The sequence below is a fragment of the Chanodichthys erythropterus genome, chromosome 22 (assembly GCF_024489055.1).
Source record: "Chanodichthys erythropterus isolate Z2021 chromosome 22, ASM2448905v1, whole genome shotgun sequence".
Lineage (NCBI taxonomy): Eukaryota > Metazoa > Chordata > Actinopteri > Cypriniformes > Xenocyprididae > Chanodichthys > Chanodichthys erythropterus.
The window spans coordinates 34,784,593-34,847,652 of NC_090242.1; the positions used below are offsets into that span (position 1 = coordinate 34,784,593).

At 37.6% G+C, this 63,060-nt stretch overlaps 4 protein-coding genes and 2 long non-coding RNA genes across 8 annotated transcripts in view; 4 read left to right on the forward strand and 2 right to left on the reverse strand.

Moving 5' to 3' along the window:
• Window positions 1-1,846, forward strand: part of LOC137013087 (vitelline membrane outer layer protein 1-like) — a 2,737-nt gene extending 891 nt beyond the window's left edge. The window contains exons 2-6 of the mRNA XM_067376697.1: window positions 81-275; window positions 706-818; window positions 940-1,053; window positions 1,255-1,436; window positions 1,508-1,846. Of these exons, the coding sequence (XP_067232798.1) occupies window positions 96-275; window positions 706-818; window positions 940-1,053; window positions 1,255-1,435 (588 nt within the window). The 5' untranslated portion in view covers window positions 81-95 and the 3' untranslated portion in view covers window position 1,436; window positions 1,508-1,846. The remainder of the gene's footprint in view (window positions 1-80; window positions 276-705; window positions 819-939; window positions 1,054-1,254; window positions 1,437-1,507) is intronic.
• A 13,722-nt stretch (window positions 1,847-15,568) lies between these two features.
• On the forward strand, window positions 15,569-17,291 carry LOC137012325 (vitelline membrane outer layer protein 1-like; the record flags this gene model as incomplete). The annotated part of the gene is made up of 5 exons (XM_067375446.1): window positions 15,569-15,700; window positions 16,131-16,243; window positions 16,365-16,478; window positions 16,680-16,861; window positions 16,933-17,291. Coding segments are annotated over 4 exons (540 nt in total), but the record flags the coding sequence as incomplete, so codon positions are not given.
• A 1,497-nt stretch (window positions 17,292-18,788) lies between these two features.
• On the reverse strand, window positions 18,789-25,933 carry LOC137013236 (uncharacterized). The gene is made up of 4 exons (XR_010893683.1): window positions 25,805-25,933; window positions 25,461-25,495; window positions 21,892-22,013; window positions 18,789-19,364 (listed from the first exon to the last, which is right to left on the reverse strand). It is a non-coding gene; the product is annotated as an uncharacterized lncRNA (long non-coding RNA).
• Window positions 25,934-37,677: 11,744 nt separating this feature from the next.
• LOC137012952 (vitelline membrane outer layer protein 1-like) lies at window positions 37,678-43,342 on the forward strand. The gene is made up of 5 exons (XM_067376483.1): window positions 37,678-37,967; window positions 38,641-38,762; window positions 38,960-39,073; window positions 39,536-39,732; window positions 39,804-43,342. Exons 1-4 carry the CDS (start codon window positions 37,788-37,790, stop codon window positions 39,729-39,731), a joined length of 612 nt encoding a protein of 203 aa, XP_067232584.1. The 5' UTR covers window positions 37,678-37,787; the 3' UTR covers window position 39,732; window positions 39,804-43,342.
• A 148-nt stretch (window positions 43,343-43,490) lies between these two features.
• LOC137012947 (uncharacterized) lies at window positions 43,491-46,962 on the reverse strand. Of its 2 annotated transcripts, none has more exons than XM_067376478.1 (3): window positions 46,894-46,962; window positions 46,367-46,455; window positions 43,491-46,051 (listed from the first exon to the last, which is right to left on the reverse strand). In XM_067376478.1, exon 3 carries the CDS (start codon window positions 45,946-45,948, stop codon window positions 44,650-44,652), a length of 1,299 nt encoding a protein of 432 aa, XP_067232579.1. In that variant the 5' UTR covers window positions 45,949-46,051; window positions 46,367-46,455; window positions 46,894-46,962; the 3' UTR covers window positions 43,491-44,649. The 2 variants fall into 2 exon arrangements, with proteins under 2 accessions (XP_067232579.1, XP_067232578.1); XM_067376477.1 differs by lacking the exon at window positions 46,894-46,962 and adding an exon at window positions 46,729-46,787.
• Window positions 46,963-49,200: 2,238 nt separating this feature from the next.
• Window positions 49,201-58,282, forward strand: LOC137012955 (uncharacterized). Of its 2 annotated transcripts, none has more exons than XR_010893636.1 (4): window positions 49,201-54,494; window positions 57,247-57,388; window positions 57,492-57,613; window positions 57,696-58,282. It is a non-coding gene; the product is annotated as an uncharacterized lncRNA (long non-coding RNA). The 2 variants fall into 2 exon arrangements; XR_010893637.1 differs by having other exon boundaries at window positions 57,247-57,359.
• The last annotated feature ends 4,778 nt before the right edge of the window (window positions 58,283-63,060 follow it).

The window sequence follows — 63,060 nt, forward strand, 5'->3', positions numbered from 1 at the left end:
CTGCTTGATCAGCTGATGATTGATATCTTTGAGGCTGCAGAATATTAATCTAACAATCAGTATTTTTTTTTATCGATCAGGTCAGTGCTGTAGCAATGCATCACCTCCTTTCCATGTTTTTACTGCTAGCCATTATTGGGCAGCATGTGAGCGTTCAGTTCCCAGGAAGACATTACAAATCAGTGTTGACCGTGCCTAACGGAATGTCCTGGGGGTCGTGGGGTCATCAGGACATGTGTCCAGCTGGAATGTATGCGGCAGGATTCAGTCTGAGGGTAAGTTGGGCATTGACTATTTTGCTAATACACTGGTGGCTATAAGTGCTTCAGAGGTTGAAAACTGTGGAGTTGCAGTTAGTCATTTAATCTCCAGGGGCCAATTGTTCAAAAGGTTTCATCAAAATGATCTGGATTTGAAAATCCCATATTTTGCTGTCCAGGATCAGGTAATCCATCTTACTTTTGTGCTGGTATTTCAAAGCATAATTGGACTTTTCTCCTTTTGAACAACCCATTTTTAAGTTTTGATCTAATCTGATTACTTTTGAACAACTGGCTCCTGCTGCAACTGCTTAAGATTTTTTAAGGGTCTGTACTAAAGACCATAAAGATAAATGTTACTATGAGAATTTAAATGTTACAATGGTTGGGCTAGTTTCAGCTCTTTCAATTGTCTCAATGTTGTTGTTGTTGTTGTCGTTTTAAGGTGGAAGGTCATGTCTCTGGTGATTTTGATGATACAGCGCTCAATGGGATTCGTCTTCACTGTGTATATTGGTCCAGAGTAACAGAAGCATATGCTGTGTCCAACGCAGGACAGTAAGGGAGTCTGATTATTATCAATTCTTACATTCAAGTGTTTAAGCTAGATAAGTGAATTGAGGATTTTCATGACAATAATAATCAATTTGATTAAGAAACCTCTTTGTCTTTTCTTCAGCTGGGGTGAGTGGACAAATATCAAGTGGTGTCCTTCTGGATTCTTAAAGGCTTTCCAGCTGAGAGTCGAACCTTCCCAAGGAAGGGGTGATGATACGGCCGCAAACAACATCATGTGAGAATGTCTGGATTTATTTAGCTATTTAAGGACTCTGTTTTCCTTCATCAAGCAGTTCAATTAATATCACACTCAGTCGTGCTGCTGATCGTGGTTGTGATTAGGCCATAGGCTGCAGGTGATCATGTGACTGACATTCAATCCAGCAGCACAATTACATATTTTATCATAATATTGTCACATCTGAATGTTCTCCAGGTTCAGCTGCAGTGACGGTGTTGTGCTGACGGGTGACGGCACAGGCTGGGGTGATTGGGGCATCTGGAGCCCAGTGTGTGATGGAAAAGGAATCTGCGGCATCAAGACGCGGGTAGAAGGTCCACAGGGAAAAGGAGATGACACCGCTCTCAATGACGTGCAAATGTACTGCTGTGATTAAGGTGAAGTGATCGCAATCTAAACCTCAGACTGACACATACTGCAGATCAACTAAATCTGTTTGTTCTTTCAGGTGTAGGAGGATGACAACAAGAACAGCAAGAAGACCTAATGGATTGTCATAACTGATCATCATACTGTGATAATCTAACATGAACCATGTCATAAAACAGTTTTGTAAGGAATAATTCACATTTGCACAAAACAAAGAATCTGCCAAGATGTCATCGGACCACCCCATTGGATGTACGCAAAGACACGATTGCACATTTCTCAGTAAAGACGAAGAGAGGACACTGCAGATGCTGCAATAATGGATACACAAATACACTGTAGCAAGTGTAGCGATGTTTGTCTGTGCTTCTCAGATAAAAACAACTTAGGCACTATCACTGCAAAACACAAACTTCATTCAAACCACATTGAAAGTGATAGAAGAAAAAGTTTTATGAATACATTTTTTTTCAATATTTTTATTAATAAATGCTTATTCATAAACAATATGATTGTTGTGTGATTATTACTCATGATATATACTGTTAAGGGGCTATGTAAGCAATCAGCCCTGCAAATTAATGCTTAAATGCTCTGTATATCTGTTCAGACAAAGAGAGTACAAATACAGAAATTCTGCTCCTACCTAGACCCAATGTTGCAATATTACAACATTTCCCTAAAAACTTAAAAAGTAAAAAAAGTCTGCATCAGAGGCCTCCTAAAACAATATCTGAGAGGTCAAAAAATGTTTGCTCTTTTTTTTCTATATTTGGGTTTTACAGGGTTAATATTATGAACAGCAGCTATGCTAATTATTCTCCATTTCTCCACACCTGATGGATTCTGTTTTGTGGGCATTATGAAATGGACTGATGTGAATGTAACAATTGTGTTGTGACATTGATGCATTTACATTATAAACCCTGCATTACTTCAGCATGAGCTCTTTTAAATTAAAAAGTCCCGTAAAAAAACTGTAATTTTCTGGCAGCAGGGCACCAGAAAAATAACGGAAAATAAATGTCTTATTAAATGTATTTTTTACGGGATTTTTTTTACAGTTTATCTATGTTTTTTTCTAATAGTATTTTTCTGTTTTTAAACGGACATTTGTTGGCGCCCCTGTTGCCAGAAAATTACCGTCTTTTTTACGGGATTTTTTTTTTTTTTTTTTACAGTTTATGTTTTCGGGATTTTTTTTACAGTGTAGAGTGGTCAAAATAGCCTGTGCTGCTACACATCACATAAGGACACTGCAGTTCTCACGTGGTCACAAATTGAAATTTAAACTGTTAGATTCATTGTAACTAAGTTCTAAATGTGCTTTTCTGTTAAATTTGTACTTAGTTTAGACCATAATTAAACACAGGAATAAACTTTATGTGGGATTTGAAACTCCATCATCCAGAGCAGTGAAGCTCTCTGTATCTTTGTAGTTTATCTGTTTTTTAACTTCTGTTGGGGATAAACAGTTTAGGACCCTTGAGACAAGATATTTTGAATTAAAACCTGGAGTCAAAGTTTAAAAAAAATAATTAATAAATTGAAGAAAAATTTAATGAAGAATAATTTGCAGTTTCATCAGCAGAAGCCAGCTTCAGGTCTCACAAGGAGTTCGTAGGCTGCTCTGCGTACAATCACATTTTTAGATCAACTCTAACAGAGTCTAACTACGTCATTACTTCAGGTTGGATGATTCGGATTGGCTAAGAAAAATAGACAAGATTAGACATTTTCCACATGTGGACAAATAGTAAGAGGCATATCTCCCTTCGTCACGGTGATGACGAGGGGGACCCTGGATTTAGGTACCGGATGTCCCAGCAGGAAACTTTTCCCAAAACATAACATGCTCTTTTCTTATAGTGAGAGAGGAAAATAGATGCTTTAACACATATTGAAGAAGTCATTCAAATAATTGAACATAAATATAAAAGTTGATTAATAACTTAAAAGAAGCGGCAGAATCCACCCCTTCACTTCTAAATGATCTTCTTTGAGATTTTCTTTGAGTGTTGCCCAAGTAGCAGTTTACAGCATTATAGGAGCTCTGAATGTTTTTGGGGGGACGCCTGTTGCATTGTTCAGGGACAGGTGTGAATGGTCTTGAATATGAACCTGTAAGTGCTCTGGGGGGATGTATGTGTTCCTTTAGTATGATAAGTAAAGAGCATAATAGGCCAGCCAGACAGAATTGTTTGAATGTAGTAGTGGAATTTTGATTAGCATTTGCATTGAAATTATAATACTTTGATGGATAATACTTAGATCTCTACCCTCGACACATGATCTACCACCCTGTCTATTCTTTCAGTTTATCTAAGACCCATTCGTATTATTCACTTATTAATTTTTTTACTTTTTCCATTTCAGAATGCCAAGATGTCATCGGATCACCCCACTGGATGTACGCAAAGACACGATTGCACATTTCTCAGTAAAGACGAAGAGAGGACACTGCAGATGCTGCAATAATGGATACACAAATACACTGTAGCAAGTGTAGCGATGTTTGTCTGTGCTTCTCAGATAAAAACAACTTAGGCACTATCACTGCAAAACACAGACTTCATTCAAACCACATAGAAAGTGATAGAAGAAAAAGTTTTATGAATACATTTTTTTTTCAATATTTTTATTAATAAATGCTTATTCATAAACAATATGATTGTTGTGTGATTATTACTCATGATATATACTGTTAAGGGGCTATGTAAGCAATCAGCCCTGCAAATTAATGCTTAAATGCTCTGTATATCTGTTCAGACAAAGAGAGTACAAATACAGAAATTCTGCTCCTACCTAGACCCAATGTTGCAATATTACAACATTTCCCTAAAAACTTAAAAAGTAAAAAAAGTCTGCATCAGAGGCCTCCTAAAACAATATCTGAGAGGTCAAAAAATGTTTGCTCTTTTTTTTCTATATTTGGGTTTTACAGGGTTAATATTATGAACAGCAGCTATGCTAATTATTCTCCATTTCTCCACACCTGATGGATTCTGTTGATTGTTTTGTGGGCATTATGAAATGGACTGATGTGAATGTAACAATTGTGTTGTGACATTGATGCATTTACATTATAAACCCTGCATTACTTCAGTATGAGCTCTTTTAAATTAAAAAGTCCCGTAAAAAAACTGAAATTTTCTGGCAGCAGGGCACCAGAAAAATAACGGAAAATAAATGTCTTATTAAATGTATTTTTTACGGGATTTTTTTACAGTTTATCTATGTTTTTTTCTAATAGTATTTTTCTGTTTTTAAACGGACATTTGTTGGCGCCCCTGTTGCCAGAAAATTACCGTCTTTTTTACGGGATTTTTTTTTTTTTTTTACAGTTTATGTTTTCGGGATTTTTTTTACAGTGTAGAGTGGTCAAAATAGCCTGTGCTGCTACACATCACATAAGGACACTGCAGTTCTCACGTGGTCACAAATTGAAATTTAAACTGTTAGATTCATTGTAACTAAGTTCTAAATGTGCTTTTCTGTTAATTTTGTACTTAGTTTAGACCATAATTAAACACAGGAATAAACTTTATGTGGGATTTGAAACTCCATCATCCAGAGCAGTGAAGCTCTCTGTATCTTTGTAGTTTATCTGTTTTTTAACTTCTGTTGGGGATAAACAGTTTAGGACCCTTGAGACAAGATATTTTGAATTAAAACCTGGAGTCAAAGTTTAAAAAAAATAATTAATAAATTGAAGAAAAATTTAATGAAGAATAATTTGCAGTTTCATCAGCAGAAGCCAGCTTCAGGTCTCACAAGGAGTTCGTAGGCTGCTCTGCGTACAATCGCATTTTTAGATCAACTCTAACAGAGTCTAACTACGTCATTACTTCAGGTTGGATGATTCGGATTGGCTAAGAAAAATAGACAAGATTAGACATTTTCCATATGTGGACAAATAGTAAGAGGCATATCTCCCTTCGTCACGGTGATGACGAGGGGGACCCTGGATTTAGGTACCGGATGTCCCAGCAGGAAACTTTTCCCAAAACATAACATGTTCTTTTCTTATAGTGAGAGAGGAAAATAGATGCTTTAACACATATTGAAGAAGTCATTCAAATAATTGAACATAAATATAAATGTTGATTAATAACTTAAAAGAAGCGGCAGAATCCACCCCTTCACTTCTAAATGATCTTCTTTGAGATTTTCTTTGAGTGTTGCCCAAGTAGCAGTTTACAGCATTATAGGAGCTCTGAATGTTTTTGGGGGGACGCCTGTTGCATTGTTCAGGGACAGGTGTGAATGGTCTTGAATATGAACCTGTAAGTGCTCTGGGGGGATGTATGTGTTCCTTTAGTATGATAAGTAAAGAGCATAATAGGCCAGCCAGACAGAATTGTTTGAATGTAGTAGTGGAATTTTGATTAGCATTTGCATTGAAATTATAATACTTTGATGGATAATACTTAGATCTCTACCCTCGACACATGATCTACCACCCTGTCTATTCTTTCAGTTTATCTAAGACCCATTCGTATTATTCACTTATTAATTTTTTTACTTTTTCCATTTCAGAATGCCAAGATGTCATCGGATCACCCCACTGGATGTACGCAAAGACACGATTGCACATTTCTCAGTAAAGACGAAGAGAGTGTCACGGTAGGAAATCCATTGTTTCCTCCGTGTCATGTTTTGTGTTGTTGTTGTACTCACGTAGTCTCCATGTGCTCGTTTGGTTGATTGTTGTCACCTGTGTGTTGATTGTCTCGCTCCAGCTGATCCTCATCTCCACTCAGCTACATATACTCACTCATCTCTCTGTCTGTTGTCAGATCCTCATTCATGTCTCCACTGCCTAGTTGGTTTACCGTCTTCCGTGTTCGTGTGCTGGATTGTATTCGTGTTGTCGTCTTCGTGTCAGTGTTCCGGTCTGTTCCTGGTTTCATCCATTGACCGTCTTCACCTTCACCTGCGACTTCACCATCCAGCTCTTCTCACGCCACCGTAGACCTTCGTTGCCATTGCCTACATTCTGGACTCTGATTTCAATAAACTTCTTCTGATTGCCTGCAATTGCTTCCTCCTCTTTTACCAGCCGTCACAGTAGGATCTGACCATCATGGAAGCAGCAGGCGATCGCTCCCCATCTCATCTAGAGGAGTTTTTGCAGAGAGCCGTTGATCGCATGGATCACCAAGACAAGGCGATAGATGAGATGGGTCGAGCTTTCCAAGCAATGGTGACGAAGGTGTCCGAGCTCGCTCTCCAGGCTCAGCGACAACAACAACCGCCACCCGCTGCGCCTCCCACGCCACCCACACCGCCGATCGTCTCCGGAGGGATTTCCCAGTCCGAACCACGCCTCCCCATCCCTGAGAAATATGCGGGTGAGCCAAAGTTTTGTCGATCATTTCTGTCTCATTGTTCTCTGCACTTCGCCCTGCAGCCCCGCACGTTTCACACCGAGGAAATGAAGGTGGCATTCGTCTTGTCACTACTGACGGGGAGGGCTGCCCTCTGGGGGACGGCGGTGTGGGAGAACCAAGACAGCTGCTGTGCCTCGTTCCACGCCCTTTCGGAGGAGATGAGACGGGTCTTCGACCGCTCCGTCGCCGGGAGGGAGGCGGCTAGACTTCTCACGGACCTACGTCAGGAAGACAGGTCCGTAGCCGACTATTCTATTGAGTTCCGCACCCTGGCGGCGGAGTGTAAGTGGAACGAAGAGGCGCAGTGGGATCACTTCCTGCATGGGTTGGCTGACCGCATCCGACAGGAGATCCGCGCCGTCGAGCTCCCCACTTCTCTCAATGGCCTGATCGACCTCACCATCAGAGTAGACAACCGACTCGACCAAGCCGCCAGACGGAGGGGGAGAGCAGTTCTCGCGACCAGACCGGAGGCTCAGCGTCAGCGCTCAGAGGTTGCGGTCAGCCCACCGGGAGATCTTGAACCCATGCAGGTGGGGCGAGCTCGGCTCTCCCGGGAGGAGAGGATCAGGCGGAGATCCCTGGGACTATGTTTATACTGCGGCAGCCAAGAACATCACATCCAGCGCTGTCCGGTAAAAGACCAAGCCCGATAGTAAAACGGAGGCTACTATCGGGTGGGATCTCTGCCAGGAAGACCTCATCTACATCGACACTCCTTCCGGTGAGTCTACGGTGGTCCACCCACGCACTTGATCATCACGCTTTGTTGGATTCTGGGGCAGAGGGTAGTTTTATGGACTGTAAGTTGGCTACTAAACTCAACATTCCCCTCACCTCCCTCAAACACCCCATTGCACCTTTTGCACTCAACGGACACAGACTGCCAGTCATCACACAGACCACTGTACCGGTTTCTCTCATCACATCTGGCAACCATACGGAGGAGATTTCATTTTACATCACGGACTCACCTCAATCCCCCATTGTTCTAGGTCACACCTGGCTCCAGAAACACAACCCCAGGATCGATTGGCGCCTCGGATCGGTGGTTAGCTGGAGCGAGGAGTGTCATTTGTCTTGTCTTTTGTCTGCTGGTGTTAATGTTTCTGAGTCTGTGTTTCAGGGGGAAGCAGTGGATTTGGCTAACGTGCCCGCGGAGTACCACGACCTGAAGGAGGTGTTCAGTAAGTCTCGGGCTGATTCTCTTCCTCCTCATCGTCCCTATGACTGTGCGATAGAGTTATTGCCAGGAACTTCTCCGCCTAAGGGCAAGTTATATTCTTTGTCTATTCCAGAGACGGCGGCCATGGAGAAATATATATCTAGTTCTCTAGCAACGGGGTTCATCCGCCCTTCTTCTTCTCCAGCGGGGGCGGGGTTCTTTTTTGTGGGAAAGAAGGACGGATCCTTGCGACCTTGCATTGACTACCGAGGGCTGAACAACATAACGGTAAGGAATACCTATCCTTTGCCGCTTATGTCTTCAGCTTTTGAGAGGTTGCAGGGAGCGTCCGTTTTCACTAAATTGGACTTACGTAATGCTTATCATTTGGTCCGTATCAGGGAGGGGGATGAGTGGAAGACTGCCTTTAACACCCCTAGAGGCCATTTTGAGTACTGCGTGATGCCTTTCGGGCTAACGAACTCGCCGGCAGTCTTCCAAGCACTCGTCAATGACGTGTTGCGAGACATGGTCGATCTGTTCATATATGTTTACCTGGATGACATATTGATTTTTTCTTCGTCTCTCCAGGAACACGTGCAACACGTACGACGAGTGCTTCTGCGGTTGCTAGAGAATGGATTGTTTGTCAAGGCGGAGAAATGCGTTTTTCATGCACAGTCTGTTTCCTTTCTAGGACACATCATTTCGACTGAGGGTGTTCGCATGGATCCTGAGAAGGTTAAGGCTGTGGTAGATTGGCCATCCCCAGAGTCTCGCAAGGCCCTGCAGAGATTTCTGGGGTTCGCCAATTTTTACCGGCGTTTCATTCGCAATTTCAGCCAACTAGCCGCTCCTCTGACCGCCTTGACCTCCCCTAGTTTGACGTTCAGGTGGTCAAGCGCAGCCGAGGCTGCGTTTGCCAAACTGAAAAGCTGCTTTGTTTCAGCTCCCATTCTCGTCACCCCTGATCGCTCACGTCAATTCATAGTGGAGGTCGACGCATCAGAGGTGGGGGTAGGAGCAGTGTTGTCCCAACGCGCATCCTCAGACGGAAAGGTGCATCCTTGCGCGTATTATTCTCACCGTTTATCTCCTGCAGAGGTTAATTATGACATTGGCAATCGAGAGTTGTTGGCAGTCAAACTTGCTCTGGAAGAATGGCGTCACTGGCTTGAAGGGTCGGGTGTACCTTTCATTGTATGGACGGACCATAAGAATCTCGAATACATTAGAACCGCCAAAAGACTTAACTCCAGGCAGGCTCGGTGGGCATTGTTTTTCGGTCGTTTCGATTTTACACTTTCTTACCGGCCGGGTTCCAAAAACATCAAACCCGATGCTTTATCCCGTCTTTTTGAGCGTTCCGATCGTACTGCTACTCCCGAGCCCATTTTACCGGGGACCATCATTATCTCCGCGCTCAGATGGGAGGTCGAATCGAAGGTGTTGACTGCCTTAGAAGGGGTAACGCCCCCGACTCGTTGCCCACCGAACCGATTGTTTGTGCCGGAGGGGTTACGGTCAGACGTTCTCCAGTGGGGTCATTGTTCCAGTGTTGCTTGTCACCCAGGGGTTAGTAGAACTAGGTTTCTAGTCAAGCAACGATTTTGGTGGCCTGGTATGGCTCGTGACGTCCACGACTTCGTCTTGGCTTGTTCAGTTTGCGCTATTGGTAAGACTTCCAATCGACCTCCAGATGGGTTACTCTTACCGCTGTCTGTCCCTTCGAGACCCTGGTCCCACATTTCGCTAGATTTCATTACCGCCCTCCCGCCCTCTAAGGGCAATACGGTGATTTTAACCGTAGTGGACCGGTTCTCGAAGGCGACTCATTTTATTCCCTTGCCCAAATTACCATCAGCCAAGGAAACAGCGGTAGCTGTCATTGACCACGTCTTCCGTATACATGGCCTTCCGACAGACGTGGTTTCTGACAGGGGTCCCCAATTTGTGTCCAAATTTTGGCGAGAATTTTGTAAATTGTTAGGAGCGACTGTTAGTCTTTCTTCCGGGTTCCATCCCCAGAGCAATGGTCAAACCGAGCGAGCCAATCAGGATGTCGAAAGGGTTTTGCGATGTTTGGCTTCCAATAATCCTTCGTCCTGGTGTCAGCAACTCTCAATTGTGGAGTACGCACACAATTCTTTACCAGTGTCATCTACGGGCATGTCTCCATTTAAGTGTAGTTTAGGGTACCAACCACCTAATTTTGTCAGTACGGAATCCGAGGTTTCGGTCCCCTCCGCACACGCACTAGTCCAGAGGTGTCACCGCACCTGGACCAGAGCTCGCAGAGCTCTGCTCCAGGCTAGGTCGCGCACCAAGGCTAAGGCCGATCGCCACCGGTCGAAGCCTCCCCGTTACGTCGTCGGTCAAAGAGTGTGGCTTTCTACCCAGAATATTCAGATGCGTTCCGTTTCGAATAAGCTTGCTCCCAAATTTATTGGCCCGTTTTCTGTTACCAAAATCATTAATCCGGTAACAGTGCGTCTTAGCCTTCCTCCGGCGTACAGGAGGGTTCATCCCGTGTTCCATGTGTCCAAAATTAAACCGGTTATTTTTTCCCGTCTTAACCCGCCTGCCCCGGTTCCCCCCCCGCCTCGTATCGTTAATGGGGAAACCACATATTTGGTTAATCGTATTCTGGACTCTAGACGGAGGGGACGCGGATTTCAGTACTTGGTGGATTGGGAAGGTTACGGTCCGGAGGAGAGAAGGTGGGTTCCTGCTCGGGACATACTGGATCACCGCCTTATTGATGATTACAATCTACAGGTAAAGCAGGCTGGGAACGTCAGGTGACGTCCTAGGGGAGGGGGTACTGTCACGGTAGGAAATCCATTGTTTCCTCCGTGTCATGTTTTGTGTTGTTGTTGTACTCACGTAGTCTCCATGTGCTCGTTTGGTTGATTGTTGTCACCTGTGTGTTGATTGTCTCGCTCCAGCTGATCCTCATCTCCACTCAGCTACATATACTCACTCATCTCTCTGTCTGTTGTCAGATCCTCATTCATGTCTCCACTGCCTAGTTGGTTTACCGTCTTCCGTGTTCGTGTGCTGGATTGTATTCGTGTTGTCGTCTTCGTGTCAGTGTTCCGGTCTGTTCCTGGTTTCATCCATTGACCGTCTTCACCTTCACCTGCGACTTCACCATCCAGCTCTTCTCACGCCACCGTAGACCTTCGTTGCCATTGCCTACATTCTGGACTCTGATTTCAATAAACTTCTTCTGATTGCCTGCAATTGCTTCCTCCTCTTTTACCAGCCGTCACAGAGAGGACACTGCAGATGCTGCAATAATGGATACACAAATACACTGTAGCAAGTGTAGCGATGTTTGTCTGTGCTTCTCAGATAAAAACAACTTAGGCACTATCACTGCAAAACACAGACTTCATTCAAACCACATTGAAAGTGATAGAAGAAAAAGTTTTATGAATACAATTTTTTTTCAATATTTTTATTAATAAATGCTTATTCATAAAAAATATGATTGTTGTGTGATTATTACTCATGATATATACTGTTAAGGGGGTATGTAAGCAATCAGCCCTGCAAATTAATGCTTAAATGCTCTGTATATCTGTTCAGACAAAGAGAGTACAAATACAGAAATTCTGCTCCTACCAAGACCCAATGTTGCAATATTACAACATTTCCCTAAAAACTTACTAAAAAGTAAAAAAAAAAAAAAAAAAAAAGAAAAATCTTTAATTTCTGCATGAGAGGCCTCCTAAAACAATATCTGAGAGGTCAATTTTTTCTATATTTGGGTTTTACAGGGTTAATATTATGAACAGCAGCTACGCTAATTATTCTCTATTTGCTTTTCTGTTTTACCCCAGGACATTATCGGGATCAACATGCACATTCCCAAATTTCTATATCGTAATTATTGTTAACATTTAATCATTAATCTGCTAACAGTGATTGTAAATTAAATTGCCTAAATTATTATATTGTTAGCCAACTGCATGATTATATATGTACATTTCTGAAACCACATACATTGGACAGTCACCTCCGATAACAGAATACTCTAAATTGTAATGTTGACATTCATTCTCTGTAAGAAGAATGCATTGAAACGATATCGATTGTGAAAAGCGTTATACAAATAACTGAACTGAATTGTTTTATTTGTGATTGAGTGTAGAGCAATTGCCATTGCATATGATTGTTATCTTTAGTGGTTACAGTTGTTTGATTTTGCTTGTTTTGTTTCTTTGCCATTTCCGATTACCCGTTGTGCAACTTTTGAATGTTTTCCATTAAACTTTGTTGTAAATTTGCAATAAACACACTGTGGTGGTTTCTCTCTTGAGTTCTCCTCATCTTTTGTGAGATGATGGGGTTACAAAACATTTTTAAGGCATTTTACCAAGAAAAACAAGGACACTGACGGTTAAACGTATATTTTATTGGATCAGTGTTTGTATTTTTGTGTGTTTACATACGGGTCATTGATGTGCGCTCTGTGCTCCTGGCTGCTCATTAGGGGGAACCAGGACATCACAATATTGATAAAGCGTAAATGTAGTCTGAAGATGTTCTGATCGGCTCAAAAAAATTATCCGAAAAAAGAATCCTTAGAGCAGTTTTATTGACCCCGGTGTTGGTTGTAGTTTAGAAACCATACAGAATTAATTTAAAGTGACTTTAATTGTTAATATTTTATATAAACCCCCAAGGTACAAAGTGTAAATCCCCCTCGTTATCAGGAAACTCAGACTTGTGACTCATCTCGAGGTGAAAATCTACCCAATCTGGAATTTCTACCCAGCTTTGCATTTCAAAAGACATTCCAAAGTGTCCTGGCAGACAGTGGCCGTGACCACCCCTTTGGCCACTCCACTCGCAACTGCTGTCTCTGTCTACTTTTTTGTTGACAAGAATTGCGATTATTTAAACGCAGAATCGTCTCTTTAAGACAACAACAACAAAAACAAAAAACGGGAGACTTTTCAGACGTGCACTCCAACTTCGCCTCAGCGAATGATACAGGTGCCAAATGAGCTTCAGCAGAACAACAGTGAGGGGCGAACATTATATATAGCTTACGCAAATGTTTCTCAACTGGTGGGTTGCAAGACCGCGCAGTTTTCAATCACGCGCAAATACGGCGCGCTGTACATTACTCGCTATAAATAAAACACAAAAGAAACTACGTGCATGCAACGTTGTAGTTCTGTCGTCTATTAAGTTATGAAATAACCATATATATGCCTCACATGTCTCTGGACTAAAATATTCTGCTATGTGAGATCACAATATAAGGCACAAGCTGATATGTAATTTTTTTAATGCATAAATAAATGTGAGATCTGTGCATTTGTACTAGAAGATGCTAATGTTGCATTAATTTATAAAGTACAAACTAAAATTCATCACATTTAAATGCATTAAATTTTACATTCTGGCATATATGTGCTGTTGACTTCTGCTTCCACATCAGCAAACGGGAATTCAAAAGAGAACACCTTTTTTTCTCTTTGTACATAATGTTTAATTTAGGTATGGTAGAACTGTTGCAATTATTTATTTTGACAATATAGAAAGTTAAACATTTAATGTTTACTTTTTGGTTAGTTTTTGAAACAGACAAACTCAGAATTGTTGAAGTTCATTGATTATATACATAAAATTCAATGAAGGAATAATCTACAGTGTGTAGTTATCAGCATGTCTCATCCATTGAGATGCAACAATGGAGAACAAGCTATTGGGGGTTTTGAGAACCAGAACTGACTGAACAATTCAGCTATAGGGTGAGCCCCTTTATTAATATGCCTGCAAGTGAGGAATGAAAAAAAAAAGTCAAATTCACTCATCATTCCATGATCTAATTCACTATCTCAGTTAAAATTAAGTAGGCTACAAATGAACTGTATTCAGTTGTGTTGTAGGCACAGTCCAGTACATTATAGTCCAGTACATAAATAATTAAGATTGCTGGCCCCAGGTTGGCCACCCCTATGAAAAAATCCTGGCTCCGCCACTGTGAAGCTACTCTTTGGGTACAAAGACACTTTAGGAAATACTGCCAAAAAGACATGAACTTATCACCAAAAACAGCCTCTAGCATTTCATATGTATAAAGTATGCTTCAATTTTGTTTATGACACCTATGCAATTCTTTCTGTGTGTTGATTACAGGTAAATTGAAAGAAAATCTACCTCATTTACAGAAAGTGTGTACTGTTTGGTACGGTTGTGATGGATGAATGTTTGTCAGTATTTTGGTGAAAAATTTATTTTTGTAAAATGTACAGCTTTTGAACTAGTAAAGTTAAATTATTGGAGTTCTCATTAAAATTCCTATAAACTTGAGAACAAAAGGGCCATATGGACACTATGCTAATTACATGCAAGAACAGGAGCACAGGGCGTAGGACCCGCCCAAAACCATATCGGATTGGCTAAAACATCTGGAAAGGCGGAACCAACAAACTGTTTAAAATACGATGCCGCGCATTGGATTTTTGCTTTCACTTTCAAGTGCGTCTTTTCCTCTTGGTCTTCGTTGTGTCGACGCGGAACGACCATCATCTTGATTGCACGAACAACTTCTTCAAGAATTCACTGAAAGCCAGCAAGAACCTTCGTTGAAATTCACAGACAAAAGTCTTTTGTTCCAGCACCTTCTTGAGGCGGATGTCGTCCTTCAGAAGTCTTGACTGAGCCACGCCGCTTCCTTCAACTCCGTCACGAAGGGAAAACTGCGTTTACAGGAGCAGCCAACACAAGTAAACACAAGTCTCCTAATTTTGCTGAGCTGCATGGTGCAATTATATTAAGCAAATTAAATTATTGTTGAATTGCTAGTGTATTAATTCTCTCAGGTTGCGGTCAAAGAAACTTGTTAAAACTAAATAATTGGGGAATCCATTTACCTTCAAACAATAACCTCGCCATTTTTCTGAAACTGAATGAATGTGTGTTTGTGCGTGTTTTTTTCGTTAGATTAGTTTGTGTGTTAGTAGTTCAATAAATTCTTGTGTTGATTTTTCACGCATACAGTGTCTTGTGCTGTGCTTACCAAATTGCTGCCTTCAACAAAGGTTGTGCTACCTTGCTCATAATCATAATTAATAATCATAACAAAATATTATTATTTCAGTGGCCACGGGATAATACTTTGTCCAGAATTGGTAAAATAATTGTAAACTCAATTTCTCGGTGGACGAATAATTGATAAAGAATTAAAATATTGATTCTGAATCATTTACGGTTAATCCGGTTCTTATTAAATGTAATTTAATTACAATTTTGATAAATTATTTGGGTTGATTCCTACAACATGAATGCATTTGAACATCTGCCCTCTCTTACTAGTTATTAGTAATGCCTGGACAATGTGGATGATTTTGCTCAATCTTGTGTATTATGAGGTTTCTTCCTTAACCTGAGAATGTTATGGTACACCATCTCTGTGTCTGCTTGATCAGCTGATGATTGATATCTTTGAGGCTGCAGAATATTAATCTAACAATCAGTATTTTTTTTTATCGATCAGGTCAGTGCTGTAGCAATGCATCACCTCCTTTCCATGTTTTTACTGCTAGCCATTATTGGGCAGCATGTGAGCGTTCAGTTCCCAGGAAGACATTACAAATCAGTGTTGACCGTGCCTAACGGAATGTCCTGGGGGTCGTGGGGTCATCAGGACATGTGTCCAGCTGGAATGTATGCGGCAGGATTCAGTCTGAGGGTAAGTTGGGCATTGACTATTTTGCTAATACACTGGTGGCTATAAGTGCTTCAGAGGTTGAAAACTGTGGAGTTGCAGTTAGTCATTTAATCTCCAGGGGCCAATTGTTCAAAAGGTTTCATCAAAATGATCTGGATTTGAAAATCCCATATTTTGCTGTCCAGGATCAGGTAATCCATCTTACTTTTGTGCTGGTATTTCAAAGCATAATTGGACTTTTCTCCTTTTGAACAACCCATTTTTAAGTTTTGATCTAATCTGATTACTTTTGAACAACTGGCTCCTGCTGCAACTGCTTAAGATTTTTTAAGGGTCTGTACTAAAGACCATAAAGATAAATGTTACTATGAGAATTTAAATGTTACAATGGTTGGGCTAGTTTCAGCTCTTTCAATTGTCTCAATGTTGTTGTTGTTGTTGTCGTTTTAAGGTGGAAGGTCATGTCTCTGGTGATTTTGATGATACAGCGCTCAATGGGATTCGTCTTCACTGTGTATATTGGTCCAGAGTAACAGAAGCATATGCTGTGTCCAACGCAGGACAGTAAGGGAGTCTGATTATTATCAATTCTTACATTCAAGTGTTTAAGCTAGATAAGTGAATTGAGGATTTTCATGACAATAATAATCAATTTGATTAAGAAACCTCTTTGTCTTTTCTTCAGCTGGGGTGAGTGGACAAATATCAAGTGGTGTCCTTCTGGATTCTTAAAGGCTTTCCAGCTGAGAGTCGAACCTTCCCAAGGAAGGGGTGATGATACGGCCGCAAACAACATCATGTGAGAATGTCTGGATTTATTTAGCTATTTAAGGACTCTGTTTTCCTTCATCAAGCAGTTCAATTAATATCACACTCAGTCGTGCTGCTGATCGTGGTTGTGATTAGGCCATAGGCTGCAGGTGATCATGTGACTGACATTCAATCCAGCAGCACAATTACATATTTTATCATAATATTGTCACATCTGAATGTTCTCCAGGTTCAGCTGCAGTGATGGTGTTGTGCTGACGGGTGACGGCACAGGCTGGGGTGATTGGGGCATCTGGAGCCCAGTGTGTGATGGAAAAGGAATCTGCGGCATCAAGACGCGGGTAGAAGGTCCACAGGGAAAAGGAGATGACACCGCTCTCAATGACGTGCAAATGTACTGCTGTGATTAAGGTGAAGTGATCATAATCTAAACCTCAGACTGACACATACTGCAGATCAACTAAATCTGTTTGTTCTTTCAGGTGTAGGAGGATGACAACAAGAACAGCAAGAAGACCTAATGGATTGTCATAACTGATCATCATACTGTGATAATCTAACATGAACCATGTCATAAAACAGTTTTGTAAGGAATAATTCACATTTGCACAAAACAAAGAATCTGCCAAGATGTCATCGGACCACCCCATTGGATGTACGCAAAGACACGATTGCACATTTCTCAGTAAAGACGAAGAGAGGACACTGCAGATGCTGCAATAATGGATACACAAATACACTGTAGCAAGTGTAGCGATGTTTGTCTGTGCTTCTCAGATAAAAAGAACTTAGGCACTATCACTGCAAAACACAGACTTCATTCAAACCACATTGAAAGTGATAGAAGAAAAAGTTTTATGAATACATTTTTTTTCAATATTTTTATTAATAAATGCTTATTCATAAACAATATGATTGTTGTGTGATTATTACTCATGATATATACTGTTAAGGGGCTATGTAAGCAATCAGCCCTGCAAATTAATGCTTAAATGCTCTGTATATCTGTTCAGACAAAGAGAGTACAAATACAGAAATTCTGCTCCTACCTAGACCCAATGTTGCAATATTACAACATTTCCCTAAAAACTTAAAAAGTAAAAAAAGTCTGCATCAGAGGCCTCCTAAAACAATATCTGAGAGGTCAAAAAATGTTTGCTCTTTTTTTTCTATATTTGGGTTTTACAGGGTTAATATTATGAACAGCAGCTATGCTAATTATTCTCCATTTCTCCACACCTGATGGATTCTGTTGATTGTTTTGTGGGCATTATGAAATGGACTGATGTGAATGTAACAATTGTGTTGTGACATTGATGCAGTTACATTATAAACCCTGCATTACTTCAGCATGAGCTCTTTTAAATTAAAAAGTCCCGTAAAAAAACTGTAATTTTCTGGCAGCAGGGCACCAGAAAAATAACGGAAAATAAATGTCTTATTAAATGTATTTTTTACGGGATTTTTTTTTTTTTTTTTTTTACAGTTTATCTATGTTTTTTTCTAACAGTATTTTTCTGTTTTTAACGGACATTTGTTGGCGCCCCTGTTGCCAGAAAATTACCGTCTTTTTTACGGGATTTTTTTTTTTACAGTTTATGTTTTCGGGATTTTTTTTTACAGTGTAGAGTGGTCAAAATAGCCTGTGCTCCTACACATCACATAAGGACACTGCAGTTCTCACGTGGTCACAAATTGAAATTTAAACTGTTAGATTCATTGTAACTAAGTTCTAAATGTGCTTTTCTGTTAAATTTGTACTTAGTTTAGACCATAATTAAACACAGGAATAAACTTTATGTGGGATTTGAAACTCCATCATCCAGAGCAGTGAAGCTCTCTGTATCTTTGTAGTTTATCTGTTTTTTAACTTCTGTTGGGGATATACAGTTTAGGACCCTTGAGACAAGATATTTTGAATTAAAACCTGGAGTCAAAGTTTAAAAAAAATAATTAATAAATTGAAGAAAAATTTAATGAAGAATAATTTGCAGTTCAGGTCTCACGAGGAGTTCGTAGGCTGCTCTGCGTACAATCACATTTTTAGATCAACTCTAACAGAAGGCTTGTTTGAGATGCGCCTAGCCTCGCCTGAAGTTCAGCCGAGAGTAGGCGGCTGCAGTTAGGGGAGGAGTGAAAAAAGTGCAGGCAAGACGAACAGTTCTCTGTTCTCGCAGTGGATCAGAACCTACGAGATCAAAGGCGGATATCGCGGGATTCACACTCGTGCGCTGTGTTGCTGATAAACTGGATGTAATTTAAGTTCTGTTGCTTTTATACACTGTTAATTATTTGACTGTAAATTTACAATAAATTGCAGGTTAATAATTGCATGACTTTCACAGTAAGTTACTGTAACATTTTTACAGTAAATTATTGTGAAATGACAGCTGTATACTGTGACTTCACAGTAATTATGACATCGCATTACTGTGATTTAGCGGTAAGCTGCTGTAGAATTAATGTATTTAACTGTGAAATTACAGTTGGTGTCTATGTATTACTGTAATTTAACAGTAAGCAGCTGTAGAATTCATGTATTTAACTGTGAAATTAGTCTATCTATTACTGTAATTTAGCAGTAAGCAGCTGTAGAATTATTGTACATAACTGTGAATGTCTATCTATTACTGTGATTTAGCATAAATGAAGGACCAAACAAAACTGATAAAAACAGTGACATAACTTTTATTTTTTAGAAGTAAAATACAATTTAATTACATGAATAAAACACTGGGCAACAGGGATTGACACTGGGTAACAGGAACGTGTGTCAAAAGAGAAAGGAGGAGACAGAGAAGAGAGAGTGAGGGAGAGAGATGTAAGAAAAGACAAAAAGGTGGGAATAGAGAGGGTCGCAGGTGTCTCGCTCCTTCCATCGCAGCTGGCACCTGCATAGTGTGGGTTCTATCCACTATATACAAAAGATAAGAAAGACAAAAAGTTTAAGTTACTCTGTGGTGGACTGACTCCCTGTAAGTATGGTGCTCGCATTGTAACACTAATCCTAAAATGTCTACAATTTAAGTAATTTCAACTATTTAAAAAAAATTATGTGAATAGTACTCTTAATTAATATTAAATCAACAAACCAGGACTCTTATCACTCCTGTTACTTTTACCCAGTCCTATTATTTTTCACGTGAGTAACAGGACTGAAAGTAACATGATTGAGGTTAAAAGGTTAGTTCACCCAAAAATGAAAATTCTGTCAGTAATTACAGAGCACAAATTAAGATATTTTTGATGAAATCTGAGAGCTGGATCACTCCTCCATCGGCTTCTAAGGGTTTGAAACTTGCTGGCCCAGAAAAATGTATTAAAGATATCTTTAATATAGTCCAAGTGACTCCAGTAGCTCAATCTTAAGTTTATAAAGCGACGAGAATACTTTGTGCGTAAAAAAAAAAAAAAAAAAAAAAAAAACTTTATTCCACAATTCATTTCCTTCTCTGTGGGCCTTGAGTTTTTTCTTGTAGTATAACAGCGTAGCGCTTCTGTGTTATACGTCACACGTATGCTCACTATTGGCCAACGCTGGTCATGTGTGTGATGCATGTGACATATTACACAGAAGCGCTACGCTGTTATACTACATGAATTCACCCGAGGCCCAGAGAGAAGGAAAAAAAATAGTGGAATAAAGTCATTATTTTTGGGGGGGTTTTGCGCACAAAAAGTATTCTCGTTGCTTGGTAAACGTAAGATTGAGCCACTGTAGTCACTTGGACTATATTAATGATGTCTTTAATACATTTTCTGGGCCAGCAAGTTTCAATCCCTTAGAAGCCTATGGAGGAGTGAGACAGCTCTCAGATTTAATCAAAAATATCTTAATTTGTGTTCCGAAGATGAACGAAGGTCTTACGGGGTTGGAACAACATGAGGGTGAGTAATTACTGACATAATTTTCATTTTTGGGTGAACTAACCCTTTAAGTAAAAATTGCATGCTAAATTGCATAGTAATTCAACACAGTAGCAAGTAATGTAAATTTACACTTAAAAATATTGTAAAGTACTGTAAATTTGACGTTTTTTAGACGTCAAGGCATGTTAAATTCAAATAAACGTAAAAACAATTAATTTTACACATTTATTTTGCAGTCTATCTAAACTCTACATTGAATCAGGAGACACTATAGAACACATTAAAGGGATAGTTCACCCCAAAAATCTTTGGAACACAAATTAAGATATTTTAAGAAATCCGAGAGCTTTCTGTATCCTCCATGGACAGCAATTATTTTACTTTCAAGGCCAGGAAAGATTGTTAAAATAGTCCATATGTATACAGTGGTTAAACCTTAATGTTATGAAGTGACGAGAATACTTTTACTGCGCAGAAACAAAACAACACAAAATAGAATACCGACTTGATTCAACAATTTTTTTCCTTTCTGTGCCAGTATCCGATGCGTTTCACGTGATGTGTTCTCGATCATGCATGTGATTGCATTGCGCACAAAAAGTATTCTCGTCGCATCATAACATTGAGGTTGAACCACTGTAGTCATTATTATTTTAACGATGGTTTTACTACCTTTCTCGGACTTGAAAATGGTTATAACATAGTAGTCTATAGGTGGGATCAGAAAGCTCTCAGATTGCTTAAAATTTTCTTAATTTGTGTAGAACAAAATTCTTGTGTTTGGAACATCATGAGGGGATGTAATTAATGACAGATTTTTCAATTTTGGGTGAACTAACCCTTTAATAGCTTCAGTAAACTTCTTACTGCATAACTACATCTAGCTTAAAGGAACACGCCGACTTTTTGGGACTTTAGCTTATTCACCGTATCCCCCAGAGTTAGATAAGTCCATACATACCCTTCTCATCTCCTTGAGTGCCTCTGTTTGACGCACCCACCGCTAGCCTAGCTTAGCACAAAGACTGGAGGTAAACAGCTCCAGCTAGCATACTGCTCTCAATAAGTGACAAAATAACGCCAACATTTTCCTATTTACATGTTGTGATTTGTATAGTCACAGTGTGTACAAATAACAAGGTCATATGAGACAACCATCTTCTAACTGTATACATACTGGGAACTATATTCTCAGAAGGCGAAGCACTGCTACTTCCCCAAGTATATTCTGAGAATATAGTTCCCAGTATGTATACGGTTAGAAGATGGTTAGAGTCACTGTAACTATACAAATCACAACATGTAAATAGGAAAATGTTGGCGTTATTTTGTCACTTATTGGGAGCAGTATGCTAGCTGGAGCCGTTTACCTCCAGTCTTTGTGCTAAGCTAGGCTAGCGGTGGGTGCCTCAGACAGATTTACGGCAAGCACGGAGATGAGAAGGGTATGTATAGACTTATCGAACTCTGGGGGATACGGGGAATAAGATAAAGTCACAAAAAGTCAGCGTGTTCCTTTAACACAGATACTGTGTTTCATTAGTCCGTTCTTAAATTGGAACACAGCTTACATTAGATTGACATCCATTCGAAGTCAATGAGCTTCCTGATAAGAGTGCAGACTTGCTGGTTCATGTGACCTCTCTGCCTCTTAGATTTTGTGCCTGTCTCTGGGTTGATGCCCAAGAAGCACCTACAAACAAAAAGACAGAAGAAACCTGTTAGTTTAATTCAAGTGTGATGAAAAAGGTGTCAGTTCCCAGTCATCACCTTCAGTGGGTCACTGCTTTTGCAGTACAGAGTCAAACTAAAGTTAGCTCAGTTTAAACAAAGGTGTAATTCAGGTGTAAGTACTGTAATTCAGAAAAAAAAATGCATGGAACTGAACTGAAAAACATTTCCATCACAAACACAGTCAAGAATAGACCTTCACCAAAGTAGAGGTGTGTGATTTACCTAGGCAAAGCATTCGCACACAACAATTTACATAATTTACATGTTCCGTTTGCAGAGGATGGAGTAAGAGCCTGTTGCCTCTCCATCTCCCTATGGCTGTTTCTACTTGTACTCTTCCTCCTAGAATTATTACCCGTTCACAGATGATATGATAAACATTTCATTTCTTATATCTTTTTCACAATAAAGCACCCAGTTTTCTAGTTGTTTCTGACTTTTTTTAAGCTTTGTCTCTGGTCTAATCTGGTCTGGTCTCCAGCACAGAAACACAAATTAAGGCCCCGTCCACACTACTGCATTTTCGTTTAGAAACGGAGAATTAAAACGAATACGATCTCCGTCCACACCAGCGTTTTAGCTGCGTATTAGAATTGATCTCCGTCAACATTAAAACGACTGAAAACGCGGATCACGTGACCATTCACCAACACTGGGCATACGCGTGCCGTTGTAAACACAACTTCATTGATAAAATTAGGGCTGGGCGATATGACGAAATATATCGTCTGGACGATATAAAATGTCTATCGTTTTATATAAGGCTCTATCGTTTAAGCCACGATAAGGCGTTTTACGGCAGAATTTTACGTCAAGATGCACCTCACGGCATGCCCATGCACACAGCAATACATAAACAAACATGGAGGAAGACAGTAGTAGACGCGGTTCAGACCAGGGTAATTCACCCTTCGCAGGGAGCTTGATTGACAGGCGATCTAACCAATCATAATCAGCCATCCGCCATTTTGTCCGACAAAGCAGTGAGGAGAGATCATAGACAGTATATAAACGGAGAGATAGCAGATTAACATGGGAGGATTTGAAATTGAAAAACGGAATGTACTGACGCCTTTACGTGGTTTAAAACAACATTCCTTCTTATTCCATGTTATGTTCATTCATGTTTATTTGATGCTATAAATGAACAAGAAGGAAGAGATGATCAGTTCACGAGCAGCTTTAACTGATGCTGTACAGTGATCTGTCAGACACATTTAAGAGCCACAAAACGGTATGTATCGTTTAAATTTATAAAAAAAATACCAAATTCGAAAGGTGAGACTTTGTTTAATATGTTTAATATCAAAAGTAACTGAAAAGTAACCTGCTCTGTCCTGTCTGTCAGCGTGTTGTCAGTCTCCTCTCTGCTCCGCGATGTATTTTTCACTGCGTGAGAACATGGTGTGTGCGTGAGAGCAGCGTAGCTTGTCGGACATAGCGACAGTAACTAAGGGGGGCGGGTCTTCGCGAAGGGCAACCAACCCAAACCGAGGAGCTTGTACTTAAAAGAGGGGCGACTTCTGTCGCATCTCGCATGCATGGATGTGGTTTGGATATAAGAAGACCGACGTGGACCAGACAACAGTTGTTTGTAAAGTTTGCCGGCTCCCAGTGCCAACAACGGACTCCAACAATACTAATTTATTTTATCACCTGCGCAAGAACCACGAAAAATAATACAGAGAAAGTCAACGAGCAAAAGCAGCGTTGAGTGGTGACGTAAGCGCTCGAAACAAACTCCAGACACAGACGCTGCAATAAATAAACAAATAAATAAAATAAATATTTAGTCCCTACTACCTTTTATTTGTTTTGTATATCATTTCAAACTGCATTTCCAGATTACAATTTTATATTGACTATTCATGAACTGAATTAACACAAAAATTGTTATATCGTCATGTATATCGTTTTCGGGATATCAAATGAGCTATATCGGGATATGAAATTTTGGCCATATTGCCCAGCAGATAAAATAAAATTAGATAAAATTATCCCACCATGCGCTGGTTCTTCCCGGGTTAACCCAAAACCGACGCTCCATGTACGGTCGATACCGCCGCTGCACACGGGAATTGTCACAGATCGCTCGAATAATAGCTTGCCTCCGGCGCATGTAGGCAGTTATAGCATTGTAAAATGCAGAATTTACTTGCACAACAGCTGCTAGCAAAGATATACGCCATGACTGATGACACCCAATCATAGAGCCGAGCGTGAGCCTCTACTACGTCATCGTTTCTAAAGTCCTCCGTTTTGACCCGTCCACACTAAAACGCCCTCCGGAGATTCAAAACGAAAAACGGGTCGGCAGCGTTTCTAAACTTCTCCGTTTTGGGTCTCCGTTTTTGCCGTTTTAGTGTGGACGGGAGGTGCAAACGTAGCAAAAGGTCTCCGTTTTTAAACGAAAACGCAGTAGTGTGGACGGGGCCTTAGTCTGCAACACACCACTTGTTTGAGGGGGAGAAAGGGGGGTCATCACCGTTTGGCTGCTGTGGTCCTGAGCGGATTGCAAAACACAATACATCCAAACATTCCTTGTTTAACCCAACAAATAAAAAGCAAGCCCTCAAGTACAATATTACTGTAGATAATACCTTTGGATAAATTCCAGAGTACAAGCAGCATCTTCAGCATACTTCAAGTTAAAATTGTAGTAGCTGGAAAAAATAGCAGCCAGACCAGTTGTAAAGTCAAGGTGAGGTCCCATGACCACTTGACCCTCCAACGACAGCATCCATGCCCTTGGTTTCATTATGTCACCTGAAACAAAACCAGATACACTCATCATGGACAACTGTTCAGTAAAGGAATACATTTTTTTTATTTATTTTTAATTAAGAGTAAAAATAGTTGTGGCATATTCTAACTACTGTGTGTTACATTTCTTTAAAAGAAAATGTCAATACATTCCATATGTTGAACACCCTGTAGGCTACTGGAAACTAAACTATACGGTTTGTATTTAAGTTGAATATACAAACACCATTACCAGATGACGATTAAAAGACAATAATTACAAACGTATATCCTACAGATACAAATCACTGCAATTACTTTGGACTGTCTAGTTATAACCAACATTAATGTACTGGCAAAACACAGATAAGTGCACATTGGTCTAACAGCGGGAAAACTGGCGCGCAAAACATTTATTTTGGCAGTGGAAAATTCCAGAGACAAGATAAAAAAAAAAAAAAAAAAATACATGGACATGCGCACTTCATTTTTCTGTTGACCAGAAAGACAACGGTTGCTCCGTTTCACACACACAGCAGGGAAGAAAATTATAAAGTTACTAATTTTAGATGAATTTAATCCACCTTTGCCCAAATCCACAAACACCATAATTTATCTAGTTGATAATAACTGTCATAATACCCACATTAAGGCCACATCTTACCTTATAACTTTATGTATCGTCGGTCAATGTAGAAGCTGTGGTAAAAGAGAGAACGCTGTTAGAGTAACTAATATAAGCTTTAAGTAAAGCTAAAGTTAAATGTTCGACGGTGTATCTAATCAGACATCTCACAGTTAACTTAATACGGTATAATTAACACTACAACCAACGTCTTTTCATTCAAATTTGCGCGCTTAAACGTCGACGCGAGTCTGCTCCAGCTAAGTTACAAAAACATGACAACAGAACCTACAACTAACGCTAATTTGGTTCATACTTTTAAATTACATGCACTATCATATAAAAAACATCAAATTGATAAAGTTTGACATTTAAACACTTACCGCTGTCTGAATCCACCGAATGGGACCACGTAGATCAGAGAGCTCTGATGACGCTCTGATGACGCTGCCGCAGTTGCCACTCAAAAAAGTCAAAAAAGACGACATTCACAGTAGTTTCTTGTAAAAGCCCCGCGCCTGCATTATTTTCACAGTAAAAGTCTAAATACGGTATTATATTGTGAATTATCACAGTTAAAGCCTGTGAAGTGGTAATAATGTAATTAACTGTGAAATATTACAGTTATATCTTGTGAAATCCTGGAAAAATTTTACAGTGTATGAAAATAAACATAATGAATACACCCAAAGTACTTGTCATTTATTTCCATTCGAAAGATGTGTGTATCAATCATTTTTAATTTAATTATAGACATGTTTTTATATATTTTTTTTATAAATGACGTTCGCATAACCCATAGAGAGATCACTGTGTCAGAGAGTTTGGGAATATTCACACATTATTTTTACACATAAAAACATGATATTAGAGTTTGAAAATCAAACATTTTAAATCAGATCAATACATCACGGTTGTTTAAACCAATAAGCTTTAAGCTGTGTCGTCAGCAAGTCGTTTCCCATCGTGCTTTTGGTCAGCGCAGTCGGTGGAGAGCAACTGCGCTCGACTGCAGAATCCGACACGTCCGCCTCGCACTCGCGAGAGGTTTTTGACACACGTCGGCATGACATCAGAGCAAGGCGGCCCACCCTCGGACACATTTCTAACCGGCATGCATCTCGCGGTGATCACCGGTGATCGGTTCTGCGCAGAATTTGCTCATCTCAAACAAGCCGAGTCTACTAACTACGTCATTACTTCAGGTTGGATGATTCTGATTGGCTAAGAAAAATAGACAAGATTAGACATTTTCCACATGTGGACAAATAGTAAGAGGCATATCTCCCTTCGTCACGCTGATGACGAGGGGGACCCTGGATTTAGGTACCGGATGTCCCAGCAGGAAACTTTTCCCAAAACATAACATGTTCTTTTCTTATAGTGAGAGGTACAGAGGAAAATAGATGCTTAAACATATATTGAAGAAGTCATTCAAATAATTGAACACAAATATAAATGTTGATTAATAACTTAAAAGAAGCGGCAGAATCCACCCCTTCACTTCTAAATGATCTTCTTTGAGATTTTCTTTGCCCAAGAAGCAGTTTACAGCATTAGGAGCTCTGAATGTTTTTGGGGGGACGCCTGTTGCATTGTTCGAGGACAGGTGTGAATGGTCTTGAATATGAACCTGTAAGTGCTCTGGGGGGATGTATGTGTTCCTTTAGTATGATAAGTAAAGAGCATAATAGGCAAGCCAGACAGAATTATTTGAATGTAGTAGTGGGATTTTGATTAACACGCATCTTTCAATCGCATGGAATCATCCATTAATGGCACAATAAACAAGTTTAACACAATATTCAATATCAATATATTAAAAAAGGTCCGTGTACGTTTTGATAGTTTGTTTTCCAATTTGAAATGAAATACGCAGAAACGAGAAAACGGTCGTTTCCCGTTTTTTCGTTTGTTAAAAAAAACGGAAAAACGAGATTTTGACTGGATTTTCGTTTTTTTCGGGTCACGGATAGAAAACGGAAACACGACGTCAAAACTCGTTTTCCACATGTGGGCGGTCATTACACGCCCCTTTCAGCCGATTGGTCAATCAAATCTGAGCCAGTGACGTCATCTTCAGTTCGTTCAACAAAATAATAGTCCTCTGCCGCTATATCAGTATGTCATAAATCGGCTTTCTTCTGTGCAACCTAACGCGTATTTCACAGAAATATGTTTGCACAGATAAAAAAAAGTTTTAAAAAACCTACAGTAAATTTAATTAAGTCTGTTTTTAAGCTGTTTTTAAAATGTAAATGCCTCTACATCTGTTACTAAGCGCATGACATCCTTTGGGCTACTACCACCGATCAATAGGCTATACATAATGACAGACTATTATCTATTATAGATCAGTGGCTACTGCACTCATTTTTTTTTCTTATTTTAATGTTTTGTTTACATTTTATACATTTAAATTCAATAATTTAGCAGACGCATTCCTTGCAGTAGACTATACAGTCATATTAGAAAATAGGCTATCCACTAGGTGGCAACACCTAATAACGGTATCACCATCGGGGGGCTTTTTAGTTTTCCTTAGCTTATAAATGGCCATACAGATTTTATCTCTTAAATTAAACACTTTTATGAACACAGTGAACATTACTATTATATGTCACAGTTTACTTGCTATCCTCACTTTTTCTGTCTTTCCTTCGCTTTTGAATGAATTAGCTATAAATGGCCCTGAACATTTTACTTTCAATTTCGATTTAACGGCTATTGGCGATTCTGCGTCAATTGCTTCAGTGGACAACAGCAAAACAAAAACTCTCGTATATTAAACATAGAAGTTTTATTATCTTTGTAATTATTTTATTTTGTAAATATTCGTGGCTTAAACAGCGGGAAAATTTACTGTATGCAGTTCTGTGGATGTTTTGAAAAGTTTAAACTAAACGAAAATTATTGTTGCCTTGTCAATATAATTTCTGTTTTTTCCCCCTGACTTTCAACTGATGCGATCATCGTTTCATTAACCGATAAAATTATATTAAATTAGAATTAAACGAAATTTGATAAATGTCTGTGAATCATTAAAAAATTCCAGGGGTTTAGTTTTAGCCTACATAAACAAATAGCAGAATAAACAACAGAACATGAGGATTCATTATCATCACGCACCTGCAGCGCTTCTGTGAACGGAGAACAAAGGATTCAAAAAGGAATAGGCTAAATAGCCTATGTCTATGCGCGAAATTTATTTCACTTAAGTAATTAATATTACCAAAATGAAAGGGGAAAAAATGCGACAATATGAGTGTCGGTTTATTTTTGAGAAGTTCACAGAAAGGAAACCAATACGGCAGAAAATTTCTTTGTTTATTTTACGAGCAATGTTTTGTTTGTGAGTGTACAAAAATAATAGGCCTATTTAACCTTTCACAGATTCGAATGGTGTTACATATATTTGACCATAAATGTCTAAGTATTAAGTTGTTTCCGCTTTTATAAGAAAATTCAAGTGAACGCGTCGGCGCCTCACGCACACACAACATCAGTTTTAGGAACTTGACGCCACAGCCTGTTAACTGTCAAAATATGTACATTCAACCAAATATATAAAACGTTATAGGCCTACTGCTCATTTTAAGTAGTCTGTGTAGGCTACAATAAAAGCGTTTAAATAATAAATATAGTTTAGCCTCCAAATCGTGAATATTGAAACATTTGGATTTGTGTCAAATTAGAGAGGTAGTTATAACGCCGGTTTCTGTTTCAGTTCAGCTTTAAATTAATTCGTTTTGGCTTAACATTTATATATTATTTTTGTCATAACTAAAAAGGCTATGTAGCTGTAATTTTGATCTTTAATGTTTGATCTTTACATATTCCCTAAATCTTTTAACCAAAGGGTTATTAACATTTCAGCAGGCAATTAGGCTATATAAAATAAATAAATAGAGATGAGCGATTGTTCGTTTTTCAAAATTGCTATTTATTTATTGTGATTTATTCTATTTATTCAAAATAGAATAAAATAAAACCTGTAGGTTTTTTTTTTTTTTTTTTTTTAATCTCTGCTTTTCATCCTCTCCTCTGTGTGGGTAGTTTCACTATTAAACTACAAACAGCATTACAACAGTCTGTGTGCTGATTAACATTTCTGAAATAAATATTTCTGTGAAATACGCGTTAGGTTGCACAGAAGAAAGCCGATTTATACTGATATAGCGGCAGAGGACTGTTATTTTGTTGAACGAACTGAAGATGACGTCACTGGCTCAGATTTGATTGACCAATCGGCTGAAAGGGGCGTGTAATGACCGCCCACATGTGGAAAACGAGTTTTGAAGTCGTGTTTCCATTTTCTATCCGTGACCCGAAAAAACGAAAATCGAGTCAAAATCTCGTTTTTCCGTTTTTTTTAACAAACGAAAAAACGGGAAACGACCATTTTCTCGTTTCTGCGTATTTCATTTCAAATTGGAAAACAAACTATCAAAACGTCCGTGTACGTTTTGATAGTTTGTTTTCCAATTTGAAATGAAACGCACAGAAACGAGAAAACGGTCGTTTCCCGTTTTTTCAATTGTTAAAAAAAACGGAAAAACGAGATTTTGACTCGATTTTCGTTTTTTTGGGTCACGGATAGAAGGAGGAAACATGACTTCAAAACTCGTTTTCCACATGTGGGCGGTCATTACACGCCCCTTTCAGCCGATTGGTCTATCAAATCTGAGCCAGTGACGTCATCTTCAGTTCCTTCAACAAAATAACAGTCCTCTGCCTCTATATCAGTAAATGTAATAAATCGGCTTTCTTCTGTGCAACCTAACGCGTATTTCACAGAAATATTTTTGCATAGATAAAAAAAAGTTTAAAAAACCTACAATAAATTTAATTAAGTCTGTTTTTAAGCTGTCATTGTGTTTTTAAAATGTAAATGCCTCTACATCTGTTACCAAGCGCATGACATCCTTTGGGCTACTACCACCGATCAATAGGCTATACATAATGATAGGCTATTCTCTGTTATAGATCAGTGGCTACTGCACTCATTTTTTTTCTTATTTTAATGTTTTGTTTACATTTTATACATTTAAATTCAATCATTTAGCAGACGCATTCCTTGCAGTAGACTATGCAGTCATATTAGAAAATAGGCTATCCACTAGGTGGCAACACCTAATAACGGTATCACCATCGGGGGGCTTTTTAGTTTTTCTTAGCTTATAAATGGCCATGCTGACTTTATCTCTTAAATTAAACACTTTTATGAACAGTGAACATTATTATATGTCACAGTTTACTTGCTATCCTCACTTTTTCAGTCTTTCCTTCGCTTTTGAATGAATTAGCTATAAATGGCCCTGAACATTTTACTTTCAATTTCGATTTAACGGCTATTGGCGATTCTGCGTCAATTGCTTTAGTGGACAACAGCATAACAAAAACTCTCGTATATTAAACATAGAACTTTTATTATCTTTGTAATTATTTTATTTTGCAAATATTCGTGGCTTAAACAGCGGGAAAATTTACTGTATGCAGCAGCAGTTCTGTGGATGTTTTGAAAAAATTAAACTAAACGAAAATTATTGTTGCTTTGCAATATAATTTCTGTTTTTTCCCCCTGACTTTTTGACTGATGCGATCATCGTTTCATTAACCGACAAAGATTATATTAAATTAGAATTAAACGAAATTTGATAAATGTCTGTGAATCATTAAAAAAATCCCAGGGGTTTAGTTTTAGCCTACATGAACAAATAGCAGAATAAACAACAGAAAATGAGGGTTCATCATCATCATGCACCTGCAGCGCTTCTGTGAACGGAGAAAAAAGGATTCAATTATATAAAGGGAATAAATAGCCTATGCGCGAAATGTATTTCACTTAAGTAATTAACATATTACCAAAATGAAAGGGGAAAATTGCGACAATATGAGCGTCGGTTCATTTTTGAGAAGTTCACAGAAAGGAAACCGAGACGGCAGAAAATTTCTTTGTTTATTTTACGAGCAATGTTTTGTTTTTATTGTGAGTGTACAAAAATAATAGGCCTATTTAACCCTTCACAGATTCGAATGGTGTTACATATATTTGACCATAAATGTCTGAGTATTTTAAGTTGTTTCCGCTTTTAGGATAAGAAAATTCAAGTGAACTCGTCGGCGCATCACGCGCAACATCAGTTTTAGTAACTTGACATCGCAGCCTGTTAACTGTCAAAATAACATACATTCAACCAAATATACAAAAAGTTATACTGCTCATTTTAAGTAGTCTGTGTAGGCTACAATAAAAGCGTTTAAATAATAAATATAGTTTAGCCTCCAAATCGTGAATATTGAAACATTTGGATTTGTGTCAAACTAGAGAGGTAGTTATAACGCCGGTTTCTGTTTCAGTTCAAATTAATTCGTTTTGGCTTAACATTTATATATTATTTTTGTCATAACTAAAATAGCTATGTAGCTGTAATTTTGATCTTTAATGTTTGATCTTTACATATTCCCTCAATCTTTTAACCAAAGGGTTATTAACATTAGCCATTCAGTAGGCAATGTTAGGCTATATAAAATAAATAAATAAAGAGAGATGAGCTATTGTTCGTTTTTCAAAATTGCTTACACTATTTATTTATTGTGATTTATTCTATTTATTCAAAATAGAATAAAATAAAAACTGTAGTTTTTTTGTTAAAAAAATAAATAAAAAATCTGTGCTTTTCATCCGCTCCTCTGTGTGGGTAGTGCAGTTTCACTATGCATATTAAACTACAAACAGCATTACAACAGTCTGTGTGCTGATTAACATTTCTGAAATAAATATTTCTGTGAAATACGCGTTAGGTTGCACAGAAGAAAGACGATTTATGTCATCTACTGATATAGCCATATAGCGGCAGAGGACTGTTATTTTGTTGAACGAACTGAAGATGACGTCACTGGCTCAGATTTGATTGACCAATCGGCTGAAAGGGGCGTGTAATGACGGCCCACATGTGGAAACGAGTTTTGAAGTCGTGTTTCCGTTTTCTATCTGTGACCCGAAAAAACGAAAATCGAGTCAAAATCTCATTTTTCCGTTTTTTTTAACAAACGAAAAAACGGGAAACGACCGTTTTCTCGTTTCTGCGTATTTCATTTCAAATTGGAAAACAAACTATCAAAACGTACACGGACCGACGCCATTCACCTCGCGCAGTCTTCATCAAATACGTTAGAAGTCGTCACATCCGGTTTTTTGAATCGCGAACTTAAACACTTTACATTAGTTTAACGACTGATAATTAAGTATAGTGGAAATTGGCACAGTTTCAGTTAATGAAACGCAATACAATAGTGTTTTGGTGGGAAAAGAAATGTATGTGTGTTATTTTAACAAAACAGATTAGGGTAAAACCAACAGTGCTGCAAAACCATTTTTTTGAGTGTAGGCATGAGAACAGTTTCTTCCTCGTATGTTTGTAGTGGTTTGATTTGGTGATTACTTTTGCTTTGGAGTTTGGAGTGAAATTCTGTTTGTCTTTAAATCTAGATTAAAGACGCATCTCTTTAGCCAAGCGTTCACGGTCCGTGTACCTTCGTATAATTTGTTTTTTCGTTTTTGTCTTCTAAACGGAAAAAGGAAGAAAGCATTCATTTATCACATATTCACCCTCCTCATGAGCATAAATAAACAAATCTCGAGTCGTTTTTTTCATATTTTTATTTTCGTTTTAATCACACTTTGTTCTAATCCACCAAAAGGAAAAACAAATCAAAATGGATAAACGCCTTGAATATTCGATTTCTACATGGGCGGGAATAAAACGCCCCTTTCCGCTGATTGGTCAACCAAAGATAAAGCCGCGCTATCAGTTCTCAGCTCCAGAATCCGCTCCGCGCAACAGTAGACTATATATCCGATACATACGGATAATTACAGAGTTTATTGCAACTACATTTAATCTAGTTCTCATCAAACAGCCAGACTAATAAATAGCTCGACACAACCCGTGCCGGGGTAGAGCCTAGACAGAGCTTTCTTCTGTATTCATTCGCGTGCCGTGAAATACTAATTTATCGTAATAAATATTAATTTACGTGGCATCACAACTTTGGCACACTTATTAGCCTCAATCTGTGTGCCGGACTGTGTGCCGCACTGGACAGCGCTGAGATTGGTCAGTCTACTGAAGCGCAGAGCAGAATCGATTCAAGGGTCAAGTCATCTTCATTTATATAGCGCTTCTTACAATACAGATTGTTTCAAAGCAGCTTCAGGAAAATTAATAGACAGCGTTTGTTTTGGCTTTGCAGCAGCTAAAGTCTATCGAGCTAAAGGTTTTGATTGAATCACTTTCGTTGTAAAAATCAATAATTATTAACTTAAATGACACTTAAATGACACATTTTTTAACTGAAAACAGAACAGAAACAGAAACTTTCAATGCGTCTTGCCGTTCATTACGTGTTTAAGGGTTATTTCCATCTATTACCGTTAAAAAATTAATTAGTAAAATAAGCTATTGCAACCCGATCTCACGGCAATTCGTACGTATTTTACGAGGTGGCTAAATCGTATGAATTCATACGACCTCACTCGTACTAATTCATACGTTTTTTGCTAAATCGTATGTATTTTACGAGTTGACAAATTCGTATGAATTCATACGAATGACCTACCCCAAACCCCGCCCCTAAACCTAACCGTCACAGGGGTTTAGATAAATCGTACGAATTCGCACGAGTGAGGTCGTATGAATTTATACGAAATAGCCAACTCGTAGAATAAGTACGAATTGGTCGTGAGATAGCGTTGGCTATATTTAAAATAGCAATATCATATTAAAGGCATGCCATTTTTAATTTAAAATCTTACATTTAGTCGATACAATTATATTTTTTACATTATTTTGTTTCAAAGGCATCTTGCACTGCAGAGGTGGCAATGTAGCATCTGAAGTTGCTTTTAGATGTATTTACACAATTAATGCTGCTTAGAGAGGTCCGTTTATACATTCACACAGCAGAGCAAATACATAATGCAATTACATTGATTTTATGTTTTATACAAAATGATTTGAATACAGAAATATGAAATAAATTACAAGATGAAACGAATATAAAATATCGCCAGTAGGTGGCAGCAAGTCACTCTGTTAATGAACGAGTGATTTTATTCAATCGATTCGCTCGAAACGCTGATTCATTCAGTAATAAAAGGCTGTATGGCTGGTGAATCACTCAAAGACTCGGATTCATTCACGAATTTACTACTATAGGCTACTCTGTGCGCCTTATGTCAGGAGTCGCACAATGATCTGTGACTGATTTAGAAATTTAGCTGGCAGAAAAAAAATAAAACATTGTTTTGTACCGTTTATTTCATTAACACTGTAGTGAAGTGCAGATCAGCAGTCCTGACATTGTTTTGAGGGACATACTCAATGTAACACTCTGCGCTGTTCGTCGTGCATTTTTGGTGCACAGATTTCAAGAGATGATCAGCTAAATAAAACAGGCGGTGTGCCAATTAGGGGTAGTTGTGACAGCAGATGCAATATAAATAAATTAATATTTAATATGATAAACTAATTCCACCGCATGTAAATGTATGCGCAGGCAGAAGAAAGCTATGGTCTGCAGGGTTTGTGTCGAGCCATTCATTAATCTGGTTGTTTGATGAGATATAGACCCAGATGAAATGTCTGATACATTCTCTCCGCGCTGTCCAGCGCGTCGCGTTGCTCCAGCAGAGATTTTTAGAATTGGTCAGCTAAATAAAACAGCGGTGTGCCAAGTAAATACATAGGCTAGGAGTAGGTGAGAGCAGATGCCACGTAAATTAATATTTAATACGATATAAATCCGCCAAATATTAATATTTAAACTTACGCGAATGAATACAGAAGAAAGCTCTGTCTAGGCTCTACCCCAGCACGGGTTGTGTCGAGCTATTTATTAGTCTGGCTGTTTGATGAGAACTAGATTAAATGTAGTTGCAATAAACTCTGTAATAATCCGTACAAATGTATCGGATATATAGTCTACTGTTGAGCGGAGCGGATTCTGGAGCTGAGAACTGATGGCGCGGCTTTATCTTTGGTTGACCAATCAGCGGAAAGGGGCGTTTTATTCCCGCCCATGTAGAAATCAAATATTCAAGCCGTTTATCCATTTTGGTTTTATTGTTTTTCCTTTTGGTGGATTAGAACAAAGTGGGATTAAAACGAAAATAAAAATATGAAAAAAACGACTCGAGATTTGTTTATTTATGCTCATGAGGAGGGTCGAATATGTGATAAATGAATGCTTTCTTCCTTTTTCCGTTTAGAAGACAAAAACGAAAAAACAAATTATACGAAGGTACACGGACCGTTCACATAATGCATCTCATATCAGATCAATTGCCCATGATTATCTTTGTTTAATATTATGAACAGCAGCTACGCTAATTATTCTCCATTTGCTTTTCTGTTTTACTCCAGGACACCTGTCCTGAGGTGACTAGAGAGTATCAGCTTCAGTTTGGATCCAGCCTCTTATGAACACTTCAGATGACCAACACATGTGAAGAGACGGCACCAACTCCTGCGAGGACTTCAGATGAAGGAACATCTGGATCAACATGCACATTCCCAAATTTCTATATCCTAATTATTGTTAACATGTAATCATTAATCTGCTAACAGTGATTGTAAATTAAATTGCCTAAATTATTATATTGTTAGCCAACTGCATGATTATATATGTACATTTCTGAAACCACATACATTGGACAGTCACCTCCGATAACAGAATACTCTAAATTGTAATGTTGACATTCATTCTCTGTAAGAAGAATGCATTGAAACGATATCGATTGTGAAAAACGTTATACAAATAAATGTGAATTTAATTGTTTTATTTGTGATTGAGTGTAGAGCAATTGCTATTGCATATGATTGTTATATTTAGTGGTTACAGTTGTTAGATTTTGCTTGTTTTGTTTCTTTGCCATTTCTGATTACACGTTGTGCAACTTTTGAATGTTTTCTAATAAACTGATTTGCAATAAACACACTGTGCTCTCTTGAGTTCTCATCATCTCTTGCGAGACGATGGGGTTACAAATAATTTTTTAGGCATTTTACCAAGAAAACAGTTTTCAAGGACACTGACGGTTAAAAGTATATTTTATTGGATCAGTGATTGTATTTTTGTGTGTTCATGTACAGGTCATTGATGTGCTCTCGGTGCTCCTGGCTGCTCATTGGGTAGAACCAGGACATCACAATACTGATAAAGCGTAAATGTAGTCTGAAGATGTTTTGATCGGCTCAAAAAATTATCAGAAAAAAGAATCCTTAGAGCGGTTTTACTGACCCCGGGGTTGGTTTTAGTTTATAAACCATACAGAATTCATTTAAAGTGACTTTAATTGTTAATATTTTCTTGTTTCTTGACTATTCTTGTGTAAGACTGCCCTTGTGTAACTTCTTTTCGTTATGTTATCTGCACATCATGGACACACCTAGACAAAACCAGAACTAGGCTTTATACACTCACACAAACAGGAACTCAAGACACGAATGCATTCGAACATCTGTCCTCTCTTACTAGTTATTATATTTCTCAATAAGCCATATATGGTATTGGTTGATCTTTGAGTACTACGATTGGACGGCCTGGACGTCGTGGATGATTTTGCTAAATCTTGTGTATAAATATGAGGCTTTTTCCTTAACTTGAGAATGTTATGGTAGAAATGTTATGCAGAAAATTTATTATTTATTATATTAGTCATGTGACAGATCTAAACAGACATGTATTGCATTCAAAGGGCACATGATTTTACTGGCAATTCGACCATGCACAATCATTTAGTTCTGCATTATAATAAACGCTGATTCATTTGCTAACAGAGTATGATCTGTTTGTATTCATTTCTTCATGCAAATTATCATAAGACTTCAGAAGTCAAGTTGTGTGAAAATCCTTTTAAATTCTTCTTGAAATAAAGAAAGTAATACAGGTTTAGAACAACATGAGTGTGTGTGAGTAAATGATGACAATGTTTTTAAGGTCGGTCTTACTATTTGCTTACTATTTCTAAACTTTTTAAAATTACAAAATCAGCTCAGCATTTCATTGGCATTTTACTGAGTTAAACACATTCCAAGGACACTACTGTTTAAACAAACAGATGTTTGAATTTTTGTGTGTTCATTTACAGGAATTGATGTGTGCTCAGTGTTCCTGGCTGCTGATTGGCTGAATTTATTGATAAACCATATAAATGTATTGTTTTGGTTGGCTCAATAAAGAAGCAGAGGGTTCCACTGACCAATCACAGATGACTCAGAAACCCAGGGTCAGTTTTTGGATTAGAAACCAAGCAGAAATATTTTAATCATTATTTGTATCCACCAGGTCAGTGCTGTAGCAATGCATCACTTCATTTCCTTCGCTTTTACACTGTTGGTCGTTATTGGGCTGCATGTGAGCGTTCAGTCCACAGGAAATTTTGTATCATTGCTGACTGTGACAAATGGACTGGAGGGGGGGTTGTGGGGTCAAAGGGAATTGTGTCCAAGTGGAACGTATGCCGCAGGGTTTAGTTTGAAGGTAAGTTGACTCATGGAAGAGGTTTTGATTTTCTAACTTTGTATTTTTGTTGTTTTCCAGTACAAATATCTAAACATTCTTTAATCAAGATATATTTACTGGAGAAGCAAAATGACTTATCAAATTATGAGTTTGAGCTTCAAACAAGAAAAGTATCTGCCAATGGAGTTAGAAAATAAAAAACTTATTTCAGAGGGAAAACAAGATTTTTCATGATCCAATCAATTCCCGAAATGTAAAATTTAGTAAATCTTGTGTAAATTTAAATAATCAGTACTTTTATCTTGTTTTCCAGTTAAACTTGCCTAAACGTGGTGGATTTACAATTTACAATTTTTATTATGAATATTGCGTATTAATAAACAGTCTTTAACAAGTTGACATATTTTTTTCTTGTTTCAAGCATTTCATTTTGACACATTTTTCATAAAGAAGAAAAAATTATTTTGCTTCTCCAGTAAATGTATCTTGATTTAAGAATATTTAGATATTTGTACTGGAAAACAAGAAGAAAAAGAAATCTAGAAAAAATATACAGCATATATATATTTTTTGCAGTGCAGTAAGAACGAAGCGGTTGAGCCGTTGGTCACTTAACTTAGTTTACCTGCCACGAACGTTATCAAATAGAGGATTGTCTTAATGTTGTTACTGTTTTTTGTTTTGTTTTTAGGTGGAAAAACCTCATGTATCGGACAACACAGCACTTAATGGGATTCGTCTTTACTGTGTCAGTCAGACCAAAGACTTGTTAGACTCAAATGAGGACACCTTCGTTCAGTCCGATGTAGGAAGGTAATGGACTCAGACTCTAAATGAAAACTAGTTACAGCAGGTTTACTCTGGGTTTATTACATTAAAGAGCAGTTTCTTCATAGGTTAGAGAAATTAACTGAGGATTTTCTTGAAAACAGTTCCTCATTTAATCACTAAAGTTCTTCAATGTCTTCAATAAACCTTCAAAAAAGCCATAAATTGTGTTTTTTCTCCAGCTGGGGTGAGTGGACAGATGCCAAATGGTGTCCTTCTGGATTCTTGACAGCTTTCCAGCTAAGAGTCCAGTCTGCCCAAAAACTTCAAGATAATACGGCCGCAAACAACATCAGGTTAGTATTTGGCAGAACATTCTGGTTAGAATTTGCCATTAAGGTCTTAGTTTAAGGTCCCTTATCAAGCAGCTCAATTAAGCAATATCACTGAATATGAGGCACAAGGCAGGCCTGAGCACCATGTCCTTGGGTTTGCACAACAAATCTCGAGAGTGAGCTAGAATGAGCCAATCATCAAGATATTTGAGAATGCAAACGTCCATTTCCCTTAACGGGGCAAGGGCAGCTTCCGCGACCAGTACATGGTCCTGTCCCTGTCAACTGACCCTCGAATGCAAACCTAAGAAATGGTCTGGAAGTGACCAATTTTGGGGGCGAACACACGTTAATGCATTTCTGTGTAAGCATCTTGAACAGGAGCTTGTGAAGGGCCCAGTTTTCCGATCCCACATTTAATGCAAGGTCATATTCAAAAAAGCATATGGGCACTTTAACATAATACTTTCACATTTATTTCAGATTCAAATGCAGTCAAGGTGAGGGTACAGACTTGTTGCTTCAGGGTGACGGCACAGACCGGGGCGAATGGGGCGACTGGAGCCCATTGTGTCAGGGAAAGGGGATATGTGGTATCAGGACGCGGGTAGAAGAGCCACAGGGATACTTAAGAGATGACACCGCTCTCAATGACGTGCGCATGTACTGCTGTGATTAAGGTGATGTGATCATAATCTAAACCTCAGACTGACACATACTGCAGATCAACTAAATCTGTTTGTTTTTTCAGGTGTAGGAGGATGACAACAAGAACAGCAAGAAGACCAAATGGATTGTAATAATTGATCATCATACTATGATAAGCTAACATGAACCATGTCATAAAACAGTTTTGTAAGGGATAATTCACAGTCAGTCGGTCATTATCACAAAACAAAGCCTGAGGCTGACTGGACATCATGCATGAATGTTTTGGATATTAAAGTGTCTACTAAATTCAATCTATTCATCATATAAAGTGATCAAGTCTCTTCAGAAAATTTGGACTAAACCGCTAAATTCATATGGATTAGTTTTACGAGGTCATTGACTCAATAATTTAGTTTTGCATTGTTGTATTGATCATAAATACTGATTTTTTTAGCTGTGTGTTTATTTCTTCATGCAAATTATATGACTTCAGAAGTCAAGTTGTATAAAAATACTTTAATGATACTTAAATTCTTCTTGTGCAGTTTGGAAGAAAGAATATCATACAGGTTTGGAACAACATGAAGGTAGAGTAGATTAATGATGACAGAAGGTTCATTTTAGCTGATCTTTTTCTTGCAAGCATTGCTACTAACCCAGGGTCAGTTTTTAGTGTAGAAACCAAACAGAATTAATTTAATCATTATTTTTATCCATCAGGTCATTGCTGTGGCAATGCATCACTTCATTTCCTTTGCTTTTACACTGTTGGCTATAATTGGGCTGCATGTGAGCGTTCAGTCCACAGGAAGACGTTCTGAGCTGAGCATCGAAAGACATTTCGTTTAATTTCTGACTGTGATGAATGGAATGGAGTGGGGGTCGTGGGGTGAAAGGGAATTGTGTCTAACTGGAATGAACGCCATGGGGTTTCGTTTGAAGGTACATTGAACATTGGCTCATGGAAGAGGTTTTGATTTTCTAACTCCATAGTTTTTGTTACTTTCCAGTACAAATATCCAAACATTCTTAAGTCAAGATACATTTACTGGAGAATAGACATGTGCCGATATTTGGTAATGCAATATATCACGATAATGAATATGCACGATATTGTTATCGTGGGCACTTCAAAATACCGTAAATAATAATTTATCACCACTTATACATTTTTATAATGCATTTAAGAATACTTTCCCCATCAACCATATAAAATGTACAACACCGCTGTATTCTGCGTCAAAGGGACACGCGCTCAGATGTAAACAAGCCCAACGTGCATGAGAAGAACATGGCAGAATGAGTTATGGAGACGCGCTGAATGAAAGTGCACGTTCACTCTCTGACAGCAGAGGGCACTGATGGAACCGCCGAATGCAGCGGTTACCCTGGAAACCCCGTTAACAAAGCGGCTGCGCTAGTGAAGTTTTTAAAATGCCTCAAACAGCCATTATTATTTTTTATTTTTTTGTAATCTCAATATTGTTCATCACAGCACCAAATACTTAATACTCAAATACTTAATAGGCTATTTATTTTTTAATCTGGACTACAACATGCCCTAATGATTAGAAATGTTCTGATTATTTGTTATTGTTCAGTAAAACTTAAAGACATACGGCTTCATTAGTTAACATGTTAATTCATTATTACCAAACTGACAATGAAAAATTCTTATAAAGCATTAATTATTCTTAGTCTATGTTAATTATTAGTTACTGTTTAATAACATTACTAAAATCAAAAGAACTTATTTAATGGACCCGAGATAAAACTAACAATGATCAGTTGTATATGGAGTCAAATTAACCCTTACAGAAAAAACACATGAACTTCACATGTGCAAAAACACATGTGGTCACATGTGACCACATGCACATGTGATTTTGCACATGTGAAATTTAACATGTGAAAACATGTGAAAAGCACATGTGATCACATGTGACAAAATGCACATGTGAAATTTAACATGTGATCACATGTGAAAAGCACATGTGTTCACATGTGATCACATGTTTTTCACATGGGAAATGTGTGCTTTTGGAACATTTACACATGTGAAACACATGTTTTCCCATGTGAAACACATGTGAAACCCATGTTTTCCCATGTGAAACCCATGTAAACATGTGTATATTCCCATGTGAAACCCATGAAATCACATGTGAAACATGTATAAAATAGCCATGTGAAACGCATACATTCCCATGTGAAAACCATGTAATCACACGTGAAATGTATATTCCCATGTGAAACCCATGTGATGGAATGTGTAACCCATAAAGTCTCATGTGAACCCCAAGTAATCACATGTGAAATGTATACTCCCATGTGATCACATGTTAAACCCTTATATTCCCATGTGAAACCCATGTAATCACATGTGAAACGCATATTCCCATGTGAAAACCATGTGATCACGTGTTAAACCCTTAAATTCCCATGTGAAACCCATGTAATCACATGTGAAACGCATATTCCCATGTGAAAACCATGTGATCACGTGTTAAACCCTTAAATTCCCATGTGAAACCCATGTAATCACATGTGAAATGTATATTCCCATGTGAAACCATGAGATCACATGTGAAACATGTACATTCCCATGTGCGATCCTTGGAATAACATTTGAAACCCATCAACAATCATTTCTAACAAAACAACAACAGAAAATGATAGCATGTTCTTATGTAGGGCCTATAGCCATGTTTCCCAACATTAAAACAAACAATTCAAATTTATTTACAATTCTTTATTTATAAACAATTATTTTATTTAATTTAATTAGAAATACAAATGTGAATATGAATTTTTAAAACAAAAAAAGCAAAACCAAATATAAAAATATGAATTGTGAGTTTCTGAATGTGTGGAATGTCGTTTCAGTCCTCTGTGTCTCCTTCAGCAGGTTTCCTGTTTTGGGATAGTAAAACAATCAGATTAGGGCAGTGCAAACATCTATCCTGATAAAGTAAACTTAATAAATAAAGTAAACTATCCTGATAAAGTAAAGTTTTATTTCTTTTCTTTATGGATTTCAGGATCGTATATGATATGTTATATTGGTAGTAGCCAATCATATCCTGTGCGCACCTACAGCATGCCCTCTAGAAGCCATCCAAAATGGGAGTTCTAATGACTCTAAGGATTTCTAGTGAGGTAAAAACATAACATATAAAGATTTGTATCTGACTCAGAGTATTCTATTTATGTCTACGTATATGCAGGGTTCGTACGGGTGCTTGAAATCCTTGAAAGTGCTTGAATTTTGATGATGTGTTTTCAAGGTTTGAAAAGTGCTTGAATTTTGGATAAAGTGCTTGAAAATCCTTGAAATTGTAACTGTATTTCTTTTACAACAAATACCTATCTGTTTATTAAATGGAGAAATAAAATGGCGCGTTTATATTTTCGCCTGGCTCCGCATTGCGAGCATAGACCGTAAAATAGTGATGTGTCGTTCATGAACGATTTGTTCATTTTGAACGAGTCTTAAATATGACTCGGGACAACGAGTCATCTCAGAGAGCGATTCGTTCATTTTGTGTTGACCGCGCATGCGCAACATCTCATAAGCATACTACGGGAAACAGAAAAGATTAGTTCATTTCTCGAGTCCGCGGGTCCGAGTCGTTCGTTCATCAAGTCACAGCTCCATATTAGGGCACGGATATGCAGTCTGTACTGGCGGAAACAGAAAAGATTAGTTCATCTCTCGAGTCCTCGGGTCCGAGTCGTTCGTTCAAATCCCCATAGGCTGAATACAGAAACAGAAATGATTAGTTCATCTCTCGAGTCCTCGTTTGTAATAATATTTATTTTAAATAATTTAAATAATAACAACACCACATTTAACAATAAAAATATTCTTACACAAACAAGATGGAACTTTCTTTTTGTTCAGATGTTTATTGCAGACTTATTTTGATAATTTTATGATAATTCTTAAATATAGTAAAATATACAGTCTATAATCCGAATGTAATGTTGTATATTTTGCGAGACACTGGACCGGGAAGCGGTCACGTGACAAAAGAACGAGACTCGGGCCCGAAGACTCGAGAGATGAACTAATCATTTCTGTTTCTGTATTCAGCCTATGGGGACTTGAACGAACGACTCGGACCCGAGGACTCGAGAAATGAACTAATCTTTTCCGTTTCCGGATGCTGGTGCTGGTATGCTGGTCATCAGCATACCAGCACCAAAACACAACATATGCTGGTCTTGCTGGAATGGGATGCTGGTGCTGGTATACAGTTTTATTTTATTCTATTTACAACTACATTGAATTTTGTTATGATGAAAATCATGAAAATACAAGCTTTCATTAATACACATAAGTTAATGTAATAATAATATTATATTGTTCAGTAAACAACATTAACACAATAATAATAATTTTTTAACAAAAACAACAGTCATCTGGCTCAGCAAGCAAATTACAATAAAACATTAATTCAACAATAATTCATTGTAAGTGCTCAAATTTTTAAGGATTTTATGTTTTTTTTTTGGTCTGTTGAGTTGCGAGTTATAGTCAGAATTGCTTGATATAAAGTCAGAATTGTGAGAAATAAAGTCAGAATTGTGAGAAATAAAGTCAGAATTGTGAGAAATAAAGTCAGAATTGTGAGAAATAAAGTCAGAATTGTGAGAAATAAAGTCAGAATTGTGAGTTATAAAGTCAGAATTGCGAGATATAAAGTCAGAATTGCGAGATATAAAGTCAGAATTGCGAGATATAAAGTCAGAATTGTGAGATAGTCAGAATTGTGATATATAAAGTCAGAATTGTGATATAAAGTCAGAATTGCGAGTTATAAAGTCAGAATTGCGAGATATAAAGTCAGAATTGTGAGATAGTCAGAATTGTGAGATATAAAGTCAGAATTGCGAGATATAAAGTCAGAATTGTGAGATAGTCAGAATTGTGATATATAAAGTCAGAATTGTGATATAAAGTCAGAATTGCGAGATATAAAGTCAGAATTGCGAGGTATAAAGTCAGAATTGCGAGATATAAAATCAGAATTGTGAGTTATAAAGTCAGAATTGTGAGATATAAAGTCAGAATTGCGAGTTATAAAGTCAGAATTGCGAGTTATAAAGTCAGAATTGCGAGTTATAAAGTCAGAATTGCGAGTTATAAAGTCAGAATTGCGAGGTATAAAATCAGAATTGCGAGTTATAAAGTCAGAATTGCGAGTTATAAAGTCAGAATTGCGAGGTATAAAATCAGAATTGCGAGTTATAAAGTCAGAATTGCGAGGTATAAAGTCAGAATTGCGAGATATAAAGTCAGAATTGCGAGTTATAAAGTCAGAATTGCGAGTTATAAAGTCAGAATTGCGAGGTATAAAATCAGAATTGCGAGTTATAAAGTCAGAATTGCGAGTTATAAAGTCAGAATTGCGAGGTATAAAATCAGAATTGTGTGATATAAAGTCAGAATTGCGAGTTATAAAGTCAGAATTGCGAGTTATAAAGTCAGAATTGCGAGTTATAAAGTCAGAATTGCGAGGTATAAAATCAGAATTGCGAGATATAAAGTCAGAATTGCGAGGTATAAAGTCAGAATTGCGAGGTATAAAGTCAGAATTGCGAGATATAAAGTCAGAATTGCGAGTTATAAAGTCAGAATTGCGAGTTATAAAGTCAGAATTGCGAGGTATAAAATGAGAATTGCGAGTTATAAAGTCAGAATTGCGAGTTATAAAGTCAGAATTGCGAGGTATAAAATCAGAATTGTGTGATATAAAGTCAGAATTGCGAGTTATAAAGTCAGAATTGCGAGGTATAAAATCAGAATTGCGAGATATAAAGTCAGAATTGCGAGTTATAAAGTCAGAATTGCGAGGTATAAAATCAGAATTGTGTGATATAAAGTCAGAATTGCGAGTTATAAAGTCAGAATTGCGAGTTATAAAGTCAGAATTGCGAGGTATAAAATCAGAATTGCGAGATATAAAGTCAGAATTGCGAGTTATAAAGTCAGAATTGCGAGGTATAAAATCAGAATTGCGAGATATAAAGTCAGAATTGCGAGTTATAAAGTCAGAATTGCGAGGTATAAAATCAGAATTGCGAGATATAAAGTCAGAATTGTGAGATATAAAGTCAGAATTGCGAGTTATAAAGTCAGAATTGTTTTTACTGTATGTTGATCCAATGAACGCAGCCTTTGTGAACAGAAGATACTTTAAAAACATTAAAAATCTTATCGACCCCACACTTTTGAACATTAGTGTATGTTTAAGAGGCTTTACTTACTAGTCATTTGGTCCGACAGGAACTTTTTTATCCGCTCCAACTCTGCTATGGTGCAGGGCATCAACAGGGAAGGATCTAGGAACATAAACAATTTGTCACAGAGCCAACAATATTATTATTCAATGCCAGGTTCATTAAAAGAAAAGAAGCTAACGTTACAGCAGGAAAAGAAAAATACACATAAACTGAATTTATGTTTTTTTGTTTACTTATTCATTAAATATTGCTCATACAGTGTCACTTACATTTGGATGTCAAAGCCTTCTTAAAACAAATTAAATAAATAAAAACTGTAAATTTGAGAAAATAAAAGAAGAAAATAACAGATGCATGGTATAGGTAAAAAATATTGTGGAAAAAATGGATATGGAGTTAATTGGTGAGTTTCACCTGTGTTTCCTTCCTGTCAGCAGGTTCCTTCAGAAATGCTGAAATCTTCTGAGCTTTCCCTCTGTTGTAGAGGGGTTATTTTGTCGCTGCTGAAATCACAGAACAATGTTTATCAATATTTGTTTACCATGAGAGATCAAAACTCTTTTGAAAACTTGTACTCCCTGCAAGTTACGTCACCGATTAACAGTAGGCTACATTTACGTTTATAAATTAGCCAGCTTCTAATCACCCATAGACAGCAAAACCTTTACAAAACTATCAAAACCTCTACACATAAACCTCTACACATCATCTACACATAAAGATGTGATTAAAAGCCTAAACTATTATAAACAAATCGATCGTTAGAGTTAGCCTACCTCTTCTGAAAACGGGATGCTAACAGAGATGATAACGGAGTTTTTCGAAGACACTAAACTGTTTCTGTAAAGTAAATATTCAACATAAGTGTGTCAATTACATGTTAGAGAAGTGTCAAGAACAGTTGTGTGTGTTATTCGTGTGATTTTAGCGACTAAACTCACCTGAAAGAAGTGAAAACAACAGCGAGAGGCTGCTGTTTTTGCTGCTTGTCAGTTGTTGTTTCTCCGTTTCCATGGCAACTCTGCGCCGCTCCAGTGTTTGAAAGCGGTTCGGCGCGCACACGCATTAAAACACGTCACAGTCATGCAGCACTTACATAAATAAACATCTAGAATTAAAACATTACATAAAAAAATCTCATTAATATTAAATCATGAATTTAAAACTCATTTTGTAGTTTTATGACCCTATAGGAGCAAAATGCCACCCCAGCATAGTGGGACAATTGTGGCACTTTTATAACTTAATAAGTGTGTAACTTTTATAACTTAATTATTTATTTTTTTTACAAACATTCAACCACGTTATTTTATTTGAAAGCGTGCCCATAGGCAGTTTTTTTATACCAAGTTTTTGATATAGATATTAAGTCAGTCTTAATATTTTTTATTCAGACTTTCAGATTTTTTAACTGTAAAAATAATATAAAATAAATACACACTTATCAAAAAAGATGTCCTGTAAGCGCTTAGTAGAAACTGGACCGATTATCGGCTTGCCACTGGTGTACCAACGGTGACCCAGCAGCGGCAAACCGCTGGTGATGTGCCACCCAAAAAACGCTGTCAGATTGACGGCATTTTCAGATTGGTCAGCTTGCCGATGGTGTGCCGACGGTGGTCCGACCGTTTCAAGCCGCTGACTTTGTGTCGCCCAAAAAATTACAACATGTGAAAATATATTCCACATGTGCTCCACATTATAACCTATAGGCTAGTAACATGTTTTCCATATGTGCCACTTGCTCCATTATGTTCAAACTTTGTTCACATGTGGTGACATGTTTTTCACATGTGGTGATTCACATGTGGTGACATGTTGTTCACATGTGGTGACATGTTTTTCACATGTGGTGATTCACATGTGGTGACATGTTGTCACATGTGTTGACATGTTGTTCACATGTGGTGACATGTTGTTCACATGTGGTGACATGTTGTTCACATGTGGTGAAATGTTGTTCACATGTGGTGACATGTTGTTCACATGTGGTGAAATGTTGTTCACATGTGGTGACATGTTGTTCACATGTGGTGAAATGTTGTTCACATGTGGTGACATGTTGCTCACATGTGATCATATAAGTTCACATGTGATCACATGTGGAAAACATGTGATCACATGTGAAGTTCATGTGTTTTTTCTGTAAGGGAATGCCTTAAAGTTTTGCACAAAAATAAAGTTTTGCAAAACAAAAAAAAAGAATTGAGCAATAAAAAAATGTTTTGCAAACAAAAATAAAGAATTGCAAAGGAAAAATAAAGTATTGAGCAGAAAAAAATAAGTTTTGCAAACAAAAATAATAAATTGCAAAATAAAATAATGTAGTGCAAAAATAAAAATATAATCAATTACAAAAATCAATGACAGCTGTAATCCTATTTTATCTTTGCCACATATTTTTCATGCTCAAACCTACTAAATCATTTGCAACGCTCATTTTATTCTGCGTTTCAGTCAAGCGTGCGCTCACGATACCGGTTTTCTTTTGCGCTGCACTTTTCTGTGCGGTTCACTTTATGGCACTGGTTTGACGTGGGGGTGGAGTCAAGAAACGGGGGCACGCCTCCGCGAAACACGTCATCGGCAGGAGACGCAGATCGGAACAGAACAGATCAACTCCTGCATCCCAGTGTGCATACTATCCACCCTATCCGCCCTAAATAGTATTGAATAGTACTAGTGTCACATAATATTTAGGATGGATAGTATGCACATTGGGACGCAGGCAAGCATAGAGACAGAGCGCATTTATTATAATCTGAAAACCACGCCCACCGGGGGAAAAACAATCCAACCGTCTCCAGGCTGCCTTCTTGTCTTTTCTGACACATTACAATAAACCGAACAATGCCTAAAAGGTGTTGTGTGACAAGGTGTACAGCTAACAAGCTAAAAAACCCAGAAATAAGTTTTTATAAGCTGTCGACCCCAAAAAACGAATGTTTAAGGACACAAAAGTGGATACAGGCAGTGAGACAGAGCGAAACGGGTCATATTACTATAAGAAATGCATTGGAGGGGGTCGTAATTACGTTCCCCTCCAATGCATTTCGCGGGGGCGTGCCCCCGTTTCTTGACTCCACCCCCACGTCAAACCAGTGCCATAAAGAGAACCGCACAGAAAAGTGCAGCGCAAAAGAAAACCGGTATCGTGAGCGCACGCTTGACTGAAACGCAGAATAAAATGAGCGTTGCAAATGATTTAGTAGGTCTGAGCATGAAAAATATGTGGCAAAGATAAAATAGGATTACAGCTGTCATTGATTTTTGTAATTGATTATATTTTTATTTTTGCACTAGTTTATTTTATTTTATTTTATTTTATTTTGCAATTTATTATTTTTGTTTGCAAAACTTATTTTTTCCGCTCAATACTTTATTTTTCCTTTGCAATTCTTTATTTTTGTTTGCAAAACATTTTTTTTATTGCTCAATTCTTTTTTGTGTTTTGCAAAACTTTATTTTTGTGCAAAACTTTAAGGCATTAATTTGACTCCATAGTTGTATTTCTTAACTAACATTAACATAATAATAATAATAATAATAATAATAATAATACTTTCTGTAACAAATGTAGCTATTGCTCAATCTTAGTTAATGCATTAAATTATGAGACTTTATTGTAAAGCTTCAGCAATTAATCGCAACATGAACATTTGGTACCGTCACATGCCTACTGAAGAAGCAAAATGAATCAAATTATCAAAAAGAAAAAAATCTGCAAAATCAAGTCATGTCAATTTTTTTTCTTTACATGACAGAAGTTTTTTCTTTGACACAAGCCATATATACAACCATTTACATACAATCAAGTCAAGCCAAGCATAAGAATACTTATGTACAGCAGGGTTAAAGGCGCTTTTGACTTTATTCTCCTTTAAACCTGTCAGTCACCAGCTAGAGTGCCCATGATTACCACCAGAGGGCACTCCACCTCAGAATACTGCCCCACCATCTTGGACAATGTTCAAGTTATTTCACTCGGCGGCCATCTTTGAAACGCCTCTTGGGCATCCAAGTGCAGCTCCTATCTCTTTGAATTGGGAAACATCAAATTCTCTAAAGCTGTTTGCCAAGCTTTCGATTAAATTTCATATTTGAAATCAGTTTGACTGAATGAGCTGTCAATGTTTCTTAATGTAACGTTGGTATTTTAACATAATATGTTATAACAAGAATATCTATGGTAAGAGCTATTTTCAGACGCTGCTTTCTATCCTCGTGATTATATTCTTTTGTCTCTTTGCATATTGCTGTAATAGTAAAAAGACAACATATACTGCACATTTGTGGTCAGTTCTCCCGATATAATTTATGATATATCCCATTAAAATGTACTAAAATGCACAAAGTATCTCTTGGTCTTTTTCTCCTCTTGTTTTTCTCATCTCTAAATAAAATTATCTGTAAAAATGATGGAAATCACTTTGAAATAGTATCATGCAATGCTGAAGTTCATGAACATTTTTTATTAAGGCAACATATATTACATAATACAGATATCATTATAGTTAGGCCTATACCCGTCCGTTATTGCAAGAATTGTGCTTTTTATGGCCTGTTGAATATACCTTGTTGATGCTTTTACACTTTTAAATGTTCTTTTAATGTTCGTTGGTTGAAGGGTGAGTAATGTCGTCTCATTCAACCCAGGTTTTTTAAAAACGCATTATTCAACGCTATCTCACGACCAATTCGTACTTATTCTACGAGGTGGCTATTTCGTATAAATTCATACGACCTCACTCGTGCGAATTCGTACGATTTGTCTAAACCCCAGTGACGGTTAGGTTTAGGGGCGGGGTTTGGGATAGGTCATTCGTATGAATTCATACGAATTTGTCAACTCGTAAAATACATACGATTTAGCAAAAAACGTATGAATTAGTACGAGTGAGGTCGTATGAATTCATACGATTTAGCCACCTCGTAAAATACGTACGAATTGCCGTGAGATCGGGTTGCATTATTGCATTAGAGCGAGTCGGAAGTTACACCCATAATTCGTGCAAAGTGTCATGGGGTGTAGGAATAAGTTGGATATTCCAATCCACTTTATATTCCAATAAGGTCACAATGTAGGATTTTTGGTTGGGTGTTTTTTAATAAACACTGAAAAAAACTATACAAGGGCTGGACCATATGACAATATATATAGCCTAACACTGATATAAGTGATTACTCGTATTTAAACCTACCTATATTGAAGTTATATAAAATATTCACAGGCAGATTTGCTTTATGTATTGCCCAGGCGTCGAAATCAGGCACATTTTAAATGTCAGGAAACACGACTCCTGGTTGCATGTCAATATCCATGGATTAGGTTTATTTGACAAGTTGTAAGAAACACTTTCGAGCCAAACCTTTTGTTTGTTTTACTCACTGTAACACAGTTCGTATATACGGGAAGAAGGAGGCGGGAACCGGCGAACGTTCAACAAAACTTTAATTCAAAATAAACAAAGAACAAAATGAAAGTAATGCCGGCAGACCCTCGCGGACGTCTGCCGGCCACACAAACATAATAAAACATAAAATAATATCCAGGCCTGGTCCTCTCGCGTCCTTCACGGTCGTCGCTCCTCCTTTTAGCTCCCGGAGCTCCTCCGTGAGAGACTCAAAGCCGGTGCGCCTCCCAGGTGATGCTCGTTGTCACCGGCCTCGCGCCATTCCCTCACGGCTATCGCCCGCCCTGGTCGCCACATTCACGTTTTCGCAGTTTCCCCTATTAAATCCAGTCATGCAGCAAGTTCTTTTACCACTCAGTCCAGCTCTCTATAGAGGGTATGCATCGACGTCACTCCCTCAGCTGGACTGAGTGGTAAAAGCAGTGCCGGCTCTAGCCTCTTTGGCGCCCTAGGCAAGATTTTTTTTGGCGCCCCCGTATATTGTGATTTATCCAAAAGGGGCGAATCTAGAAAATTATTTATAGGGTGGCAAAGGGGTGGCATGAGGTCTATGAGGGGTGGCAATACCAAAGCAAGCGCTCATGCATAGTTTTTGGAGATTTATAGCCTGACATACACAATTGTGTTCACAAACATTGCATTACCAGAAAGTATCTATATACTGTTTAAAATTATTAAATAACAAAATTTCAATATCCATCATGGCACCAAGTAAATACACTATATGTATAACTTCTAAATGAGTCTGAGCTTGTATCACTAAAGGAGATGAGCAGTTTTATTAATATTACACAGGGTACTTCAATGGTATAAATCACATTTTAGTGCAAGTTAAAGAGTAACAAAACAGTTTTTGTGTTTCTGTTATTAGCAGAGGTGGGAATGTCTGTGTGTGTTCACCCAGAACACCCTATCAACCACATACTCTAGCAACACCCCAGCAACTGCATAGCAAGAGCCTAGCAATCACCCAGAATCTCCTAGAAACCACCTAGCAACACTTTAGCAATCACCCAGAACATCTATATTCTGGAGTAACTGACCAAAGTTTTTACATTTTTTAAACAAGACTTGAATTTGGGTTTATGACAAGCCAACATAAATTTGTCCTTCAAACTTTTCAGTCTTTATTGTTTTTCTTGATTGCTAATGCACAATTCATGAAACAATTCAACATTTTCTCACAACTAAACACAATATCAAAACTATACACCAACTTGCACAAACCTCAAACATCCAGGTCAAAATAAAATGTTCTAGTCAAAAACTTATTCTTGTCTGACAAAATCAAACTTTGGCATCAGATGACACACAAAACATAACAAATACACAGACTACTGCACTGCCCAGTGAACACTAGTGAGATCAATTCATATAACACTGTAACAAAAATACCTCTATTTCATTTTACTATTATAAATTGATCTTACAGTAGATGAAAAGCATGATAAAAATAAGTATGAACTTGGTATGCACCAAAATACAATATACTGTCAATTACAGTAAAAGTAAATTCAGCATCCTCTGCACATTTAGCTAAATTTCATTACAGTACTTGGGCAGTGTATTGGTCTTCTGACACAACACTATATCCCTAGGCAATCATTTCTCAACGCTACAACAAATACAGTAACGTTATACATATAACAAATGGCTACAAAGATAGTTGACAATCACAACATTGAGGGTGTACAACGTGACATTTCCCTCATCTAAAGTAGCCTACTGGTACTGTGTAAGTTTAAAACCCCTGTAAATTATTCATTCAGCTCTCTCAGATTTTGACTGGTGTGTCATCAGTTTTGCTACCTAATGTTGTTAAACGTTTTGAGAACTGAACGAATGGTTTGGGAAACTGGGCCAACTGAATCACTTATAATGTGTTAGCAATCGAGAAAAGCTAAAATACATATAGATTCTTACCCCAACTCTGCTATTAATTTCTATGATCGGGATCTCCTTATTGATTTCATGTTATTGGTTCGTCGGATGGCAAAAATACTTTTATCCCGGCGGTTGCTGAATCAGCTCGCCAAAAAATTACGAAAATTAATCTCAGACATATTCAGATGGGACATTTCTCACAGGACTTCTAGCCAGGAAGCAGTAATTTTCCGAATCACGTACAAATATGGGAAAAAATCGTAAGTGAACTTGGCTGCGCTGTGTTTTTGAATCTCAAAGAATCGGTTCATAAGAGTCATTTGTTAATGAAGCACACTGGGCGCGCTGCGTGCGCTTGAAACCATCATGCAGTTTATTGAAAGATGAGTTTTCTTGCCATTACTTTGTGTTACTCAATTTTTTTTAGTTATCACATTGAAGCGCCGCTCCAGTACTTGAAACACTGCTTACATATTATATTCTGTGATAATTTGGGGGTGGCAAAGCTTTTTCTTAGGGGGGCAGATGCCACCTCATGCCACCCCGGTAGATCCGCCCCTGTCCACGCATCTGGCCTCTTTGGCGGCCCCTAGCGAGATTGCGCCCTTAGCATTTGCCTATACTGCCTATATAACTGGCCGGCTCTGGGTAAAAGAACCAGCTGCATGACTGGATTTAATAGAGGAACATGAGAAAATTAGTAGTATAATGTACATGTAAAATGAGTAGTAAAATGAATAGTAATGTGTCCAAGTTTTTGACCAGTGCTGTCTAGAATTCAAAATATAGTATGACATGCATGTTTTCTGTTAAGAGTGGACATGATATTAATGTTAATACAATAGTTGATATGACCCTGTTATCAGCATGCTCATAGTGACCAGATATTAGCCCACACTGGACTGCATGAATATGATAATGAGATCACTGACTGGAAGAAAGAAAGATTTTTTTTCTCCAGTGCATAGAAACACCAAACACAATGGAAATGCCAGGTAAGTGATGTTCACTTACTACATAAACAGAACAGTAGCTCTCCAAACAGGACTGACACTGTATTCTTGCTGAATTTTCACCAGGTTTAACTTCTGGGGTGATTGGGGCCACTGGAGTGTGTGGAGGAAAAGGTATCTGTGGCATCAAGATGATGGTAGAGCAACTGCAGGGAGTCGGAGACGACACGGCCCTCAGTGACATGCATGTTTTGCAGTGATTGAACTGTTGTTTCAGAAACCAATTATTTGGTAAGATTTTTAATACATCATCAGTAAACCATATCTTTAATTAGGGCTTAACTAGTTTTGGGCAGAATGAATTGAGCAGATTTTTTTTTATGGAAATTATGTTTGTTTTTTCCACCTTTATATTTGATGGATGACAATGAGAACAACAGCAACATCTAATATTAAAACATCTTGAATATACTAAAGCAGGGTTTCCCAAACATATTCCTGGAGCCTCCTCAGCACTGCACATTTAGCATGTCTCCTTTGTCTGACACACCCATTTCAGGTCTTGCCCTGCGTTCCAATGTCCATACTATCCATCCTAAATAGTATGTGAGATTAAAATAAGTGTGTCCCAAAGCATAGTATGTTGAAAAGAGTATGCCAAAAGTCCCCGGATGGTCTACTATTTCCGGTAGATTTTTGAAGTGTGGATCCGTGCACACTATAAAGGCTAATATTGCCCACAACCCATTGCGCATTGGACGAGGATTCAGTTCAGAACTACAAACACGAGTAAAAAGTGTTAAAAAACTACAAAACATGGCGGATACGCGCGATCGACGCTGAGAGATTTGAGTGACTAATAATCAGTTTAACCTGATAGAAAATATATATTTAATGTTACCCGTGTTATTTTTCATCTGCAAATACCAATGTGGACTTTTATAAAGATCCTAATGGCCATTAACTTTTAAATGCATCATTATGCATTAATATGAGGAGAGTTCTCCTCATGAAAGACCCGCGACTGGAGATCAACGTGCTGTATTTCTCTACGATACGGTAGGAAATTAACTAAATGAAATGTGGAGGATGTAAGATGATTGACAGGGCAATTTACGGTGACTGGATGCGACAGAGAGAATTGACGCGATTGTATGACGTGTTAGTATGTCCCAAAGCTTGTCTACTCTTTTGCTACACACTCAAAAGTAAGTACTTTTTGTTCACAGAAAGAGTACATACTTTTAGGGCGTAGTATAAGTAGGCGAATTGGAACGCAGCATTGGTGTCTCGACTAATGAGCTGATGATCTGGATCAGGTGTGTTTGATTAAGAAGACTATTGCTGCGTTCCAATTCGCCTACTTATACTACGCCCTAAAAGTATGTACTCTTTCTGTGAACAAAAAGTACTTACTTTTGAGTGTGTAGCAAAAGAGTAGACAAGCTTTGGGACATACTAACACGTCATACAATCGCGTCAATTCTCTCTGTCGCATCCAGTCACCGTAAACTGCCCTGTCAATCATCTTACATCCTCCACATTTCATTTAGTTAATTTCCTACCGTATCGGAGAGAAATACAGCACGTTGATCTGCAGTCGCGGGTCTTTCACGAGGAGAACTCTCCTCATATTAATGCATAATGATGCATTTAAAAGTTAATGGCCATTCGGATCTTTATAAAAGTCCACATTGGTATTTGCAGATGAAAAATAACACGGGTAACATTAAATATATATTTTCTATCAGGTTAAACTGATTATTAGTCACTCAAATCTCTCAGCGTCGATCGCGCGTATCCGCCATGTTTTGTAGCTTTTTTTAACACTTTTTACTCGTGTTTGTAGTTCTGAACTGAATCCTCGTCCAATGCGCAATGGGTTGTGGGCAATATTAGCCTTTATAGTGTGCACGGATCCACACTTCAAAAATCTACCGGAAATAGTAGACCATCCGGGGACTTTTAGCATACTCTTTTCAACATACTATGCTTTGGGACACACTTATTTTAATCTCACATACTATTTAGGATGGATAGTATGGACATTGGAACGCAGGGATGGAAAACATGCAGTGTTGGGGAGGCTCCAGGAATGTATTTGGGAACCCCTGTACTAAAGAATTAATTTACATATAATGTAATTTATATAATACATATAATATAATTTAAATATAATGTTACCACATGATATTCTGTGAATAATTATCATTATTTGAATGTATTATTTATTGAGTGTCTTTTTATGGGTCAGTACTTGACATTAAAGTTCTGGGTTCTATGAAAGCACATTTCCACCACACTAGAAAAAAAAAAAAAAAATGCTTTGGTAAATCATAACATATAGTCAACTCCAGAATCATTGGCACCCTTGTTTAATATGAGCAAAGGAACATAAGAAATGTAAGGAAAACAAGGCAAAACATACACTGCATCCTTGCAGAGACAACAACTGACCAAGACTGATTGGAATTGAAAGACACAAGCTTATATAAGCCGGGTTAACAATGTAAAGATGCACAGGTGGATATGATCATTAATGATGAGTCCTGGCAAAGGATTATGGGGTATGAAGTCCATGACAGAGTGGCAATGGTCTGGGGTGGAGTGCATTACTCTATTTTGCTTCAAATGTTCAAAACTGTGGAGTTGCTGTTAGTCATTTAATCTCCAGGGAACTGCACCTGCTTAAGTTTTTTTTATGTCTGTATAATACTAAAGAAAATAAAGATAAATGCAGTTATGAGAAGATAAATGTTTCAATGGTTGGGTTAACATTTCCTTCCTTTAATTGGAAGATTGCCTTAATGTTGTTGTTGTTTTAAGGTGGAAGAAACTTCCTTTTTTAGGTATGATAATACAGCGCTCAATGGGATTCGTCTTCACTGTGGCAATCCATTAAGCCCAGATGAGTCCTGCGTCTCAAAATAATGGATTTATTAACAATTATTGCATTAAATGTTTAAGCTAGATCTGTGAATTGAGGATTGTTTTTTAAAATTAATTGATTTGTTCAGAGTTCTTTTCGTGAATTTTTCTTCAGGTGGGGTAAGTGGAAGATATCAAGTGGTGTCCTTCTGGATTCTTAAAAGCTTTCCAGCTTAGAGTTGAATCTTCCCAAGGAAAGGGAGATGAGACGAACGCAAACAACATCATGTGAGAATGTGCTGCTGTAAATCATCCTGGTATTAGTTTGCCATTTAAGGACTTTTGACTGACATTCAATCCAGCAGCACAATTACATATTTTATCATAATATTGTCACATCTGTGTGTGCCCAAATGTCAGGGAATGGAGCCCAAAATGTCAGGGAAAAGAAATCTGCGGCATCTCAACGCTGATTGAAGAGCCACAGGGAATAGGAGATGACACCGCTCTCAATGACGTGCAAATGTACTGCTGTGATTAAGGTGATGTGATCGCAGCTTCACATAAAACACTGTTTGTTTGTTCGTTGGAGGTGCTGTTGAGCTGAGTTTGTTTTTCTTTTAGGTGTCAGAGGATGACCACAAGAACAGCAAGAAGATCAAATGGATCAAAATAATCGATTGAGCTAACATGAGCTAAATGTCGTACAACAGTGGGATAATGTGCACATCATTCCACTTATTACAAAGCTACTTGTCTTGTAGATTAGTGATGTTTTCATTTTTCTGCTTTAGATGGAGACTCCTGATCTGGCGCCTGTTCCTAAAGTCATAAAACGGATATAACACGGAATTTGTCATATTTTTGATGAAAAAATAAAAAAACAGGTCAGAACACTTAAATCTAATCGTGATGCAGACTAGTGTCTGTGAATATTAAACTGCAAAGATACTGTTTAAATATGATCCTGTTCATTTGATTACCAGAGAAGCCATTGACTCCATAAACCTGCCCCTGTTGGATTGACAGTAGTGCTATAGGGCAAGCACAGTTACCTTGTTTATCTTCTTAATTCAAGTTATATATTATTCTATTTGTGTTATTATAATGAGTGAAGTTTACTGTTCAGTGCACTGATGCCTGGCTTATTATGGATAATAAAGTTTGTTAAATACCCTGCCTTTATTACATATCTTTATCATATGTTTGGACATAATCAAAAAATGAATAAATGCTTTGTGAAAAATATGCCTATTTCCAGTAACTTTCAATTGTCTAAAACAAGTTGAGCATCAAAGCATATAAGAAGAGACTTTACAATAACTATTTAATTTATTTCTCGTGGTACTTTGATACGCTGATCAGTCTGCGCAGCACTGATGCATCTCGAACAAGCCTTCTGACTACAGTCACTTGCCGCCACCTCCTGGTGGTTCAGTTTCATGTTTAAAAGTATAATTTCCCCAGCATTCCCCACTTTTTCAGACAGTCAACTTCTGATACCCCAAATGGATTCTCACTCTACAACAAGCAGAGATAATACAAAATACTGTGTGGAAAAATGTATTTAAATACAAATACAAAATACTGTGTGGGAAAATGTATTTAAATACAAATACAGTATTTTGAAAATACACAAAATACATGTGAAATTGAAGATTCAGTGCAGGTATCCCTATTAGGCTGAAATCTATCTGGGCCTATTCTGAATGCCAAAAAGCATTTAGATGTGTGCAACTACTTAGAAACTTCATTTCTGCTCTCTCTGTCATTCTCTCTCTCTTTCTTAAGTGCTTGCTTCCTTGCTGGTAATTACAAATAAACTTATGTAGTGCAAAATAGCAGCCATTTATTTACTTCTGACAAGGTTACAATGTAGTCTATTACTTATGGTGAACACTACTAAAAAAACTGTAAAACTGTGGGAAACTTTTCTGCTATATAGCAAAGAATAGGGATGGGTGATATGACCAAAATCTTAATTTTACTTCACAGTAACAATATATGGCATGGTTTCACAATTATCAATATCAGTTTTGATACCACAGCAAAAACTCAATTTCAAACTCTTTTGATGCTTTTTTTTACACAAGTAGTATAGTAACTTTTATATGTATTTAATGTAAAGTTTATTTGTTTCTATATATATAATTAGAAAATATAAAGTTTATCTAAAATAAAAACTTATTTGGCACTTTTTTTTTGGTGAACAATAAAACTAAAAGTGTAGTGTATCTTTCATTATTGTCATCACAAATGCACACAATCACTACACTAAACTGATGGAGACAGACAATGATTAACCTAATTATTTCGTTTCTACATAAACAAACATTTGCATAGATGGGTAAACACAATCACAATTTGGAAATGTGTCCAGTTACATTTTCATAAAGCACCATGTTTGTAAAATTTAAAATGATTACATTTACAAAATAAGCCTGCATAGCAGAAATAATGAATAAAGTAATGGTCGTGTTTAATACAATCGTTAATTGAAATAAAATAATTAATGAATTAAAAAACATATATAACACAGTATTGTTCAATTTAGTGTTATACATATGTTATCATATTAATATGTTTTGTTCTAATGTCTCAAGTCACAATTTCAAGTTTACTGGTCATGAAACCCCCCTGTTTTACCCTGGTCGTTCACACCTCTGAGTTTCAAAAAGTCTGTGAAAATGGGCATGTAAAGCTCTGAAAAAGTGGGAGTGTAGAGGGGGAGAAGAGGGGAGAGAACAACCAATGAAACAGAGACATACAACACACTCATTATACAGAATAATGAATATAAATTTATGAGCACGGACAAAATGTCAACAAACTCCCAAGCCCAAAGGAGAAATGCGAAAGAATATTTAATAGGGCTAATAATAGGTTACTTTGATTACGTTTACGAGCGCTGCAGTCTCAAAATCAGTCTTTTAGAATAATCGTGTCGTTGCGTTCAGATAGGCTACACCACGGTATCAGTGTCCAGTTTGCACATATAATTAATTTGAAGAAGACTTGATGAAATATGTGTACATAACTACACTGTGCTGGTTAATGTTTGGTGCAGGAGAATGTGTGAAATAAAAACTTTAAACACGGATACTTTATTCTGTATGAGCTATGTGTCACGTGGCTAGTGTTATTAAACTCATCGTGGAGCTCCGTTAATGCAGTAAGGTTAATGCTTCAAACACAACTAGTTGATGCATGAAAACAACACCCTGATAATGAGGATGACTGTCTCAAAGTATTTTGAGTATTTTGAAAATACAAAAATACTCATCTTAAATGTATTTAAATACAAATTACATTTGATTTTTTCCAAAGGCTTTAAAATACAAAATACAAAATAGTATTTTGTATTTCAAATACGTATTTTAAATACATGTATCTGAAATACTGCCCATCCCTGACAACAAGAGACAATACACTTGAGAAAATACTATCAGAGTTTGAGGGCAGTCCTCATTCTCATTTTATTATTTCTTGCAAAGGCAAAAGCTAAATACACCACTCTATGCCACACTGTTAAACATAAATGTAAATTTGCAGGTAATGTTTTTTTTTTTTATTATTTAGAGATTTTTCCCGTTTTGTCATTATACACTGAAATGCCTGTTGTTTTACTGATATTTGCTGCAATTTATTTTCCACTATAAAATTTACAGGGAATTGCATGTATTTTAGTATTACATTAAATTTCTGTTTTTTAAAAGAAATGTTCTGTATTTTTACAGAATAATGTGTAAAATGTTGATTAATATTTTACATATTTTTTCTGTATTTTGAATATTCTGTAAAATCACAGAAATATAATGTAATTTTTTTTTTAATTTCCGACTTAATCACTACTCTGACTGTTCCGCTTGTCAAAGTTCTGCTGCGTTCAATGTTTCATTTCGTAACGAATTTCTTTTCATAATATCATCTCGTAATATAATATAATCATACATTCTTTGTTGAAATACGCGGACATTTCAACAATGTAGAGTTTAAATATTGAAATGAAGGAATTCCCGCCCGCCGCAAGGATACAGCCTCTTCAAAGCACACGGTGCAGCAGCGGAGCTGACTGGAATCACTCGACCGTTAGGATTGCTGCTGTTTGTGGACGTGAAGCGAAAATAAGCATTGGATTACATAGTTTTTACACAAACAAACTACTCTACAAAACATTACAGAGTTTACAGAATTATTACAGAATTAACAGAGGTGTAGGCGTAGATGTTGATTAATTATTGAGAGTCATTTGATGTTACCATCTTTGAGGTCAGTGCTGGCTTTAATTGGGTTCTTGGTTTCATTGCATTAAAGGAACACTCCACTTTTTTTGAAAATAGGCTCATTGTCCAACTCCCCTAGAGTTAAACAGTTGGGTTTTACCGTTTTCGAATCCATTCAGCCGATCTTCGGTTCTGGCGGTACCACTTTTAGCATAGCTTAGCATAGTTCATTGAATCTGATTAGACCGTTAGCATCGCGCTTAAAAATGACTAAAGAGTTTGATATTTTTCCTATTTAAAACTTGACTCTTCTGTAGTTAAATCGTGTACTAAGACCGACAGAAAATGAAAAGTTGCGATTTTCTAGGCTGATATGGCTAGGAACTATACTTTCATTCCAGCGTAATAATCAAGGAACTTCAATCAAGGAATAATCAAGCTGCCGTTCCATGGCTGCAGCAGTGCAATGATATTACGCATTGCTCTTGATATACAATCTTAGTGAAAATCTTTGGTTTTAATGAGAAAAAAAATAAAAAAATAAAAATACATGGTTGGGGTTAGAACCCAGCACCTCTTGCATGCTAAACGAAAATGCCACCACCAGTCCATTTAATATACTCTGCGGATCCTCGTATTTATTAACTAATATACATACTCTCGGGACTAATGGCACATAGGCTACATATTCCTGTCCCACCCACTTTTTAAAACAAAGTTTTAAAACAGCACCCCCAGCTTCACTTATTACTAACCAGATTGACTTTATTTATGTTAGACAACTCGAATGTGTTTCTTTTGAAGTCACCATAATGGTGAATAGTTGTTCCATTAGTTGCTTTTCCCAGCTAACAAAAAAGGTCCTCAGAACGTCCCCTGAATGGCCTCTGCGAACGTCCCCGAACGTCCATGTGTAGGGTCCTCTAGCTGTCCCGGGGACGTCCGCAAAGACGTTCACGGGGACGTTCAGCGGCCATTCGGGACGTTTGGGGGACTTTCGATTAACTCCTCTTGTTGTTTTTTATTTTACTTCTATGCAGGGGCGTAAATCGCGGGGGGGACATGACCCCCCCTATCTGAGTGCTGTCCCCCCCAAAAAAATATAATTAAATACCACTGTAAGTATTGTAAATAAATGATATATTTTTAAAATAATTGTGTAAGAAGTAAAGCAATACAAACGCAAACAGGCGTTTTAAGTTTAGAAACATTTTGAGTCACCTCTCCCTTGCCTCACAGTGGTTTGGTCCACCGCGCACGTCACACTCGTGCGTGTAGAAATCCGGCGGCGCCGGCGGGAGAGAAGACAGACGGTAGTTGAGAGGAGCTCTAGTAAGTAGGCTGTTAAGGCTATTTTATTCAAAAACATCGGATGAAGTGGTTATTTTTGCTTTAATGCTGACGACGCTGAGTAATTAGTCATAACAAAAAAAGCAAGATGATAACATGATTTTTTTTTCCCGTGAGTCCGCTATTTTAGCAATTATAATGTTACCTAGCGTGTTTGGTAGCTTGTTTACAATAGCTTGTTGGATACTATGTCACCCACACCAACAACAATTAACAGTGTGATAAGAATATGTGAACTGTAATAAGGCTAGAAGATTTACTGTTGTGTGTTGGGTTTTGCTCAAAGTATATTCATCGTATTTTGGTGACTTGGTTGTAAAAAACTTCAAAAATATTCAAATAAATAAATGATTTTGAATATTTTGGTCAATTTAGTAAGTTTTTTTTATTGAACCAAAGAGAAACATTGAGCATAA

Coding starts and splice junctions, on each gene's coding strand:
- LOC137012952 (XM_067376483.1), top strand. CDS start 37,788: ATGCATCACTTCATTTCCTTCGCTTTTACACTGTTGGTCGTTATTGGG. Junction 38,763..38,959: donor GTTCAGTCCGATGTAGGAAG/GTAATGGACTCA, acceptor TTTTTTCTCCAG/CTGGGGTGAGTGGACAGATG. Junction 39,074..39,535: donor ACGGCCGCAAACAACATCAG/GTTAGTATTTGG, acceptor CATTTATTTCAG/ATTCAAATGCAGTCAAGGTG.
- LOC137012947 (XM_067376478.1), bottom strand. CDS start 45,948: ATGTTCAAAAGTGTGGGGTCGATAAGATTTTTAATGTTTTTAAAGTAT.